The sequence below is a fragment of the Carettochelys insculpta genome, chromosome 17, assembly GCF_033958435.1.
Source record: "Carettochelys insculpta isolate YL-2023 chromosome 17, ASM3395843v1, whole genome shotgun sequence".
NCBI classification, from domain to species: domain Eukaryota; kingdom Metazoa; phylum Chordata; order Testudines; family Carettochelyidae; genus Carettochelys; species Carettochelys insculpta.
In genome coordinates, this window is record NC_134153.1 from 19,201,769 (window position 1) to 19,270,534 (window position 68,766).

General features: G+C 43.6%; 3 protein-coding genes across 5 annotated transcripts; 1 reads left to right on the plus strand and 2 right to left on the minus strand.

Moving 5' to 3' along the window:
• Window positions 1-2,520: 2,520 nt before the first annotated feature.
• Window positions 2,521-6,548, minus strand: SNAI1 (snail family transcriptional repressor 1). Its single transcript, XM_075011534.1, has 3 exons — window positions 6,379-6,548; window positions 5,359-5,874; window positions 2,521-3,937 (listed from the first exon to the last, which is right to left on the minus strand). The coding sequence occupies exons 1-3, from the start codon at window positions 6,455-6,457 to the stop codon at window positions 3,756-3,758; spliced, it is 777 nt and encodes a 258-aa protein (XP_074867635.1). The 5' UTR covers window positions 6,458-6,548; the 3' UTR covers window positions 2,521-3,755.
• A 6,668-nt stretch (window positions 6,549-13,216) lies between these two features.
• Window positions 13,217-22,925, minus strand: RNF114 (ring finger protein 114). The gene is made up of 6 exons (XM_075011922.1): window positions 22,748-22,925; window positions 21,100-21,250; window positions 18,931-19,037; window positions 18,108-18,222; window positions 16,692-16,799; window positions 13,217-16,304 (listed from the first exon to the last, which is right to left on the minus strand). Exons 1-6 carry the CDS (start codon window positions 22,873-22,875, stop codon window positions 16,239-16,241), a joined length of 675 nt encoding a protein of 224 aa, XP_074868023.1. The 5' UTR covers window positions 22,876-22,925; the 3' UTR covers window positions 13,217-16,238.
• Window positions 22,926-30,795: 7,870 nt separating this feature from the next.
• Window positions 30,796-42,443, plus strand: SPATA2 (spermatogenesis associated 2). 3 transcript variants are annotated; one of them, XM_075011517.1, is made up of 3 exons: window positions 30,796-30,865; window positions 36,105-36,532; window positions 37,606-42,443. In XM_075011517.1, exons 2-3 carry the CDS (start codon window positions 36,215-36,217, stop codon window positions 38,857-38,859), a joined length of 1,572 nt encoding a protein of 523 aa, XP_074867618.1. In that variant the 5' UTR covers window positions 30,796-30,865; window positions 36,105-36,214; the 3' UTR covers window positions 38,860-42,443. The 3 variants fall into 3 exon arrangements, with proteins under 3 accessions (XP_074867618.1, XP_074867619.1, XP_074867621.1); XM_075011518.1 differs by having other exon boundaries at window positions 30,849-30,898; XM_075011520.1 differs by lacking the exon at window positions 30,796-30,865 and adding an exon at window positions 30,878-30,951.
• The last annotated feature ends 26,323 nt before the right edge of the window (window positions 42,444-68,766 follow it).

The following is a 68,766-nucleotide window of genomic DNA, read 5'->3' on the forward strand; positions in this document are numbered from 1 at the left end:
TGTTCAGATAACTCCCTACACTAGGGGTCTCAAACTCAATTTAACTTAGGGCCAGGGCCCATCCTCAAATCCTCCTAGTAGCCCAGTAATGTCCCCCATGTCCTCACACTGGGATTCCGCCCTCACTAAGACCCACATTCTTCACACTAGGATCCCCCATGCCCACGTGACCAGTGCAATTCGTATCATGGCACAGGCAACCAGAGCAGCTCTCCAGACTGAGTGGCGCCCTCTGCGGCCATGACTTTGTAAGCGTGGGGGGCCTAGGTAATGCTGGGAGCTGTGTGAGTTCCTGAAGGGGGTCTCCCTCCAGCAGGCAGCTCTGTGGGTCTGATTAAATTGCTTTTTGAAAATATTTTGCAGGCTGGACGGGATGCGCTTGGGCCATAAATGACCCCAGGGCTGGGGGTTTAAAACCCCTGCCCTATACCCTGAGCTATGACAAGCATGGGACAAAGACAGGCTATGGTCCTTAATATGCTGTTAAACACACACACACACACGCAGAGTTATAAAAGAAAACAAAATTATAACCAAAGAGTCTTGTGCCAAAGAACTGAAAAGTAAACCACTCAGCTGTTACAAGTACCTTCCAATCAAAGCTCTCAAAGCACTTCTAAGGCACATACCTTCTATAGCTAAAAGGTGAGCCCGTGCGTTCCCTGCATATCCACTTATAACCCATCCGTTCCTCATCCTTCAGATAGTCCTCTGTCTAGAATTTTTCCCCTTTTTAATAATTTTATTATTATTGCAAATCCAGGCTTTTATAGATGAAAAACAGAAAGTAATTAGTGGAATGCTCCCTCTGTCTCACTTTTTTAATTTCAATTTTTTTTAAAAAAGAAACCATTTGTTTCCTGTTGGGAAAGGAGTGGGACCAACAAAACCCCAACTTCCTCCCTTGTTCAATAATAGACTGTAATGAACCCAGCTCATGGGAAAGTTGGTTTGTGCTGGGCGAGCAGTTAATTAAAGAATGGCTGAGCAGCAGATCTGTTCTGTTTTACAGCCACACATCTGCCTGGTTTATAAAAATGCCTTTTGAAACCTAAAGGAAACTATGCAGAAAGTATTTGACTGGAAGCTGCTGAACTGATTTTATCCACTTCCAATGATTTAAAAAAGGGGAAATGGAGACATGTAATGCTTGGAGTGGAGCATCTCTCATTTGTTTCTGATTTCAAAACTGTATCTCAGAGAGCATGAAAACCAGCATAGGTGGGGGAAATGGAACAGCAACAAAAAAATTTAGTCTGCAGGAAAACCAGTCAGTAAAACACAGATTTACCTTCTTCAGCTGATTAACTGGCCAATCCAAAATTCCTGTGGTCTGCCATGGGAGTTTTGGGTGTGCAAGGACTGGGCCCCTAAAAGGCCTCCATTAATGCAAGTAGAACAACGGCAAATACTAATTCAGTATGGGAGTCATATATTAACTCCACTGTGCCATGTGACAGTATTTCTGAACTTTTTGAGCTCAGCAAAAAGAGAAAATGAATGATTTACTAGTAATTTATGTATCCCTGGCACCTTCCAACACAGGGTTTCAAAGCATTTCACAAACATTACAGGAGCCAAGTTCCACCTCAGAGACAAGGGTTATTATTATCCATTTGATAGAGAAGTCAGACATGCTTTCTTTGATGCAGCCACACCAGTGAGAGCCATGACAGTGTCAACAGAAGCACTCCCAGGACTTACGCAATGCCAACATTAGATTGTCCAGACTACTCCCTAAATGACTTGTCTACACATGGAGCTATTCAGGAATTGCTGTCATACTTTAAATTCACATTCAACTTCAATCCAAATTAACTTTCCAGTGTAGACAAGTCATAAACTAGATGTTTAAAACTGTGGTGACAGCCAGATCACCAGCACATGTTGCCTGTGTGCCGTCCTTCCCTTTTCAGTGCTACAAAGGGTACAGGCTCATGTAAGGAAAAACTTTCCAATTGTGACATTGACTAAGGTCCTTGAGTAATGTCCTGAGGCAAATGATTGGGATATTTCTGAGGGGAGAAAAAGAGCACTAGAAAGTAACCTTCAAGAACATTCTTCCATTATTTGGTGAAATAATGTCTTCTCCATGTCCCCTGGCTCCAACACAGTTAAAAAGTCTGAGCTGCCTCTCTGATTAAGACACATCCTGTACATCCCAAAATGCACTTTTAACAAAGGCTCTTTGAATCTGCACCATGAATGTATCAAAGAACATCTGCACAGTTACAACCACCCATCACCCACTTTTTGTGGCCGTTCAGGACATGTTACTGACACTGTCCTCTGGTCAGATTGCTGTTGCCATTCACCTTTGGCTACGCAGGCCTGTAGCAGCCTTTCAGGAATTCACACTGTCATCAGTTTTTGAGCCAGACTTGTTCACATTAGCAAGCAGTCACTAACACAATTCCGCAATGTCACTGTGACTCAGTAGTCACCATCTGATCCTGTGGTTTGTTAGGCAGGTTTCAGTGTGCATTCCCCATTTAAAAAAGTAGCCACAAAACCAGACTATAAATTAACCATTTTATTGAATATCAATAAACTGTTATAGAATTATATAAAAGTTTCATCAGTACAAAATTGTGGCACAAAAATATAAATACCAGTGTACCTTTGAAATGTAAACATACTCTTATGATTAAGTGAAAACAATGTACAAAGAAAGATGCATTCAGTAGGCACCTGTCAATAACCATAAATAGCTCTTTTGGCACACACCTGTCAATGGCCAATGCTTTGCACAGGCCACCATTGTATCATCTGACAAGTGCCTGCTATTAGTCACAGTTCTCTCGAAAAGCAGTTGTTAAAGAGTCATATTAACAGGTGCTTGAGTGCATAGCTGCTCTGTAAACAGGATTCTTGTTTGAAATGGCTACCAATGCCTTTTATGGACATTGTTAATCTGGTAGGCATTGCAAATTGTCATTGTGCTGGGGAAGAAGCAGCTGCTTGAGAATTAATGTGATACTGTATTATTGCATAGTTACACCTTCTGCAGGCAACAGATACACAATTGAGGAGAGGCAGGGATTTATGTCTAACACTTCGCTTTTATCCTTCATTAAGAAAATACAAACCAACCCAAACCAGACAACTGTGATACATATTTCAGACCAGCTGTAAGTCACGGTGAAGGGTGCAATCCTGCAAGGTAGTTGAAACATGAAGATATACATATCTCAGAGCTGGAAGGGATCTGGAGAGGTCACTGAGTCCCATCCTCTGCACTCACAGCAGGAGATTTTTTTGTAATCTAACCTGTTCCAGACCCTTGAAAGGCCCCCTTAAGGAATGATTCACCACCCTGGGTTTACAAGGCCAATGCTCTAACCACTGAGATGTCCCACCAGAAAGCAACGGGCACCTGTTCTGTCTATAATACCAACACTGATATCAAAAGGCCTGATCCTGCATCCACTGAATTTAGGTGGAGTTAATGGAAACATTTCATTCCTTCCAGTTATAAGCCCCAGTCAATCACAGGAGAGGGGCTGATCCTGTGGCAACAGAAGTCAATTAGTTTCACCACTGACGTCAATGGAGGAAGGATCAGGCCTTCCCTTCAAACTGCACCAGAGGTATAAAGATGAAGAGCATGGTAAAAATATCATTTAAGGCCCAAAGCAGCCAACTATACAGGGCTTGATACACACTGTAATGGCAATATGAAGGAAACTACCTCCTATAGAAACTAGTAACAATACATGTATTTTCATGTAACAGTCCTTGGGGATTCAGAGCCTTTAGCGAGTTCCAGAGCAGCCCGTTTCTTCATGTTTGTGAAGTAGTGACATTCGGGAGAAAGTCCGGGAGCAGGTTTTGCATTGATACTTCTTTACATCTGAATGAGTCTGCAGGTGGGCTCGGAGATTAGAGCGGTCAGCAAAGGCCCTATTGCAGTGTGTACAGGAAAAAGGCTTTTCACCTGTAAAACAAAGAGAAGCATTCACAGTTAAATAGTGCATCAACACATGGAGAATATCAAAGAGCAAGCCACTCAATAGGCAAAGTTGGTTGAAAGTGCTTTGAATTAGTCCTGCATATTACTGAGATTTTAAAAGGCATTTGTAAATTTCTCTGTACAAATGCATGTACATGGGTATGTTGTGATCCACTTGGCTCAGATCCGAGGACATGCAGGAATTCAGTAGTAAAGAGAACATTCCCAAACTGCTACATGAAATTGTATGAAAAGTACAGTAATGCCAGGGACAGGTAAAAACCCCACTGTTTCACAAAGTAATTAAGGGCACATATTTCTCCATGAAGGTTTGGTGTGGTTGAACCTGACACTTACACAGAGCTGTGATCACATGAAACACTAAGTATTATTAATTATGTCACCGCAGGCAGTGTTAGAGGGCTCTGAAACTGGAGTACAGCTATTTCCTTTTCTGTTCATCCACTTCCCCATGCTGAAACGCCCAAGGAAGGTGAACTCCTGGCAGAAAGACTCCTTTGGAGAAAAATGTGTGCACTCAATTTAGAAAGCACAATTAAGTCTTTCTAGCTTCCATCAAACATCAGCTACAGTACTTTCAGAGGGTGTGAAATCAGCACCAAGTAACAATTAAACTATCCCTGTAGCAAGCACAAAGGATGCTAAGGGAGATGCATTGTAAATGTGATACTTCTTGGATTAAAAGCTAAAAGCTTCAACAGGCTGGCAGCTGCACGTCTGTTGCTTTGCCTGGGGCATTACAGTAACAGGTGCACAATGCTGACAGCACTGCTGCATTAAAGCACCTGCCTACACCGACCATAAGCCTTCAGTGTTGCCTACTCCCTGCTCAATAGTACCATTAGCCAAACAATAGAAATCAATGAGGTTTGAAATGATGCTTTTGTGTTGGAACTAAGCTTAGCCTCCTGGATTCAGGTTTTCATATGCCGGATAACAGGCCGGTGTTCAATATCAAGGTGGTCAAGTTCCTTCAAGTGTCCACAACCCTGATGCTAGATAGAAGGAAACAATGTGAACTTTACTCCAGGAGTTCATAGGGAAAGAAGTGTGGGGGAGGGGAAAGCAGGCATGGACTTGCATAGGTAAGCAAATTTAAGGGGGGGGAGAGCAAACACACTCAAACCACTGCACTGAAAAAGTTGCATGCCTGAGCAGAAATGCACATTGGCTTTCCATGCACTCTTTACAACCCCTGGGGCCAGATCTTAATGGGTGCAAACTGAAGGGAAGGGAGTCACACTGCTTTACACCTGCTACTGATCTGCCCCATGATTTTAGCAGAAAGGTATTTAAAGGCCCTTTGACAGGGTCTGGGAAGCCTTTATCTCGCCCCACATAAGACACAAAACTGTTGCGGCTGCAAACCCCGGCCTCAGCGGTACCTGTGTGGGTTCGGATGTGCCCCTGCAGAAGCCAGGGCCTGGAGAAGGCCTTGCCGCAGATTTTGCACACGCAGGGCAGGGTATGGCTTCGGATGTGCATCTTGAGCGCGCCCAGGCTGACGTACTCCTTCTCACAGTACTTGCAGCTAAAAGATTTCCTGCTCTGGGAATCACAGTGCAACTGTTTGTGCTTGGAGAGGCCCGCGAAGGTGGAATAGGACTTGCTGCACTGCCCGCACTGGAATTTCTCGGCCTCCGTGGCAGAGGAGGCCGGGCTGGGCGGGTCGGAGGTCTTGCCTTCGTCCTCCTCGCTGGACAGGGAGGTCAGGTCCAGCGGTTTGGGCTCGGGGCTGGGGGAAGCGCCGCATGTCTTGTAGTCCGACTCCGAGGCGAAGAAGTTGGAGAGCAGCCCCGTGTCCCACACAAGCGGCGGGTAGTAGGCGCCCGGGCTGAGGACCTCCGGCTGCGGGATGAGAGACAGGGGGCGCTTCTCGTATACAAAGGGCGACACGATCACTGCGAAGAAGCAGAGCGGGCGGCAGTTAGCGAGGGCCGGGAGGCGCAGCCACGTTCAGAGCCGGGGAGCGGCCGGGGCCCGCGGAACTCACGGAGGGTGTGGGCGGAATCGGGCCCCACAGCGCCGGCCGCGCCGAGGATGCGTCGGCTCCCCGGGGCTCCGGGCAGGGCGGCACTACGAGCGGAGCACCAGGGGCGGCAGCTCAATGCCTGGGCCCGAGCGCACCCAGCCCTCTCGGCGCCAGCCCAGTGCCGGGCAGCGCCTCAGACTCCGTGAGCCCGCGAGGGTCGCACGTGGGTGGCGGAGGCGGGTCCCGGGGCCAAACACGGACAGGTTCCGGCTGCCGGGGCCCACCGGCAGGGCGAAGTCACGGTGCGGACATTGCTCTTGTCCTGCCCCCCAGCGCCTCTCGCCATGCCCAGCCCCCAGCGCCCCCTCCAGCTCATGCCCAGGCTCCATTGCCCAGGGACGCCGTCCAGCTCCCACTGCCCGCCCCCCCTTACCGGTCTGACTCTCCAACTCGCTGTAGTTGGGTTTCTTGCTGGCCGAGAAATGCTTCTTCACCAGGAAGGAGCGCGGCATGGTGCGACCGGGGCTCTGGGCGCGGCTCCACTGACTGTCCCCAGCTGCAGCGGCGGCCCCCACGGCCACCCCTCTCCGGCCAGCCAGTCCGCCCAGCCGCTGCAGGCCACCTCCCCGGCCCCGCGCCAGAGCCGCTGCTAATATGGGCCCGGGAGGGGCGAGACGGCCACGCCCCCTTGTCACTTGGCGGCCAATGGCCGGCGGCGGGAGGGTTTCCGCGATGCTGCGGTCCAGTAGGTGCCGAGTTTTCTCGCCCAGGCGCGGAGTCGCAGCGCGGCCGGAGCCAGCGGCGCGGTGCGGCTCTCGCGCAGGGCACAGCAGCAGCTTGCGCGGAGTCCCATTGTCCGCGGCCGTGCGGGGCTCAGAGGAGCCTGAAAGGCACCCGAATTCCTGGGGGCGGGGAGAGGTCCTGCGTGGAAAACGCACAGGGGAGCCCCCGGGAGCCCCGGGCTGTGCGCGCACTGTCACCCACAGGTACTAGGACTAGGGGTGCGGGTGTCTCCCGGACAGACTCCCAGTCCAGATCCCCTCTGAGCATCACAGCCGCTCTCCTCCTGAAGCGAAACCAAATCCCCCGCCCTGTGCCGCAGTGACCGCTGGGGCCCGCCTTTGCGGAGATCTCGGGGAGACTTGCCCTAGGCTATAAGCGCTGTTCGGGCCCAGATGGGCGCTGAGGTCCCCAGAGCAGCGTGGGCCTTTAAAGAGCTGCTACAGAGCCGACATGAGTCCAGATTTCAACCAGACAAGCCCTGGCTCTTTGGTGAACTTTGCTCGCGCTCCCAGGCTGCAAGCCCGCACGTGTAAGCCAGATGCCACCTGCACCCTCCGCATTCCAGGGGCAGCAGGTGCGGACCAGGGAAGCCCCCGGCAAGGTGTGGGGGGGGGGAGTCAGCCGAAGGCTAGATCCCCACCACCAGAATGATAATTTGGCTTGTTGGCACAGATGTCTGAGGAGGCCTTGCGGCAAGCTGCCAGATTGGTATTTGCACATGACCGGGGCGGGGGGGCAGGCAAGACGCTAAAAACTCGCTAGACTGAAGGGACTGTAACGGGGATACATTTTACAGGGTGATAGAAACTAGAAAAGCAAAAAAGCCAGCAAAGAAATGTGGTCTCACACCTCGCCTGTTAATTTCATTGCGCCATGCCCAGGCAGACGCCTTGAATCGAGCCGATGTTAGTAGCTCGCCTAATTCATGGCGATGTTTACCATACAGCTATATATACACTTCTTTTTATCTCTTCAAACATATGCACCACCACGTGGAAGAGAGACGCTCCCGGCTCTCTCCAGATCGGGTCAGCACCGCCCTCTGCCGGCACTTGAGGAAAACTGCACTCAGACCCGAATGAGTCAGGATTAATGCGCTCTGCTAGGTGGGGAAGCACGTTTTAAGATGAGTTGCTAGCTTGGAAGGATTCACATTCAAACGGATTAAAAACGGGGTGGGGGAGAAATACCCAGTGGCAGGGAAGTTGCATTCCAATACAATGCCCGGAGCCCATGAATAAAGCGGGCAGGGCTGTATTTGAAAACCTCCCGCTGCCTCGCCCGATGGACTAAATTAAGCAAAGGTTCAATCCATTTAAGCTGGTTTAACTAGCCTACTTTTAAATCTATGAGGATAAATCGATGCAAACTTGACCAATAGCTTCACCTTCACGGTGGGGAAAGGAACAAATCAGTTCTTGGAGAATCAGAGGATGCCCAAATCAGGTCATTGTTAGTGATGTTTACTCTTAGGACTAGCTGGGAACTCGTTAAAATATGGACAGAACCAGGGTCCTTCCATGGCCAGGCTAAGCCTTTCCAGGGCGTTTCACAATACGTGTCTCCCCGCAGGCACACAGCAAAGGGGAGCTGAGCTAACTCCCATTAAATTAAACCCACTGAACACGCCTCCTTTTACAAGCAGGGGCCAAAGGCCCTCTGACGTGTCCCATTGACTTCAGGGGGATTTGGATCAGGCTTTTGTAGGCTGGGGTTGGTAACTTCCATTGTTCTGGAGTGAGTCAAAACTGACACAATTAGAAGCTGAAAGAGGCGAAGACCGTTGGGAAGGGCCATAAATTGAAGGGCCATTGACTGAATGGGATTGAAGAGTTTGCAAAGTGACTTGGTTTGATTGGCACCGTTAAAATAGCTAAGGAGGAATTTATAGTCGAGAGGGTTGGAAAAGCCGCTGTAAATTGTTTCCCGGAGGGGGAATGTGGTTTATATAAAATTTACCCCGCTTTCTGCCCACGGCAGTCTGAGACTGGAAATCCCGCCGACGGGGGTGATGGGGCTGGATTAAAGCGAAAGGGACAAACGCGATGATGCGATCGAAGCTGTCAGACACACCCGGCAGCAGTGCCTCGGGCCAGAGATACGTGTCATCTACGGAAGGAAAACTCCGTTGTAAAGAAAAGCATTTGAGAAATCAGGTGAGGCGCAGCGTAGGGATGTTCTGTGCCTTTAATTGTAACAGTGAGCCACGTGGAATCTTGTCAGCCCCATGCGCCTGGAGCCAGCAGAGACTGGAGGATAGAACGTGCAGCTTAAGTTGCCGCAGACGCGCGTGTCCCCTCCCAAAGGCTCTCCCCTGTGCAGTTTTACTAAAATCCTTAGAGACTCTTCAACGGATCGCAGGCCAGCGAGTCTCTCCCACCGCCACGCACTCGTGTCTTCGCCTCTGTTTAAATCCCGACCCACTTCCCTGGCGTTCACGTCGCCCCAAAATAACCCCCCCGCTGTGAATACCCGTGAGCCTGGAAAAAGGCTGAGCCCCGCTCAGGTACACCTCTACTGCATTTCAAAGGCACCCGCAGCCGGCCGGCCGGGCGGGAGTCCGGCAGGGGGCAATGAATACCAGGGGGAAGGCAATTATTAACAGGGATACGTTTCACGGGGATGTCGGTCTGCAGAGTCCTGGCGTGGTTTGGGGGAAGACAAACTCGGTTAACCGAGTTTAAAACCAGAATCGATACTAAATCCCTGGGATGGCTCCTGACCAATACGTTGCTTTCCAGCCGCCTGTCTCGCCCAGCCTGATAAAATCAAACCACAATAAAACCCCGTTGAAGTCAATTGCCGTCTATCCCTTAACTTGAACGACTGATTCAAGCAGTGGCGTATCTCGCTGCCAGAGTCAGCGCCCCCTGCAGTTCGTAGGGCGAGTCTCCTGGACAAGGCCGAATGGGACACGTGCTGGGCCACAGTCCCTCGCTTTGAAGTATTTCTCCTTAACGAAAGAGCCTGTAGCACAGGGGTCGGCAACGTGCAGCTCTTCCAGGAGCCATTTGCGGCTTCCAGCACTGCCTCCCGCCGGGACTCCACATGCGGCTCTGGCCGCTGCACAGGCAGCTGCGGGGCGGGGGTGGGGGGTTGGTGGGAGAAAGCTGCCAGAGGAAGGAGTTCAGACAGAGGAAGATGGAGGGGCCCCACCTGCAGGAAGTCAGCCGGGTACATTGACTAGGGTCCCCTTTCCTTAAGAACGGTTAATTACCTCCCCCCAGTGCCATGATTATTTGAATAATTGCCACCAGAACGTGAATGCAAGTGGCCACACACCATTTTATTTGGCTTGAGGTTGGGGGGGAGCTATTGGCCTGCTAAAGATATTCAGCTGGCTACTGGCCAGCTTGCCCAAGGAGCAAGATAATTGGCTATGTGTCCTAGGACTATAGAGAAAAGTTCTTTTTCACTTTAAAGGGCTCAACCAAAGTTTTGACTCTTGCTCTGCACTGACCCTCTTCCCTCTCAAATGAGTTACATTTTTCCTTTGCTGTAGTCTGTAAAACTTGACAGCACAAGGCCCAGCCATGTGCTGTGAAAGTCTTGAGTTCCTGTTGGTTCCAACACTGGCAGGGATGTTGGCTGAAGTCTGGTAATGGCTGAACAAGGGAAGGCAAAAGACAGAGCACCATGAGAATTCCCTAATAGCACAATATAGAATCTCTCTTTTGCATCCAGCACTAACCTCATGGTGTTCTACAGTTTCTACTAGGATGTCTGCCAAAGTGAATGAGCACAGCAGCAGCTGCGGTCACTTTTTTTATGTCAGATTTGTTTGCTAATCCTCAGAGTCCTACAAACTAGTTTGTGTAGGTAGTGTGCTTCAAGTAACCCTGGTGTATGACATGGGATGAAAAGTTGTTAGAAAAGCATTCCACAAACAAAATAAAAGCATTTTCTTGATTTTAGGTCTAAGCACAATTTTCCCCCATTGCACAAACAGCTGGAGAGCAGCTGTTATTGCCAGTGACATACAAGCATATAAATAAACTGACTCAAAGGTGTGTGTGTGTGAACGTGTTAAATCCCATTGGGGGGCAAAAGTGCTGTTGACTTCATCAGGAGGAGCAATTTGCTGCCATTTGGTCACATAGGTAACAGCATGTGCCTTCCACAAACAAGAGGCTAAAGAATATTATAGGGCTAATGTCATCCCTGGAATGATTGTCCAGAAGTCAAAAGAGCTTTTGGATAGAATTATCAATGATGGTCTGCTAGGAGCCTGCTGAATTAATGCCAGTCACCCAGTCAAGAGCTACTATTTCTTCATGGTATGTGGAATCTGAGAGGTGCAAAATGCATCTCTGGCTGCATCATTTGTGTTGATTTTCTGTTGCTACGTTCACCTCCAGCTGGACTATACTTGCACCCTTGATGTCCTACTAACTTGAAGGGCTTGGTATTGCCCAACACTTGCTGGTTGCATCTATGAACAGGTAGCGTTGATAGCCTGCCTCTTTTGGGGTGGACTTTTTATGGGTATCCACTTAAGTGGTTTCCTTTGGGGGGAGAGAGAGAGAGAGTGTGTGTGTGTGGGTGGGTGGGTGGAGTGGGACGGAGGGGGTCTGTATCCATCAGCTCTGAGCCGCTAGTCATTAATAAACCACGGGGAGAAATCCTCCATTAGCTAGAGGATAAGGTAGATTTTCTACTTGGGGTTCCCTCCTTTTAGATTCTCCATCCTCTAGAAAGTAATTTCAAATCTCCTGTTGCACAGCAAAACTCTTACAGTTATGTTCAGGTGCTTAGAGCAGCACTGTAAGTTGAACTTTCCCATAATGAAAAGGGAGTTCTAATAGTTCAGTGAGGCAACCCTCACGTAAGCCATATGGACCTTTTAGTCAGATGAATGGTTTGACCCAGCTTTGCACCCGTTATAACAATACTATGTCCTACAGCCCCTGGAGCGTCATTCTAAGGAATAATCTAATGAAGGGGGTTTGATAGCTATCAGGGAAGAGGCCTGCAAGACCTGCAGCTTGTTATGGCTTCAGTTCACAGTGGTCAGAACAGAGTGCAAGGGCGCCCTCTGCTGTTTAGAGGCTATAATAGCTTCTTTGTTATGTGAATTTCCATGCAATAGTAAAAAAGGCATTATGAAAAAAATTTTGGGACCGTCCCTGAAAAGCACAGGGATATGGCCATGAAATTAATGCTAATTGGAGTCATGGGGCTCAACCTCCAGACGTGACCAGCTCTAACACTCAATACTGCAAAGAATAGCCTGGTAATGGTGTTAAAAATAGCACGAAAACGAAGAGGTATAAGCAGCTGCAAGCCCCCAAACTTTTGAGTAGAGTTGTTTGATCTGTGATTGACCTATGATCCACAAAGCCTTCTTAGCATGCTAAGAGACAATAGGAGCTACTGAGGAGAGGACTACATTTAACACTGTCTTCAGCACCTAAACCCCACCTATGGGGCAGGACCCCTATATTTGCTGCTAGAGACTGACAAGTTGGGGGAAAAAAATGGCCCTAACCAATTGGCAGGCATTAAAGTGGAACTACTTCCTAGGACAGACTGACAAAGCCCCTCCTTAGAATATTCCCTAGCCACCCCTGAGAGCAGGCAGATTCCTGTTCAAAACCCTTTCTCTTCAGAGGATGGGGGATTTGAATCAGGAACTCCCACATCCCTGGGGAGTATCTTACCCACAAACTGGATGGTTTTCAGGAAGAAGCTCCTCTGTCTTCCCTCCTGCCTGCCAGTTGTTTGATGCAAATTCACATACAGAGCTCCTTTGCATAGGCAGTCACTGAACATGCATTGGCACTACCCACACTTTAGGCAGCTGAGTGCTTATCTTCCCCCAGTTTAGGAATCACCCAACAATAAGATATTTACAGTCTGATTTAGTGTAGGATTATTCTTTCAGCTAAAAGAGGGAGGATATGACCAAAACTAGTTGCTAAACTATTAATATGAGCAATTAAACTGAATTAAACTTCAGAGTCCATCTCACTGCAAGAGGGGAGGGGACAAAGTTCATGGCAACAAAAGGCATTCAACATTATCCTGTACAGCCAGAACTATGAACTAGGAAAGTTCAAATGCTACAGAATATGATTAAAGAGCCACAGGAAGGTCCTTTTACACCAACTAGGCTTCATTTACACTAGAAAACTGAACACACCCCTTTAACAACACTGGTACAGCAGCACTTGATAAGAGCTACTGTACACCAAACAAAATTCAGTAAGTGACTTCCAGCTCTATTTGAATGATGCTTACCCACACTGGTTTAACAAGACGTCTAGTTTACACTTGCATTTAAAGCCAACATATCTGCTCCCAATATTAAAAAACCTGTACAGAATATCTCAGCATAAACTGAGCTGTAGTCTTTTGTGTTTGCATCCATTGCTATTGGACCCAGTGATGTGTTATGTAGCCACTCACAGACTTCCTTCAGGAAGGACCTGAAAGAATATGGATCAATGGAGAAGTTAACAAAAATTTACACAAAGATAACATTTTGTAAGTTATATGAAATTTATTTATACCTTGTCTTGAAAAGTCAGAATAAGAGCATTTAATTGGCTATAAGCTTTCTGAAACAAACATTTTATTAGAATTACATGGAAGTGCACTTAAATACTAGCAGAAATCTGGATTTAGTCAGGGTAGTACAAGCCAGAACCTAGAAATTGTATAATTCAGTATCAGGCTCTTCCTCACAAAAGTGTCAAAAGATGTTAGGATCTCTGCTTAGCAGAGTATCAAAAACCATATGAAACGCTTTTCAAAATTCAACACACAAGCACATTACTGTCTGTTCTAAATGTGCAGTCATTAAAAAGAAGTTCAATTTAAAATGGTTTAATGTTAGATTGGCCTCATCCTCAGAGGATGAGCAAACAAACAAACCACTTTAGCTGGAACTCTGTAAACCACTACTTAGAACAGCTCAAAAAAGTGAGTTGAAGACCCAGTAGATACGAGAGGCTTGGCCATTAATGAGACCCCCACTACTCAAGCTTAAGTGCTAACTTCTCAATTTAAAAAAAAAAAGTTAAACCAAAATAAAGAGCATTTTCTAGTAGGCATTATCAACTGCTGCCCATTAACAGAGAGCCACTTGAACGTAAACAACCACACTATTAGACATCTGCAGATGACATGCTTGAATTCTATTGTCACCAATATGCAGTCTTTGAGTTACATCTAGTTGACCAGGATTCTAAAGATGATTAAACCTCATATAATTATTGATATAATTCCCCTGGGTATACCTCAAGAAAACATTCTGGATCTCAATTTCCAGAACTGCATGTTCTGAACTGCACAATCATTTAGGTGTTTAATTTGTTCAAGTAATAACTGTGGATAGAAGACAGGTATGCAAACCAGTCAATTCTGAAAGTACAGACCCTAGTGGTTTCATTTGTTTCAGACAAAGTTTTAGTGCAATAGTCCCCGTTAGACAAAACCAAGTCAGCTTTAGCACTTCACATCAGATTGTAGCTCACCCTCCAACAGACATGAAATAATGAAGCTTTTGGCTCCAAGTGTATGGGGAAGTACTGGAGTGTTACTCTGTTTAACCCATCAATAGCATGGACATCATCAATCAAGTGTCACTGCCTAGGGCATAGTAATTACTTCATGTTACATTCACACATTTAAGTGGAATGCACTGTACCTTTGTGTATGGTATATATTTGAGTTGCGTACCTTGGCTCTCCATCTGTCTGCCACAAAAGTATACCTGTATATACACATACACACACGCACGCACGCACACACACCCACTCTCTCTCTCTCTCTCTCTCTCTCTCTCTCTCTCCAGGAAGACCATGTTCTAAGTACAGCTTAGTTTGTTTAAAATATCTTTCAGGAGGCACCTGAAGTCATCATTTAAATGAAACTCAGGTGTTCAAACAATTATTAAAATTTACAAAGTATACAGGAAGTGGGTATAAATGCTACATATTATCAATCCAATTTATTACTCTTAGGCAGCCCTGAAGGACAGGAGAAATGAAAATTTACAAGAAAGTTTTGTAGTTAAAAACAAAGTAGAGGTAAAAGTTAAATGCTTTATTTTTGAATTCCTCTGTCAGTGAAAGGCTGAATTTAATGCATAATTGTTCAAATTCTAGAAAAAAAAAATCAGTGCCACAGATATAAAAAAGATTCAAGTGACAAGACAGCAAAATCAGGTTGTGTCATGTCAAATATTAATCAAAAGGAGAAATACATCTTGTGGAGTTTTTAAAAGCAGTATGAATTCTTATCTTTTGAATACAGTTTTACTTTGTATGCTAGAAATTTGCCACCAGAATATGGTTATTTATAATTTATGGCAATATGTAACATGCAGCTGCCGAACTAAAAATACAGTGGACGTGTTTCTTATGCAGGTGCATAGAATTTCATGTACAATGTAAAGACTTATTTAGGCAACCTGTTATGAATTAGTAATATTGCATTACTTCATACTATTTATTACATACACCCATTAGGCTGACTACCAGCATTCTAAACTGTTAAAGAAAGTGTAGTTCAAGGTTGCCTTAGGTAGTCTTAAAATGCAAACCAATTTCTGACAGTTTCATCCAACAACCAGTTTTCCATTGACCAAGGATAGCTTCCAGTGCTCAATCAACATTCAGGAAGTATATAGTCTCAGGTTTTTTTTGTTTTTTTTTAAAATAGTCTTCAACTATCAATTTAGGAATTTCCCTTTTGAAGCTTTATAGTTTTATGGGATCTGATGCAATCAGAGATGAACATGGTGAGCAAAAGGATACAGGGATAGGGGAAGGAAAACAAGAGCAGGCAGCAGTAATGTGGAGATGATTGGCTAACCTTAAGCTATGCATCTACACTCATAGCCCATTAGCGGAGATGTCTACATCAAATTTTTTTTTTTGCTAGCATATGACCGCCACTACAACCTCTATGCCAACACAACCATTCTCACATCAGCATAGCAACATCTACACTTGGAGATCTGTTGACACAGCTATGCTGGTCAGGGGAATGGGCTTCCTCACACTTGTAACCACTATAAGCATAGATCAGGCCTAAGACCTAGTCTACATTCAAAAGTTAAGTCAATCCACCTACCCCCTCAGTGTAGGCAAAGCTGGGTCACCGGAAGAGCCTCTCTATTGACCTAGCTACTGCCTCTTTCAGAAGTGGATTACCAACACTGACAAGAGAACCTCTCCCTTTGGCATTTGCAGCACATTCACTGGAGCGCTACAACAGCACAGTTGCAGCTATGCCAATGTAGCATTAAGGATAGTCAAGAGAGCAAGAGAAATACCCTAACTGGATGAACAGCAGCAAAGACCACTAACACTGATAAGACCCTTGGTAACATTTGGAGAAATCAGCTACTGGAGCCAAGAAACTGCAACTCTTCGAAATTGTCCATATTTATTTTCAGATGTCTGAGATCATCCAGGGATGAGAAGTGACAGGTGTCAGGGATTCTGTCTTTTTTCCCCCCAATGGAAGGTTGGTATCACATGGTTTCTCTCTCACTTTAGTTCACTGATCCCTCAAGGAGCGTAGCAAAACCTGTGCCATCATATCATCTTCATCAGCATCATAATCCTAAAGACAAAAGGGGCAGAATGTATTAGAAACCTGAATTCATGATAACTGAATAGGGTACCAATAAGAACAAAATTCAAAACGTGTAGATACTTAGAAAAATTGTGTTAATACTTTGTATTTTTTTTATCTCGTAAAAAACAAAGTGAGTTGCCCCTGTCAGGAGTGTGTCAGTATCGTGCATATTTCGCAGCAGCAGTTCAAAAAAGCAGTTTTTAAATACAGTTATAAAAATATGGTAACAGTCACCATTTTGCTATACCCTAATATTAAGGACTATCCTAAAATAGTTATTAGTAGCATTTCTACCTTTAAAATAATTTAACACAAAACCACAACAAATCTTATATGAGCAATAAATTTTAGCAGTTTGCCTTCATTACATACCACAAAAGTATCATAGGAAAACAGGTGTCGCCGCTGAAGATGTTCCATGAAGTTAGCACTTCGGTAATTTGGATCTCCCCAGGGCATTGAGGCACAAATTGGGCAAACCTTAGAGAAAAAGCCATGAAAACAAGTTTTACCCAAGTACTCAATTGCATTTATATATGCGTTCATAATGATTGTCCTCAGAACCAGAGACCTCCTTGGAGGCCACTATTGTTATTACAACACCCTTCGGAATTTATGTTTGCCTCAGAATCTAATTCCCTTTCCCCTCACATCCCCCAATCTGACTTAAAACAAAAGAACCGTAAAAGAAATTCAAGGAAAAAAATGTTATATCTAGGCTTGTGGTGATTATAAATACAACCATGCTCTCTCAAGATACTCTCACACCACAGGAAAGAAATTTAGAACATTTTGCCAAATTGTTTAACACTAGATTATTTAGCTCCTCACTGCATTCTTCTGATCCAGTTTTTTAGGTTTCTGAATTTAACTGCTAAATTTGAGCTGTACTGCCAGAATATTGAACAAAGTTCCTTGTTTTGTAGAAATATTTCACTCTTATTTTTCCAAGAATAAAAAAATTCCTCCTTACATGTCTGCATGGAAAAAACCCTATATTCCTGTCTAAATGTTCCTAAAGCTACCAAAAACCACTGGTGGGGAAAAAAGACAAGCATTTCTTTAAATTTTGAAGCTTGTGTTGTTCTTCCTGCTATACCTGCATGTACAGATAGAGTTTTCATCTATCACAACACATTACAGATTAGTGATCTACTGTAGGATGTAGAGGCTAATTTAGAGAGTATCTACATGACCATTTTGGATTATCTGCAGGTGCAGGCAGTTTAAGATTCCCCTCCCCTTTTTTTTTTTTTAAAAAAAAAAAAAAAATCAGTTTTTATAAGATTCTGTATAGGCATGTGTTAATACTTTTTGTTAATCCTAAAACACCTTAATATCTTTATGAAAGTTTGTCTGACCTCAGTTCCCTACCTCCCAATCTCAATAGTGTTTGACGTTACTAACGTATTTTGTTCCAAATGTTTGTGGTTTATATAAGTGCTACTACTATTAGGTGTTATTTTAGTTTTGAGGCTACAATAATTTGAAAAAAATTACAATGTGAAAGGATGTCTTAAAGTGAGCACATCTGACTATGCCACACCCAAGTTCAGATTTTTAACAGTTCAGCCCCAATGCTGCAAATAAATATTCATGTACTTAGGTTTATTTGCATGAGTAGTCCTACTGGAGTCAACAGGATTATCCTAATACTTAAAGACAAGCACATGTTTCTGCATGTAAAGTTTTTGTTCTGTAGTCTCCAAGAAATTTACCATTAAGACCAAAAATGAACCAGATTTCCTCATAAGACTGTTATATTGAGTTTGATACTGTAACTATTACCACTTGTTTTGCATCCATGGAGTGGTATTTTTTGCAATGTTCAACTAGTCCTTCCTGATCAAAGTTTTTCTCACTGCAATAAGGACAAGGAAAGGTAAAACGATTTGGAACATTCCTGTAAAAAAAAAAAAAAAAGAAAAAAGAAAGGGGGGGGGGCATTAATTACACCTCCAGCTATTCAAGGTCAGTTGACAAGATGATGCTTCAGAAACACAGCACTTACAAGTTAAATCCTAAAATCTTTTGCAAGGAAAATTAATTCAAGAGCCTCTTTTTTACCTGTAGTTATTAGGGGATATCTTAAACAGGACAATTCTTTACATAAATAACACACAGCATCTACAATTACTACTTAGACATAAGTATAGATTCTCTCTCTCGAGTCACTTTCTTTATTATATTTGATACACTTTAATAAAGTACACATTTAAGTGCTAAATATGCTACAATACAGATTAATACAGCAATGCAGTCACTTCCTTACCTAGGACCTGATGCTGGAATAAATTGCTTGTGCAATTTAAGTCAATGTAATAGTATGCCTGTGCACTCTGTTGCAGGATTAGGGCCTAGTTAAAACCAATCATCAAAGCATTCAAGCAAATATTGTGAAAACTAAGTGAAGAGCTAATACTGTTTGCTTTCAATCTCACTTGCTGGCACAATGGTGAAACAAGCTAGAGTATTTGAAACCAAACAATTCCTCCTCCCCCCAAGTTAATTAAAACCACTTTCATCTTAAATCTCAGTTGTGGACCTCAGTTACCCAGCACCATCCCTCTAACAAGTCTGAGAAAGGGAATGGTTCAAGAGGCATAATCACCTTGTGTTTCGAGGTGGTTCTTTAGTTACAGCTCTAACGCCTTCCATTATATAATTCTGGTATTTTGAACAAGAAGCTGCATGACTACGCATCTTTGAGAGGTACATCTAAGTGAGCAACAGAAAGATAGAGTTAACAGGCGAAGTAATTTTTAATTCATTTTTGTAAAAATGGCAAACAGTGGAATCTACAAACAAACGGCTACAGGAAGAAGCTTCGTGTCCAGACAAGACTGAAGTAGAAAGGCAAATGTTTTGGCCTATGGGGCAGAACAGAAAAAGGAGCTATAAACAGAAGCTAAAGGTTAGTGAAGCTAGAATACTCTCCTAATGGACATGTTATATTGCGTAGGACAGCTGACTCCTTCTTTACCTAACCACTGCAATTTTTATATTTCCTTTTGATGCAGAAAATCACAATTTTCTAGTTCCTCCTTTCATTATTCCCTGCACCAACAGGATCAGGTGGCTCCCGGTCAGATAACATATTCTAAAATCTACCGCACAGAGTATTATGCTAGAGATATGTTACAAGCGTGCCAGAAAAATGTAGAGGACATTGGTCACTAAAGTGCTATTAAGGAAAGGATGGCATTCACAAAGATGGTTAGGCACCTAAGCCCCAATTTTGGCTTTACTGAAGTACATAAGCTTGCAAATCTCTGTACACACCTAAAATTTTCAGTATGAAAATTCTCCTATGTTTCTGCTTGTGGGCATTCACACTTCTGCCTCTCTAAGCATCCAACATCTGTCTCCCACCAAAGCCTCAGAGGTGCTCACAATCAAGGGGAAGACAGCCATTCATCAGCAGTAGTGCTGCTACCCGGCTTTATAACTTTTAGCCCAGCGGCTAAACGCTTGCCTGGCATGTGGAAAACCAAGGTTTAATTCCCTCTCTGCCAGAGAAGAAAAGATTGAAGTGGTCCTCCCTCCTCTTAACAAGGGCACTCTAACAACAGAGCTATGGGGTATTCCAGTGTAGGGCTCCCAAGATCTCTCTTGTGAAAGTTGCTTCATTATTGATAAATGAGTGATTGGTGCACATGAATTGGACCTGGTATCTCCCACCTTATGAGTGGCAGTCTTTACCAGACTAGAAAATTCCCATTCTCTTTCTCTGTTGGACAAATGTTTAAGTATGTAGGCAGTAGGACATTCGGTTAGAAAATGACTGCAGTTCAGTAGGAGGCTCATTAACATCACAGCATAAAAAAAATAAACCAACCAGAAGCAAAAGTGAAACTCATTGTGCTGTTAAACTGTCTCAAGCTAAATTAAATACAGAAAACAAACAACAAAAATGAGAAACTAAAAAAAATGTTATATACTAGGGAGGGAATATTTAATAACGATAGACAGCAACAGTATATTCAATGACAATGTCCCTTAAACAGTTTTAAATTAGTTAAATTAGATTTGCCTTGAGAAAATTAGATGTTGGACTATAGTAACTGTAGAAGTTTCACTTTGTACCATATAAGAAAACAAGAAGAATTGATTAGTGCTTTTTATTTTTCTGTGCCATCCCCGCATCACCTGTTGTTAGACTGCCCATCCTCCAAAAATTAAAGATTAAGTAATGTGATGAAACCTCCAGGCATATGTCCAAACAAAAGTGACATCCCCACCAAGTATCCAATAATTCCTAAACTGCATTGTTTACATAAAGTACTAGTAATACCACCAAGGAAGAAATACTACTTCCCTACCATTAGAAATAAAATGCACTAAAACGATATGGAATAATAAAATCTTCTTGAGAATTTCACATCAATAGAGAACACTACCCTTAGACAGTTGTCCTGAAACAAGCATAACCAGTTTTTATTCATTATACCTTTATTTGAAAATTATTTCTATTAAGAAACTAAACTGCCAGTCTCTTAGTTTTCACTTTGCTCTATATTTCCAGAACAGAATTTATCCCTGAATCATTAGCTTCATGTTAACTATATATTTTCTACTTGATACCTGCTTGCTAATGAAAAACCAGCAGGCAGGAACAGGAGAAAGGGTACCATTACCCTCTATGCAGCCCATGCAAATTATTTATAAAACTTAAAGTTCTGATAGTTTATTCCTAGAAAGCTGACATGCAAATGTTATTTCCATGCAAGCTGTTCGCCTGTTTCAGCCATCTATGTAGTTTCTTTTTGTGCTTTCATACTTTTTTATTGCAGCCGTCACAAGTGGCTTCCGTCATTTCAATTTGCTTTTCCAGGTCCACATCTCTACTGCCAGGAGACAGGGTACTGCGGCAGACGCCACAAACTGGCCGAATAGGCTTCAGACATTCCTGCAGGCATGGAGTGCAAAAGCTAATATGGGAAGAATATGATTTGTAAAAATGCATGATGTAGAATATGTGTACTATTCCAAGTAAAATACTCACAGGCCTACCCTACAAGAAAGAGAAATCACAAGTGATAACACCCACTGACAAATAACCTGTTGATATTTGTCTTATGCTAAAGAACAGCCAAGTCACTGTAAATCTAGTAAATTTAAAAACAGTTTCAAGTCATACTGCTGTCCCTGAATGCTCTTACCCATTTGTTTTTTTATGGGAGAGTGCCTCTTTTCGAAGTTTCTCTTCAGTTTCCAAAAGGAAAACCCACGCAAACAGCAAAAACCAGTGATTACACAGTGAAACTAACTAAGCAAAAGTGCTGTCAAACACACAAAGTAAATAAAATGAAAAAAGTATTTTCATTTTAAGTTTTAGTAAACTGAAATTTAACCTTTAAAAATTGCCCAACTTCAATGCATATAGGGAATGAAGGGGGCCTGGCCATCTCTGTAAAGCTTTTGTCTTCAGATCCCATGATCTCCAAGAGGATGCATATTATTGCTTCCCCTTTGAAAAGTATATTCCAGTGGAGAAAAATCCCATGCTAGAAAACATTAACTAGAACATTTTAATTGACAACTGTGACCATAACTTTGCCCTTAATGTAGAAAATGAAAGCAGATTTCAAAGGTAGGCAAGCCAATGATGATTAACCTTAGGCAGGTCTAACCCGAGGGCCTATTATTTCCTCTCAGAAGCCTCTCCTTTGAGTTTTACTGGAAAGGAAGGCGGCATATCCCAGCACAGACAGAGCTGTAATTAAGGTTCACTCTAGTCACAGTCAGAGATCTCATTTTGTAACAAGTTACCTACCCCACCGTCAGTATCCCACTCACAGCTCCTTTTGACTTTAGCTCATGTCAATTGCCTACTATTTGGTGTTTCTATAAAAGACTCACCACTTCACAGCAGATTAGCCCACATACCCAAAGAGAAAAAAGACCGACCTCCTTCTTTAACCTATTCTGAACTTCCCTTTCACCAGCAAACGCGGCCTTCAATCCAACGGCTTCGCTTTCGATTCCGATTCCGACTCTGGTACTTCCCCACTATTTACCTGCTGACTCTCCAACTTTGCCTAGCCTCCGGGAATAGCCGCACCCACTGCGGCCCATTTGGCCCGGCAGATTTTCTGCCCCAGGCTCGAAAGTGATCCCAGAAGGCCCAATCCTGACTGAGGCAAAGCTCCTCTGCCCTGTGGTTTTGGGCCCCCTGCGATTCACAAGCTCCAGCTGAGCTTTCCTCGGGGCACTTGCAGCATCAGCAAGCCCATTCCCTCCCAGGGCTGGGGAGAGCAGGGAACGTGCGCGGGCCCTGCACTGGGGACAGCTCCCCCGAGGTCTCCCAGGGCCCGCGCCTTGGCTCCACCAACCCTGGGCCCTTCGACCCCCCAACCCGCCCCGCTCCGCCGGGATGCGCCCCAGCCCCGCGTTGGGCTCCAGACCCTCCCCCAGGCTCCGCTCACACATGGCCGCAGGGGGCCCGCACCGGGCTCTCGAACACCTCCAAGCAGACGGGGCAGGTGAAGCGGGACAATGGGTCCTGAAGCGTCGACCCCTCCGAGTACCGGGAGCCGCTCTCGACCCCCGCCATCTTCCACCGGCCTCCCGTCCGTACTTCCGCGAAGCGGCCGCGACGGCAGCCCAAAGAGGCTGGCCCCTCCGCCACGCCCACCCGTGCAGGGAACGTGCGGCGGCCCAATCCGCATGCGCAACACAGCGGCCTCTCTGAACCTCGCCCCCTCGCCGATAGGCAGTACCCTGGAGCGGGTCCCTTTTCTTTAGCTCCGCCTACCCCGGCTGTCTCTACTGCCCCGAGTAGGTGGGCGTGGCAGAGCTAGGCCAGGGAAAGCATCGGCAGAGCTGGTGGTGGTCAGAGGGAGTCGGATGCAATAGGCCAGGGGTCTGCAACCTGCAGGTCCGGAGCTGTGTGTGGCTCTTTTTAGGGCTTCTTTGTGGCTCCTGACGCTATAATTGCAAAGAAAGAAAGAAAAAAGAACCTCTTGCACATCTAAAAGCCCCAAAATGAACAACTCATATCTAGATAGCAAACAGTATGTGATATTAAAACGTTAGCTAACTCTCCTTAGCATCCTCCAGAGCGAGAGAAGAGCAGGTTTGGGCGTGGAAGGAAGACTGATTCAAACGCATATGTAAAGTTTGAGGAGATAGAAAATTTAAAAAGTTTGAACATCCTGCAGTAAACGTGCATCATGTTCCAAATCATTGTGTGTGCGCTGTTCTTAAAATAGCGATTACAAAAAATATGGTTTGATGTTACTTATTAAGGACTGTCTTGTATTCACATGCTCCTGAATTATTGAGTGATTTACCAAATTGGGGAAAATGGCTTTTCTTGCTGTTTTGGTTGCTGCCCTCTATAATAGGCAAGAGTGGCCAGGGTCAGAGCTGGACAGGAGGGGAACCCAATAAAGGAACACCTGGTTATGGAAGGAATATTTGGGCAGTGAGGTATATGCACATGGGCACAAGCATGCAAGGGTGTGCCCCAGACCTCAGCCAGGCACTGAAGAAAAGAGATGCAATATGGCAGAGGCAAAATTTCTTCTCTCCACCCCCTATGGGTATGTGGAGTGACATGGGTCTTCGGCTGCACTGTTCACTGTACATGTGACTGCATTGCAATAATGCTATGTGTGTACAGATCATGCAGTGCTTATTATTAGGGCTCTGCCAAAGTCAAAGTCCATTTTGTCCTAGTTTTTAAAAAATGCATTTTTATTTCAGCTATTTAAATATGAAATTTCACTGCATGGGGTGATTGTAGGGTCTTGTCTCATAAAGGAGTTGTGTGGAGATCATAAAGTTATTGTATGGGGGTTGTGGCGCTGCTGTGTTTACTTTTGCACTGCTTTGGGCAGAGGTGAGTTGGTGGGGAGTGGCAGCTGCTGGCCAGGAGCCCAGCTCTGAAAAGGCAATGCTGCCAGAAGCAGCAGCACAGAAGAAAGGATGTCACAGAATGGTATTGCCGCCCTTGCTTCTGCAATTCTGCCTGCAGAGCTGGGGCCTCAGTCAGCAGCTGCCATTCTTCAGCTGCCAAACTCCGAAGGCAGCACTGCCAGGGCTGCATGGTATCATACTGTCACCCTTACCTCTGTGTTACTGCTGGCAGGGTACTGCTCTCAATTCTAGGTGCCTGGCTAACAGTCACTGCTCTCTGTCTACCCAGTTCTGAAGTCAGCACAGAAGTAAGGGTGGCAATACTGCAACCATCCTAAAATAACCCTACAGTCCCCCACTTAGTCTGTCCTAAGTAGCTCGACCCCCCCACAACACTCCCTCTCCCTGCTGCAAGAAAGTTTGCACTTAAGTGTTTGTTGCCCTCACATTGTTCATTCAGATTGTGGGATCTGCCCCTTTCCCTATCCTGCGTCTGTCTGATTTATTTCAATGATAAGTTCCACAGGATAGGGACCATTCATTACTCTGTGTTTGCACAGTGTCTTGCACAATGGGGCCCCATTCTTGGTTGAGCTTTAAACATTGTAATATACATTGTTAATAATGATAACTAATAATTAGGACTGAGGTTCTATATAAATGTAAGATTATTATAATTAGCATGAGAACACATCTGTACTGAAACAGCCTAGACTAGAAATGTGTGATATGTAGAAGATGGACACTGGAGATGGATAGAGACCAGGGTTGCACCTATAGTCTAAGGAGACAGTGGAGGGGAAAGGTGCTGAAGAATTAAAGGGCTTTGGTTGAGATACTTCAGATTCTGAATAGTTTATCAAAAGGAATCCAGCCCCAACTCTTCATGCTAACATCCCATAATACAGGGAAGTCAACAGGTGACAATACACTGGGGAGATAAATTTACAATAATGCTTTCTCCCCCAGATCAACTAATCAGGCTGGAGAGTCTACTGCAGCAGGAGATCAGAGACTGAAACAGATTTTTGACTTTAAAGCTGAAAAATAAAATAAAATAAAATATGGCCAGAAATATTTGTAGTGATACTAAAATAGGAATGTCAAATATCATGCTTTATAGTTTAAATTCTTCACCACAGGGCACATCCTGTCATGTGATATACAATATTGAAAAACTGACAAGCTGTGTTATTGGTCAGTTCCATCTTCCCCTGAACTGGCAGTTACTGGCTATTATTTTTTGGTCACCTTATGATTTATGATTTCATCCTGTAAATCCTTGTTCACTGTGCAACAGGGAACATAATACTGCTGCACTGCAGTTAAATGTGAGCGACAGCTAGAACTGGGTGCAAGTACAATACTAAGCTCTGGAGGCCATATTGAAAGCCCAGTGAAGTTAATGAAAAGACTCCATTGATTGGAATGGGCTTTGAATCGGGCCCAAAGTGTAGCCCTGTGGAATGAGCAAGAAATAAGCAACAAAGCCTTTGTATGTCTACTCCATTGCCACTGTGCAAGATACAAAAGCAGCAATGCTAGGGAAAGAATGAGCACATCTGAAGAGTGATGACCTTAAAAAAACTCTTGATCACCCCAATGAAATATTTAGTAAGACAATCTTTGAGCCTTAATTTTGCTGTTAATTGGGAGTTACTTGTCAGCCATGCAGAAACACTGCCATTAATACAGACTGGGTTCCTCTGTCCTCCTGCTCATCACACTTCCATATGCAACATTACAGCTGTGAGACACAGGATCAAATTCTTAGAGGCAGATGGTGAGATCTGGTACAGTGAATCTTTTGTGCTAAAGAGAACTTTTCAGAGGAGCAAAGTTCTGGAACAGTCTTCAAAGGGAGCAGGGGAGCGAAAAACCTCACTGGCTTCAAGACCGAACTTACTATTTATGGAGGTGATGGTACAATGAGACTGCTGATCTGCAACTGCAGCAAATATCTCAATGGCAGTGATGGGACATGAGGTGTGAGTTACTACAGATAATTCTTTCCTGGATGCCTGTCTGGTGGGTCTTGCCCACAGGCTAAGGATCTAACTGATGGCCATATTTGGAGTCAGTAAGGAAGTTCGCAAGTTCCCACAGTTCAGACTGTCAAAGACCCTGTTTTGTTTTGCTTCGCTTTCCTCTGCAGCATAGGTCATTGGCAAGTTTAAATTAATGTACTCTAAATGGTGGGTTCTTATTAACTTGAATACATAAATCATGATTTGAGGATGTCAGTAACTCAGTCAGAGGTTGGGGTCATTACAGGAGTGGATGGGTAAGGTTCTGAGGCCTGCAACACACTGGAGGTCAAATTAAATGATCCTTTAAAGAGGGAGGCGTGTCGGTTGGATATTAGGACAAACTACTTCACCAGGAGGGTGGCGAAGCACTGAAATGCGTTGCCTAGAGAGGTGGTGGATTCTCCATCCCTAGCGGTTTTAAAGTCCTGGCTTGACAAGGTCCTGGCTGGCATGACTTAGTGGGGGTTGACCCTGCCTGAAGCAGGGGGCTGGACTAGATGACCTCCTGAGGTCCCATCCAGCCCTATGATTCTGTGATGGTTCCTTCTCACCTTAAAGGCTATGAGTGACTGAATAGAATTTTTTTTTTTAATAAGCATCCCTTCTTCTCAAGGGTGGGGCAATTTATGTATGGAGCATTCTGCAGCTATTGTCAAAGCCCACTGTCCAACGCTGCAAGTAAAACTTCAAGTGCTTCAGAATTAACATTTGGTTGGGAGGAAGTTATAGAGAGGGGAGTGGTGTGAAATGGAAATCAGGCAGACAGAAGGAAAAATATAGGAGGAAAACGTACTGTATATGTGGTGCCAAATGTTTCCATCATGTGCCAAGTGCCTTGTCACTTAACTAGCAGAATTAGAAAATCAAAGCCATGGATACATTGCCAATGACAGAAGGTCTCTGTTCTTTTCTCAGAACTGTGCTCACAACATGCATATTAACCGCACATGTATATCCATGGGCAGATTAAATCCTGAGTTTCAATTTCTGAACCAGCTGCAAAATAAGGATTCATAAAGGCTTTAATCAGTCAAATTTGGACCCTTTTCATCGGGCACCTGACACTGTGTCTTATAGTTTAGACTTTGCTCACACCTTGCTGCTGCTGCAAGTGATACAGGCCTCCTGAAAATGAATTCACCAAGTGATCTCTCAGATGGAGTCGCCTGCCATATGTGGAACACATACATGGAAAATGCAGAAAACAAACAGTCCTGCAGTACCTTAAAGACTAACAATTTATTGATTAGGTAATGGCACAGTACATGGCACTGGACAATCTCTGCATCAAAGGATGAATGGACATAAATACGACATCAGTAATTGGAATAGACATAAACCTGTAGGGGAACACTTTAACCTCCCAGGACATTCAATAATGGAGCTTAAAGTTGCCATCCTCTTACAAAAGGATTTTTCCACAAGATTACAAAGGGAGACGTCTGAATTGGAATTCATTTGCAAGTTTGACACATTTAACCTGGGGCTTAGCAGAGAGCTCAATTATCTTATGCATTACAAGGACAATTTCCCCACCTTTGATATTCACAGGATTGGCACCCACCCAATTAATTTACTTCTTCCACAGGTCATATAAATGACAGGTGACTTCCCCCTCCCCAGTCTTTTTCCCCTTCTTCTACTTCTTCTTCTCCTCTTATTTCCTCTCTCCTCTCCCTGGCCCTGCTATATAGGCCCTGGATATTTTTGCTGTATATCTGGTGAAGTGGGTTTTACCCATGAAACCTCATTACCTAATAAATAAAATTATTAGTCTTTAAGGCACTACAGGACTTCTTGTTTTTTGTGAAGATAGAGAACAACACAGTGAAGCCAAATATTTCCATTTGAAGATGCAGAGAAAGAACAACTATGCTTCTGACAAATATTCATTTGGTCTTGCCACACACTCAGCTTCTTTTCAGGGTTAAACACGCACAGTAGCACTCACCAGCAGCAGCCTTATAACCTAAACATTGTTGTCAGAACAACAAGCATATTATGGTTCATATATCAAAAAAGTGAACAGACTTGGGGTTAAAAATGAGCTCCCTTCAAGCAGAATGTAAAGGAAATGAAATAGCTTCATTTCAGACTGATTTTAAGTGAAACAAGAGATTAATGTTCCTGTTACTAAAAACTAACAAATATTTTAAAAAATAGCTAAAGCAACAGAGTGTAAGTAATTGTAGTCAGCAGGCAGAATCTGTCTGGTTTTTTACATTAGCCTCAAGGCGGTAGGTTGTTCACATTTTATTCATTACATGATTTCTTGCATATTGTTTTGGATGTCTTCTAGTAACAAAATGGAATGCTATTTTCCTCTTCGTTTACCATCATGACTGTTCTGGCTATGGAAGAAATATTGACCTTTTAAGAAAAACATAATGCTGCTGTTATTCTGTGGTTTTCAGACCAAGCAAATATTAGAGCAATTTATGAAACAATTGTTGCATGATTTATCAGTTGATTTCATTGTTGCAAATGAGTAGCCACCTCTTGCATTATTTTAAAAGATTTTTTTTGCTGGGATTATGATTAAACAAATTTCTCCTTTCATAGAAAGCGAGGAAATTGTGCTGCTGGAAGTAGTCTTAAAATCTTTCAGAAGAGAGGTAAGACCAAATTTGTGACTCTTTGGTGCCTTTCAAAATCTCACCTCATCCTGAGTGTAAGCAGTGACCCTGTCAAAGCTTGCCTTCCTTCCATTGCACTGAAGCATGCTGTTGCCATTGTCCATGTGATTGTTTAGGAGAGCGGCTGTTGGGTTGTCGTGGCTATGTTGCCAACTCTTGCAGTTTTATCACGTCTTAAAATATTTAACATTTTTCGCTAAAGCCTCAACTGCTGTATTCTTGTAATTACATGAAAAATCTCAGTTTTCATTTAGAAGTATATTTCTTGCTCATGATTTTAGAAAAAGATGGGAAACATGAACCTAAACGTTCAAAAACAAAAACAAAAACAAAAAAAAATTGATCCACCCTTTGCAAGTCTTATGCTTTAGGGTCCTGAACCATGCTCTTTGAATATATAGCATTGGTAATACATCAGCAATTTTGGAATCATTAGCAGTGGACTGAACAAACCTCATCCTCTTTTCTTGGATCTCTGTGCAACATAGATCATACAGCAACCACTAAAGCAGGTCAAAACTTTTAGGCCATGTCTACATGAGAAGCCTCTGTCAACAGAAGTCAATGTCAGAAGGGATTTCCTGGCAAAACTTCTGTTGACAGATCACATCTACACATAAATGCAGATGGAAAGAGCAATCCACTGCATTGACAGAGAGCAGCCAGACTGCCCAGCCCTCTCGACAAAATGGCTGACTGGAACCTCTGCAAACAGAGCTGCCCAGTGTACTGGAAGCCATGTTTGTTGACAAAAGGGCCCCAGAGTGTCTACATGGCTGTTTAGTTGACAGAACACTGTTGAGAGAGGCATTAGACCTGAATGAGTAGTGGTATAATGCTGCCACTGGATTTGCTGGGTTTTGTTAACAAACGGTCTACAAAGAGCATTTGCCATGTACACATTCTGTTTTTTTCTGACAAAAGCAGAGTTTTGCCAGGAAAAACAGCTCATATAGACATGGCCTAAAAGTATTCTGAGAATTTTTTCACTCTGATCATTTTTCTGACAGTTAAATCATCCAGAGGTGGCTGGGCCTGGGTTGGAAACAGCTTTACTTCTCAAGTGGATTCTGTAGGGTGGCAGCTTTGTCCTTTTCTCAGGCATTGTTGCAGTGAACGTGCCAGCCCCATACTCCAGCCATGAGCTCCCCACCAGGCCAGCAGTTTGGGCTGCCAGTCCTGGGGAGGCGGGGGAGAACTCCGGCTGTAAATGCTGCTACCCCCTCTCAATTGGTGGAAGCACACCATTGGTAGGAGCACGGTGTGATGTGAAATACCACTTTAAGTACTGCTGTGGCTGTAAGTTGATGTAAAGGTGACAGTTTTTCAGTGCAGATAAGCCCTTAGCTAGTGCCAAAAAGTAGGGTTCCTCATCCAAGTAGGGTCAAGGTGAGCTGGGACTCTAGTTCAAGTTGGGCTGGCAACAGCCAGGCACATCCCAGGATAATTGGTTCCCAGCTGCCAGAACTGCCCTGCTCTATTTGGTCCAGCAGGCCACCTCGACCCCAGGACCTGGAACAGGAGCAGCCAGGAGTTACCTAGGAGGCCTATAAGATGAACACTTAGCCTAACAGACTGGGACAGAAAAATAGTCGGGAAGGTACGTAGCACTTTAAATCTCTCTGTATGACATCACAGGTGAGGTTACCGCCCACAAGAGGCGCATGCGCAATTAGACCACGCAAGCCTATTGCGTCATTTTGCCCTTAAACTGGTTTATTGTGGGGTAGTATCTGCTGCTGCTTCGCTTCGTCGGGAGCGAGGAGCATACGGCCACCTTGTTGGGGAGGACGGGTTAGCGACATGGGCGAAAGGTTCTCTTTGCGAGCTAAAGCGACTGTTGTTTTCCGACGGCATTGCGCATGCTCCACAGCTCTTCCGGGTTCTTTCGCTTTTCCGCTTGCTCCCACAGGGGATCACTTCCGGTTGCCTCAGGGAGGCGGGGGGGTCTGTTTCCGGGTCACGGGCGGCTGACTGCAGGAGTGCCCCGGCGACGGCTGGTCACGGGACGCGAGAGGTAGCGGGATCCGTTTTCCTCTTGTTGCGAGCTGTGAGTGGGGCGGCCCCATCTTGGTAGAGTCCCGAGTGGGGCAGCGCCCTAGGGTGGGTCTCACAGCACCTCCCCGCGCGGTCCCTCCGGTGGCTCCCGCTCGTAATGCGGCGGGTTCTTGGGAGGTGGGGGTTTTCTTGCGCCTGCCGCTGCGGGGCCCCCGGGATTTGCACAGAGCCCCGCCAAGCGGCTGTGTGGCAGGGCCGGAGAGATGTGCTCCCCGTGGCCTGCCCCGGCTCCTAGTGGTGTAACCGGAGTCTTCCTCTCCGGGGGTGGCGGGGAGATGCCTCTGAGGGCGTAAATCTTTGTCCGGGGAATTCTGCTGGAGAACTGGAGGTCAGATTAGGTGACCCCGAGTGGTCCGTCTGGGCTTGGACTCGGGAAAAAAAATCGAGTGCCATCGTGCAGTCTGTGCAGAGCAGTTTTGTCCATTGTCTGTCTCATCCGCAGCAGATTTTGCAGAGGATCCTAAGGGTATCTCTGACTGTGGAAATAAACACCCTCGTCCTACTATGGCAGCATTTTGCAAAGCCGGGTCAAGTCTCAGGTGTTCTCACAACTCTGAAAACTTGGGGTTGGTGAAGTAGTGTCACTATTTGACTTCCAGAGGAGTTGAGGTCATTTGCATTGGTACATTTAGCCCCATAGCCTGTGTCAGTTGAGGTTTGATGCTGTTTTGTTCATGGGGGTTTGTTTTTGTTCTTCTTCAGTATAAATGTGCTCTGAAGTTATTGTGTGGGTGGGAGCTCATGCACGTAACTGAAGGCCAGCACTGATTTCTAATAAAATTTTCTGACTTTTTACTTAGTTTAGGAAAGCTGTGAAGCAGAATTAACATCAAAGTTGTCTGACAACTAGTAGTGCAAGAATATTTCAAGAAAATGATCTCTGGAGAAGTAGAAATGGCAACATGTTAAGTGAGATGAGGAGAGAACTCAGTTTTTCTCAAATGGCATACCATGGAAACAGGATTGAGAAGGATGCCAGATTAGATCAGGCTATTGCAGTAGCTACAGGTTCAGAAATGGATTGAACTAGGTATACCAGGTCACCTTATTTTATAAGTTCAGTTCAGATATATAAACGTTTTCTAAAAGAACTGCTTGCTTGACTGGACCCTATTGTGCGAGTGTCTCAATCTCAGATTGCCACTTGCAGGAGATGCCTGTGTATTTGTGGGAAAATTATTTTGATAGTTTAGCCACATTTCATGCTGAGTTGCACAGTGTAATGTGAAAGCTTTGTTCTTAATGGTCTGTGTCAAGGAATTCCTCTTACAAAGGTCTAATTCAAAGAGCTATTGCGTATTTTGAATGGTACCAATTTGAGTAGTTAATTATGGCAGAAATAGCAGGGGATTTTCTCCTATAGGTCAGGGGATTTTTCTTGTCACATGCTGTAGAAACCATTTTGAAGACAAATCTGCCTGGGTTTTGTTGATTGTTACTGGGACAGAATTATGTGACTTCCCTATAAATTGGCTTTCAGAGCTGTAACATTTCTTTTAGAAAAAGCAGTTGAATTTCAGAGCAATGTTAACTCTGCTTTTTCTAACGTAATCGCAGTTCTGAAGGTGGCACAGTTACGGTCGTATAAGTATGTTTAATATGTCAGCTAGGTTTCTTTAGTTTTGTCATTTGAAGAATCTTTGTAATACTTCTGGGATGACACTTTTTAACTGAAGTTCTGCAGTTCATAAGCAGACTGATGGTTTTAAGCATGATAAATGAATATTCTTTGTGGTTTTCTGTCTTTTCATAAACTTAATCGTAATCTAGGATGCCTTAATATTCAAAAACCCTTTTGTGTTGCTAAATGTTTTCTTGTGTTAAATACCATACTCTTATTTTTAAGTGTTGGTCAAAGCCTTATAGATGGAAATACTGTGATTTGATTATGATTAAGTTTGAAAAAACAGGAAACTACAAAGAGAGGTTATGGCGTGAGTAACAGCATATTGTAAACTCTCTTCATGTTGCTGTGACTGTATTTCATTTCTTTGCTAGAGTAGATGGTTTCCAGGGTTGAAAGAGTAGTTGAATCTCGATAGCTCATTTTTTGTTGTTGTTGTTTTAATGGTGAAACTTTGTGTTGAGGGGGGACAAGTATGTTAGTGGCTTTTTTTTTTTTTTTTTTTTAAATATCCATTAGGAACGGGACTAAAACCACAAATGAGATATTACAACTTCCAGGGTGACCTGCAGGGAAATTCCCCATATTCCTTTAACAAGCTTCTGAGCCAGGAGGAATCACTGCTATTTAACCAGGTCTATTTATGTACTGAATTTCTTATCTAGTACCATAACCATATATGGCAGATTTAAACTGTTGCCAAATAACACCTGTTAGAACCTGCCTGCTGGTTAATGGACTGTTCTGGATAACAAAACAAAACAGCAGTCATTTAGCACTTTGAAAGACTAACAAAATAATTTATTAGGTGATGTGCTTTCGTGGGACAGACCCACTTCAGATCTATAGCACTTCCAGTCCACACTCATTTATAGAACACAGAGGTCCAAAAATAATTGCAATAAAAACTGACAAATGAAATACATGGAACTTGTCTTTATGGACTTCCTGATCTTAATATCCCGTTCATTTAACAAAGCTGCTATATATGAATGTAGAGATGGAGGTTAGGATATCTAATCCAGCTCCATTCTCGTACAGGGTTATTCTCTGTTTTTAGTCTGTTGTACACAGTGGTTTGAAAGTCCATAGCCTGTTAATTGGTTGATTGAGTCAGGTGCCATTCTGCTGCTTTTGTCCAGTTCTGTGGTATACAAAGGAAGAAATAACTTTAGGGAAGGGACAGTAAAACATTCTGTAGAGAAGACTGAAATTCACTTTTGGACCTTGGGCTGAGGTATGAATTTAGGACTTCAAATTTCCTGTACTTCACAGCAGAACTCCTACTCATGTCAAGAGGGAAGTTTGCACAAAGCACACTTGTGCATAACTTCTAGCTTGTTGTTTTTTCACTTCCTTATTGTATTTAGCATTATGTGGTAAAAGAATATTCTGGAATTTGGGATAACTGAAATGTCTGCCCTGTGTTTCTCTTCTGTCATCCTTTTTAACTTTCCCTATTTCAGTTCTTCTTTCCTCTTCATTAACTTCTTCCTGATGCATCTTCTGTCCAGCAACAATTCTCATGTCTGCCCCCTCTCTCTGGCTTCATTCCCATCTACTAAAATGATCAACAACTTAATAATTACCGATGGCATTTACATGGGTTTATGTGGGTTGTGCAGTTTACACTTTGAGTCATTGTTTCAGGCTGATTGCGGATTTAGAAAGACAACACTCCATTGACTTACTCTTGGCTCACATTTGGGAGGTTTTCATAATCACAAGGAATAAAAGCAGTGTTCCCTCATTTTTGCTACCCTTGAGCAGAATAAATATTCTTCTGTGCACCAGTGTGGACATGATGTGCAATGCACCACTGTATTGGTTCACGTACACAAATTGATGGGGTGGGAATGGGGCCATTGGGTTCTGAGTGTGGGAGGATGCTCAGGGTTGGGATACAGGAAGAGGAGGGCCAGGGATGGGGGTGTGGGATCTAGGGTGGGGCTGCGATTGCGGGGCTCGGGGCTGGGACCAAGGGTTGAGGTGCAAGGGCTCTGGATGAGGTTTGGGGTGCAAGAGGGAGCTCTAGATTTGGGGAGAGACTCTGGACTAGGGGTTGGGGTGTGGGAGGGGTACAGGCTCTGGGCTGGGAGTGTGGCCTTTGTGGTGAGACTGCGGATGAGGGCTTTGAAGTGCGAGTGGGTGCTCAGGGCTAGGCGTGAGCAGGAAGTTGGGGCTTGAGCTACATTGTTTGGCTCCTTGCAGGAGATAATGTAAAGGGGCTCCCCTCCGCCAGCCCCAGCAGCTTCAAGATTTGGGGAGAGATCTGTCCCTGCTGCATCCCTGAGCTCCTGCATGGGTCTGAATGGGAAGCCGTGCTTAGCAGGAACTTAGAGTAGAAACGTACTTTATTTAAAATTAGGGGCTGTATTCTATAGAATCTGTATGACATTGTGTCATACAAACACATCTCCACTTTGGCTTCTAAACACTACCAATGTAAAGGCCTTGCCTGTGCTGGAAACATCAAGTCACTGATGTAGCAACACAGATATCAGTGCACTTGTAAAAACCATAAGTAATGAAGGTTTTGTACTACACCCACATAACAGGTCCAAGTAGAAAGTCAGCTGTTAGAAGTAAGGCTTTGAGCATTTGATGTTTTATCCTGAAACTGGCAGTTACTTTGGCTGTGCCACTTGCTGCCCACTGCCTCCTGTTCAGTTAGATGTGCACTCTTCCACAATAGCGAGATGAGTGTCGAGCAGCCCCACCTCTTCAGCAAGTTAGGATATACACAGCTGGACAGGCTATCAGTAGAACACAGATTCACAGATAAGTGTGGCTACAAAGACTGAAGTGCTGGGCAGTCCAATCTATGTAACGTTAGAGAGAATCAAAGCACAAGTTCTGTGTTAGTGGAAAGAACCCTTTTCGAGCAGTAACTGAGAGATAGCCATGATAGTCAATATGCTATCAAAACAAAAAAGCAGCCCAAGAGCACTTTAAAGACTAACAGAATAATTTATTAGGTGATGAGCTTTCGTGGGACAGACCCTTTTGGAGCAGTTCATGTTTGTTTTATATATTTTTTCTTGAGGAAAACAGACAGATCTGTAGTCAAAGATTTCATCATTCTCTTTATGCAGTGTAACTCGGTAGGCCCTAGAAATATATAAAAAGGCAACTTAGTTTTCATGGCACCACACCTTTTAGTCTTCAAACCATTCTGTTAGAGACACAAAAGCACCTCTTCTCTCTCTAGGCTCTTGTTCACCTAATTTCTTTGAGGCTAGGACTGTCTTGACTCAGAGAGCCAGATGGAATTTGGAGAAATTGTAGTTGTGGGCCCATTGCTGGTATTTAATCTCAAATGCCTCTACCAGTCTTTAGCTTGGTTTATTTTAGGATGCAGTGAGGGGAGAGAAGTGTATAATGGCTGTGAAGGGCTCTCCACTGGGCACCAAAAGACCAGTACACCTATTACATGGCTATAGAAGCCTGAAGAGTTTGTGGTTGGGATCCTTTCCTGTGTGCACTTTCACAGGGTCCTTTGGGTATGTGGAAATTACAGGCATGCTGGAGTGGTACGGGTGTAATGACTTTTTTTTTTTCCTTTTTATTCCAGAAGAATCATGATTACTAAAAACTTGTAAAAGGTTCAGTAACCTGCCTGTTGCAGAATAACCATGGAAGAGGCAAGGTAGCCACCCAAGAGTGATCCAAAGTCCTATTTCAATGGATACGAAATATAAAGACGATTTGTTTAGGAAGTATGTACAGTTCCATGAATCCAAACTGAATGCTTCAGACAACAAACAGCGCCCTATTAATGATGAATACCTGCAAGTGGCAGCATCAGCTTTACTCTGCCTTCCCAAGATTGATCCCTTTTATAGATTCCGGATGATTAAATTTTATGAAATGGCTGAAAATTCCCTAAGGTCCTTGAAATCTTCAAGTTTACGTTCTCTCCATCGTGCGTTCACTATGCTGGAGATAGTAGGGATTAATCTCTTTCTTTACCCTTGGAAGAAGGAATTCAAAACTATAAAGGTAAGAAATCTCACATATGCTGGTAATACAGTAGAATAATCATTTGTGATTTCATCTAACATTATTAAGTATTTTTTTGGGTTGTTGAAAAGGGACAGTCCTGAAATTCTCTGTCAATAAAATACAAATAATAGAGGAAGAATCAGTGCAAGCTCCCTTCAATACCCACTGGCCTCTGTTGTATCCTGCCCTTGTCTGTGAGGGAACTCCACTAGGGTGAACGGATAGTCGATTTCTAAGTTCACTCAGTGTTAGCTCCTTCTGCCAGAACTGCTATTAATTTAGCATTAACTGCAATGTGCACTGTTTTATGAAGTGGATACTTATTTACCCAGAACTTGACTGGGAACCTCAACTCATTTCATATGGTCAAGCAAACATCTTATAGTTTGCTTGAAGACTGTAGACTTTCATAGAGTACATGCAATCTTAGTCATAGATTGAATTAGGGCTTGTCCATACTTACTGGAAAATTGACATGCTAGCGGTAGATCTTCCAGAGTTGGATGTGGCGCATCTGGTAAAGATGCACCAAAATCAACCTCTCGGGGGTCGGGGGATGCTTACCTTTACGAAGAACAAACAAGGTACATACATTGTACCCAACACTTAATTCAGGGGTGTTCAATACGTTTGCCGCTCGCCACATGTGGCAAATAGGACACTGTGTTGTGGTAAATACAGGGATGGCCAACTCACAGCTCTCTAGCCTCGTGCGGCTCTTGGAGCCTTTAAATTAAGTTCCTCCTGAGAGCCACGCACGGGAAGCGCTGTCTGCCCACGTGCCCTACCGCTCAGTGAGTGAAACACATGGCAGCAGCCCTGGTGAGTTGCTGGCGTTGAGGAACTGGGTGTTTGGGGTACCTGGCTCTGGGGGAGGGCATTTATTTAGAGTGAGGGCGTGGGGAGCTGGGTCTATAAAGTATATAAATATAATGTGGTGAATATGGAAGGATGACTGCCACAAGTGTGGCAATCTTTGAATTCCAATTGGACACCACTGACAATGTCGTAGTATCTAGTTCACCCCGAGCATATAACCTAACTTTCCTGTATTTTTTTTTCCCTCCCAGACCTACACAGGACCTTTTGTTTATTATGTAAAGTCCACACTACCTGAGGAGGCTGTAAGACAGATTCTGAACTACATGGGGTATGTCCAAGAACTGGGAACCATGTATAAGCTCAAAGAGCTGGTTGATGCCATCCAAATTAAAAAGGTTTCATTTGAACTCTTTTTAGCAAAAATAGAGTGTGAACAGCTACTTGAAATTTACTTGCAAGTGAAGGATAAAGGTTATTCAGAGCTTGATGTTGTAAATGAGCGAAAAAATAGCAATGAAGACGTTAGAGGCTGTGCAGAAGCTATGAAACGTCGCACAGAAGGCAAAGAAAATTTGAACACTTCTATGGCACGCATGGTTCTTCAGAAATCTGCTAGTGAAAGAGCCTCTAAAGATTATTTCAAGCCAAAAGTAAGTAAACCTTCTAAATCTGTGGACACCTATGACAGCTGTTGGGAAAACAAGAAACCACCATTGATGACTTCGTTGAGTCTCAGAAAAGAACCAATTTCGATTGATACAGAAGATGAGATTAAAGATGAAATAATACGTCCGTCACCATCTCTGCTCACTATGTCAAGCTCTCCATATGGATGTTCAGATGAGTTTTTGCCAGTTCCATCCCATCTCAATGGCATGTTAAGAACAAATGTTCCCTACAATTCCTATTTTTCCACTCAAGAAGACTTAGATTTATATACTGATCCTGATTCTAGGGGCATGTTAAATTTTAAAAGACAAGAAGCTAGTAAACCTGATGTATGGCTAACAAGAAATGATTCCAATCCCATTTACCACAAACGTACCCATCTAGCCAAAGAGACAACTTCCCTTAAATGCCAGAATTGTGGCATATCTTGTGGCACTTCGGTTTGCCAAAAGTGTGACAATCTGCACATCTATAGGCAGGAATATCCAGCAGTGAAACAGAGCAGTTATTCAATCAAAACCATTCCAAATGAGGGCTTGTCTTCTGGCTCTGCTTTGAGAGAGAAATCTCAGTATGCATTACAAACTCAAAGTCAAGAAAGAGTTGCTCAGCTTAGTTCAAAATCCAAGCCTTCAGGCACCCTGCGCTGTGGCTTCTGTAATCGATCTGGAGCTGCAAACACATGCACATTCTGTTCAAAAGTTTCATGTGATGCTTGCCTCAGTGCTTACTATTACGATCCCTGCTGTAGAAAAAGTGAGCTACACAGATTCCTTCCTAACCATCAGTTAAATTATAAATCAACCCAACTGCCCCACCTTGTTTACAGATAGACTTGAAACTTTTCATTGGGGGGTGGGAAACAAGGGCTAAAAACACATGGAATTTTCTGATTTCACTGGTAATGACTATGATACTGACCTCTTTGTATATAACTGCAAATCAACGGATGCGTCCAGTATTTGGAAATACATTTCAGTGATTAGGTGCCAGTTTGTTTTAACGGCTTCACAAGTGCTGCGTATACATTAGAGTTCTTGCTGCTACCATTTAGGTGACTTTTATCTGATAACTGCTTTCCGTTGAGATGAGGGAGAAGAGCACATTTTCCTTTAAAACTTGGCAGCTGTTGCACATTGACACCACACCTTTGTTATTACATTGCAGTTACTGCCTTATCCAGAAATTCAGAGCAGCATTTTCAGTGTATTGTGTAATCACTGTTTTGTTAGAGTAACTTTAAAGTACTTGCAGGACATATTTGCAAATTATTTGGTTGCCAAAAAAGGACTCATTGATGAAGAGTTTGGCTGCATTTCCTGAGCTTTAACATTTACACACCAGGACATCAACTCTTCATGTTTCTTCTTCTCCCTTCCATCCCCCAAGATGTTTCTCTCAAGCTTATACAATCTGAATTTGAAGCAAATTCTTGCTTTAGTTTCTAGCATTGCCAATACCATCCTACTGGCTTTTACTGTGTGATATTTTTAAAAGGTGAATCTCTATACATGTCACTTGAATTTTGCCTGGAGTGTTGTCCTTCCAGTTGAGTAGGGATTTGATTCATCTTCTGTTGCACATGTATTAAATCCCATTCTTTGTACTGTAAATAGGTGATTTGGAAAGTTTATTTTTAATAAATATATTCAATATGTTGAATTCTAAAAGTGGTAAAATCATTATGAACTGTGAAGCCTCTCTGGGTTATTTGTTCAGATTACTTCCCTTTCTTTTTTCAATTGTATTGTATTTCATGATTTACTACAGTCACTGGCAGACTGATGTTGGCTCAGAGTTCTTCTTTAATGACTGCAAAGTTCTCAGTCCGATGAGACTTCTGCTAAATTAATTGGAGTCTCACCTGAGTAAGGACTGTAGGATTTTGGGCCTAAGGACATATTTTCTTCCCTTATGTTTATGGGAACTGTGTGTGTATAGATCAGTGGTGAGAAAACTTACTGGCTACATGTAGCCCACTGGGGCTCCACCTTCAGCTTGTGGAACCCTGTGGCTGTCATCCACCCCCATGTGCCTCTTGTGCACTGAGGGCTTGTCTGCACTTCCGTGAAGGTCGACCCATTTAGGGTCAATCTTCTGGAGTTTGATTTCACGCATTTGGTAAAGATGCTCAAAGTTGATCTGTCTGAGGTTGGCATTCAACCCATCTACTCCTTACTGTCATGAGGAGTAAGGGAGGTCGATGGGAGAAACGCCCTGTCGACCTTCCTTAGTGAATGCAGTCACAAGTTGATTTCTGATATGTCGATTCTAGTTATGCAGTTGATATAGCTAGAATTGCATATCTGAAATTGACTTTCAGGTCTAGCATAGACCTGGCCTGAGGCACCAGAGCTCCACACCTCCTTGCTCCTCCACTCTCTTTAGCACTGTTTACAGCTGTTCCAGCTATGGGAGGGTAGGGGAGGAGCAGAGATGGAGTGCAAATCAGGCTATTTGTGTGCTCTTAAAATGCTGGGAGAGAGGAAGACAAGCAGATAAGTCCAGGGCTCTGGTGCCCTGGTGTGTGAGAGGCATAGGGGAGAGAGGAGCCATGGGGATGCAGGCAGAACCCCAGTGGGCTGCTGCACAGATGATGCAACTGCATCTAAATCCACTACAAAGTCTATAGCATTGTAGTTCACGGTGTAAGACAGTGATCTGATTAAAATTCAGAGTTTTTATGACTCCCATTGGAGTAAATGTATCAGTGGTAGATGTGAATCAGGCAGTAGAATTCAATTATTTATTTGTTGACTATTGTGCCTAGGAGCCATAGTTCTAGATCAGGATTCCTTTGTGCTGCATGCTGTATGGTTGGGGGCTCACAGGCCATGTAACAAATTTAAACTCCATCTTCTGTGGACAGACTTTAGTCTTATGGGGAAAGGAAATCTGCAAGAGCCCCTTTTTATTTTTTCTTTTACGCTCATAAGTGAACTAAGAGAAAATATTAGAACTTAATCTAAATATTGGAGTCAAACATTTAAAGAAATTCTCAAATGTAAATTAATCCACTTCGAAATGTTTTTGAACTGATTGAGTCTAGGTTTTCTTAATTTCCCTTGACTCTTTGTGAAAAAGCATGCATGAATGACTGCTCCTCAATTTTTTCTTATTGTTTTTGGTGATGGGGAACTAAACAGATTAATATTGTAAAGTTACTAAAATATTTTAGCCATGGGTATATTGGATGTTAAAGGGAAAAGGTGAAATCTGATTTTATAGAAGGCTGAGAAAGCAGGCTACTCTATGGCTTGTGTTAAAATAAATAACGTGGTTAGGTATCAGAAGACAAATCAAGTAACTAGGACCGAGAAGTGTTTTAAATCAGTCATGCCTTGCTGATTCTGAAGGCTGTAGCCGGGGTTCTCAAACTTTTTGTTGGCATGGTCCCATTTTAATGAATTATTTCTTGCCAGGACTCCAGATAGCATGGAGGATGCCATTTTGTAAACCGGCATGACATCCTCTGTGCATTGTGACCATGCCCACCCTGTGCACGTGAGGCCATGCTGCACAGAGCAAAATGGAGTCTTCTGTGACACCATATGCTGATGGTGCATTGTAACCCACAGTTTGGAAACCATTGGGCTAGGCTCAGTATTGCTTGTGTGAATGATGTTAAGATTTTCAAACTCTTAATTTTTTTTTTTTAATAAATACATATATATACACATATACAGATATATATATAAATAGAACACATGTAGATACAGAATGTATATAATGCAGAATTTAAAACAATTTTATTACTTAAATACAGTCTGTAAGGGTGACTCATTTTGGTAGTTCCTTTTTTTTCTGTTCATCTTTCTGAAGTGACATGCCTGTTCTGGCTGCTAGACAGTGTACCTTCTAGTTCACTAGTTCAACTTCCATAGTGCTACTTTCACTACAGTAATTAACTAAAACTGTGATGCCACGTAACTTATACAGTGAACATAGCAGGGACTACTCTATTTGCTTTAAAATGGAAAAGTCCTGTGTATATATCTGTCATTGAATACTGTAGTACAAAACTGTGTTGAACTGCAAGTGATACCATGCTCTATTTTTTGTGTATCTTACTGTATGAGGTTGCTGTGATTGAGACAGTAAAATATATGCTAACGTAAAATGCAGGTGTTTTGCATCTGATTTCTGTATAAAACATCTGAATGTATGTTTTGGAGCCTTTTCTGACAGGCCTGAGTCTTTACAGGGGTTGGGAGGGGAAAGATAAGTGGATTTAGATGTTTCACGTACACACTTTGCACAAAAGTTTCTCCTTTGAGCAATGACTCAGCCATATAAGTACCTGTCAGCCATGAGACGCAATTTAATGAAATTCAGAAAATTTCTCATTAAATGAAGACTCTTCACAAAAATTGTTTTTAAACCTAGCTGCATGAGATTGCTTGGTTATAATGTGAGATTATCCTGCTGCTTTCTAAAGCTATCTGTGATGTACGGAGCAGCTATGTATAGTATGAGGTCCTCCTTTAGTTTACTACTGAGGCTTGATCTACACTAGGGATTTCAGTCAATTTCAGATAAGCAGTTCTAGCTATGGCAAATTGTGCAGCTAGAATTGACTTATCTACAGTCGACTTACCTGGCCACCCACACAGAGGGAGGTCGACGGGAGGAACTCTGTCAACCTCCTTTACTCCTCGTGATATCAAGGAATACAGGAGTCAACTGCTGACCTAGACAGTTGAGTTTGCATGTCTCCTACCTGGTGCACAAAATCAAACTCTGGAAGGTCAACCCTGACTGGGTTGATTTTCCCAGTAGTGTAGATATACACTTGAGATTTGACTGATACACTATATACTACTTTTAAAAATTCGTTTGCTGATGTCCATACATATGAGGGATGTCAAAGCCTGTTAACTAGTTAAATGGTAGGTTTAAATCTGTTTGACTGGTTTACTGATTACGTGGCGGGGAGAGGCGGGAGGAACCTGGGGAGGCTGCCCCTCACTCCTAACACATCGAGGCTCCAGAGTGCTCTGGCCAGGCTGGAGTGCCCCTGCCCATGGCGGTCCCATGGGGTTGGAACAACTCCTGCCCATGACAGGTATGGGGCTTCCCTGTTACTGGTAAGCTTCATCTGTTAACATTTCTAATCTTAAAATGTGTTTAAATATTCAAATTCTTTTTTGGCAGTTGAGTTGAACTTTTTGGAAGAGTTTTTATCTTCCGGATTCCAAACTAGACTGATGTTGGGTTTGCATATGTTTTAAAAACATTGTGAGTGTCTAAACCCAGTAGAACACCAATCCTGCAAATCCTTTGTTTCCAAATCATTTACAAAATCAGAGTACAAGTTGCATGTGTGGGGGAGGATCAGGTACGTGAAATGTAATTAAAACATTTGTGCAGTGCCTTGCATCCTAGACTTCTGTGCATGCAGAGCTAATGTATTTCTAATACATATAAAAAAGCTTTCTTACTGCCTGATGTATCTGCTTAGGGTTTGATTTAAGTTTTACTTCCTCCAGGGCCTAAAGGTCCGTGGAGGATATTCCTCTGGGTTATAAGTACCTAGTAGTTTGTTGATAAATGCCCAATAGTACCTGCTAAAGGCTATATATTTGAGATTTAATAATCTCTCCAATAGCCTTAAAAAAAAAACATCCCTGGTCTGATTTCTGGTGATTATGATGATGCCAGCTTGCTGAGGCTCTGAGACACAAAGGTAGGAATTAAAGATAAAGTAAGGTAACATCAAATGTACCTATTTTGGCTTTGATCCAGTTTCCTTTTAAAGTATTTGAGCATTTGATGATACTTTTAATGTGTCCATTCTTGAGGTACACAGGTAACAATAGAACCAGGTTAAGAAAGCTTAAATATTTGAGGTTATTCTATACTAAATTCAGAAAAAAATGTAATTTTGTTATATTTAAGGTCATCCTTATTAAAATGCATCTGCTTATTGTGAGAGACCTTTCTAACTGGAATGCACTATCTACGATTACACTAGCGTTGTGTCTACACCACCTCCCTACTTCAAAGGGCGGATGGTAAGTAGGGTGTCAGGAGATTATTAATGAAGTGCTGCAGCGCATATGCAGCACTTCATTAAGCAAATTGCCCCTCCACCCCCCGGAGCAACTCTGAAACGTTAAACTTCAAAGTGCTGGCTCACGTGTAGCTGTGGCTAACCCATCGGTACTTCAAAGTGCCTGGGCAACTTCGAAGTCCCTTTACTCCTCAAAATTTTGAGGAGTAAAGGGACTTCAAAGTACCCTGGGCACTTTGAAGTACTGGTGGGTGAGCGGCAACTTCATGTGAGCTGGCACTTCGAAGTTTAACATTTCGGAGTTGCCGTGGGGGGGGGATGTGCTTAATGAAGTACTGCATATGCGCTGCAGCACTCATTAATGATCTCCTGACACCCTACCTACCATCCGCCCTTCGAAGTAGGGAGGTGGGGTAGACAAGCCCTAGTTGTTTACAAGTATGAGAGGGGTAGCCGTGTTAGTCTGTATCCACAAAAACAGCAAGAAGTCCTATGACACCCTGTAGACTAACATATTGGAGCATACGCTTTCGTGGGCGAAGACCCACGTTGCAAGATGCATCAGATGGTCTTTGCCCATGAAAGCTTATGGTCCAAATAGATTTTTAATTTTTTACTGTTAGTTGTACTTATCTTGGAAATATTCTTTGGCAGTGGCCTCTTCCTCTTCCATTTGCTATTTTTGTCCCCGTCCATTTTCAATTAAAATAAATTTTTCTGCTTGTATGTGCTAGCATCGTGCCTGATGCCTCATTCTGCTCCAGCATACAAAGACATCAATTATTATATCAGGTAATGTGTGTGACCCTTTGTTCTGTGTATATGTGATGCTGAGGATCTTTCAGAGGCACAGTACCATTTTTCCATGGTTTCAGAAACTATATACACTGTGGTTGAGGTGTGGTAGGTTTGTGGGGAGATGGGTGGTACAGCCAGGGAGCAGTTCCTTTTTTCTGGTAGACTTACTTCATAGATTTGTAAGCAGGTTGTAATATATGCGGAAGATAATATTGCTCTTTACAGCATCATAAGAGCTTTGGGATAGGAACAAAGTCTGTGTTTATCCAGTGCTCAGATTGTTGGGACTTTGAGCACTAATGCAAAAAATTGTACTGAGTGGCTTCATGTGCAGGATACCTATGCAATGGAGCAGCTGTTAGTGGCTTTGGGTGGTGAAGTGTGTGCTCCTCCAGGGGAAGGGGAGAAGCACGTACTTACCTCAAATTATTAATTCCAGTTAGCTAACTGCTTAAAATAGGAATCAAAACAAGGCAACTCGGGTTAGCAGCTTGATTTAAAATCGGGGGTTGAATTGAGCTGCTAATCTGCGTGAAAAACACACACTTCTTTCTGCAGTGACGATGAACCCCAAGTCAGGGAAGCGACATAAAAGGGTGGGCTGCCCATGTGCAGCCAGAAGAATGAAATAAACTCTAGTGGAATTGTAGCCCAAAGCTGCTGATTACTTGAGGGTCTATATCAATGTGAGTGGAGAAGATGGGGCTCAATTTAGAAAAAAAAATGAATGCTCACTTTAACTTTTGTATTTTGGTTAATTGCTTGAAATCAAAAAGGTGGATCTTTTTTTCCTTCGTGCACCAAGAATCTGGAAGCCACTGAAGGCGAGCTCATGGTCAGTCAAATGTTAAATATCTTAAGTGTCTATTAGTTACTTTATCGGCTTCTTTATTGGCTGCTGGAGCTCAGAGTCTGACTGTTCCTGTAAGTGTGAGTCTAAAGTGCACAGTTTCTGTGGCTTGTTTCTATCAAAGCAATTCCTGCTTCAAGGTGAGAATTTGGAATGTTTTCTGACTTGTTTTCAGACATTTAGCAGTTTTCTTTGCAGTGAGTTTTTGATCCCATTGTCATCTAAGACCATATCGGAACTCCCCTTTGCTTCAGTGAGGCAAGACATGGCCTGAGGTGTTTAATATAGTGTTCCAGCTACTTATGCTCTTGCTGCGAGTTGGAGCCTACCTTGTTCTCTACGTGGGAAATGGCTTACAAGTTCCACACTCTTTCCAGAGGAGTCTTTCAGCCTCAGCTAGTGTTTGCGGCTTTGTAATATTGAAAATCTGGATGCTCCAGCAGGCATGCCAGAGCCTCCCGCTGTCCCAGCCCTGGGGCTCCTGTGCCATGTGCCCCTTCCATTACCTGTGGTGGAAATTGGCTGTGGCTTTGTCCTCCCGCTGCACTGCTCTGGCATGTACCACCATTCATTGTGGCAGCTCCAGTGCTGGTCACTGCAACCACTGCCTGGGAGAGGCTCTGCTTGGATTCTGCTTCTGGGGTCAGGAGCCAAGCATGTGGCACAGCTCCATCTCAACTTGAAAAGATTTTTTTTGGTGGAAAATAAACTGGCCTCCCTGAAATAGGGCCCAGTTGATGTCGCATTTCTTTGTATGCAACAAGCTCTGGTTTAACTGTCCTAAGAGCTTCATGCTACATTGCTGTTATCAGTATTGTTGAGCTGTTCTCTTTCTGACAGTGGCACTATTGCACGTCATTGCACACACGCAAATTCTGCACTCTTATTTGCTTTCAAATGAGGTTAGACAAGGAGCTCCAGGAGTGACCTAGTTGTGGTTTGTTGCCAGTGGTACATGTAAGCCAAATGTTCTAATCAAAACTGCTGCTACCAAGTCCACAAGAAAAGCTTATTTACAGGACTGTAGTTATCATTATATATGATAACTGAAGGATGTGTGCGTGCGTGTGTGCGTGCGGGCTTCTGTGAATCCAGTTGTTCAAGAACTAAACCATAAGATCTGTGTGTGTGATTTGAAATGAAGTGTCAAGGGTTTCACTAAAACCACTCTTTCAACCTGGTGTTACAGTATTTTAGTTTAAAACAAGTACTTTTAAAATCCAAAGGAGTATTTTCAAGAGGAATGGTTGACACATGAAGCATAGAAAGCAACTGTTCGGATTCATAAGATTGTGGGCTTGCTTGAAGGAATGAAACTAATATTATAAACTTATCTGTTAATATTGTGTAATATGTCCACTGAGTGGGTGCTGTCTGATTTCAAAATGCCAGCTATTTACAGAAAAGCAGTGGGGTCAGTGGTGGCATACCTCTGTCCTCTATCACCTTCACAAGGACCTCTTTGCAGTAGCTTGCCCAAAGCTTTCAGTAGAGAAAATCTTATGGCCTGAAAGCTAGACAATGTTTAGTGACTCACTGCATATTTAAACAATCTGTTTCTTTATTCTTTAGCATGCGAGTTGTTCTGGTGGAAGACCGGATACCTCTGAGACTGAGAAATGGAGAAGGAATAAGAAACATGGACCCTTGCACCTGGTGGGCATCGGCCCAAATCTGCACAAAGACAAGAGTGAGGAAAAGTTACTCTTGGATGCCTTTGTGAAGTGAATTTGGCGAGTCTCGGCCTTGTTTCTCAGCACACTGGATTTTCTTTTTAGTCTTAGCAAAGATGCAAGGTGTGAGTGGGCATGGAGGCTAAATATAACCCTGTGATTCTGCTCAACTACCAGTGTATGTTGAGGTGGAACTTTAGTGGCAATCTGTGAGTGAGAGGAAAGAGAGAGTCCCCTGCCTCCCCAAGCCTCCCTTGCCCCTCTCAGGTATGTCCGTGTTCCCTTAGGGTCTGGACAATGAACTTTTTAGAGATACCACATTGAGCCAGGCACAAAATGTTACAGTTTATGGCTTAAGTGCTGAGGGCCATGGGCCTGTAGTGTAAGGGAACTGGTGGACTTTGGTGGTGGTGGTGGAGGAAATTGGGCTGGGGTGTATAGAGCAGGGATGTGCAAAGTGGGAGGGTAGGACCCCTGGGGGTGTGAAATTTCATAAAGGGGGTTGCAGCACGATTGGCTGCTTGGTCTCAGGCTCATTCAGCTCAAAAAAAAATGTTAAAATATGTTCCTGGTTTTATGTCTGAATAGTGATGGAGAGAGAGCCATGTTAGTCTGTGTCCTACCAAAACAAAACAACAGTCATGTAGCACTTTCAAGACAATGATTTATTGGGTGATGAGCTTTTGTGAGACAGACCCACTTCTTCAGACCACAGCCATACCAGAACAGACTCAATATGTAAAGCACAGAGGTCCAAAAATTATCATCAAGGTTGACAAACCAGAAAAATTGTTATTAAGGTTGGCAAATCTTGATAATTTTTCTGATTTGTCAACCTTGATGATAATTTTTGGACCTCTGTGCTTTACATATTGAGTCTGTTCTGGTATGGCTGTGGTCTGAAGAAGTGGGTCTGTCCCATGAAAGCTCATCACCTAATGAATTATTTTGTTAGTTTTGGATTTATGTCTGTGTATTCACATTTGTATCCTGATTCATAAAGTTTTTACAATCTATATACTGTTTTCTTACACATGCTGAAAGCATTTTCTCATATGAACGTAACTCAAATTTCCATTGGTTTGGATGACATTAGACAGGATGGGTGGCCCCTGCTAATTGCAGGGATGAAAAAATGGGGACTGAAGTAAAAAGTTTGTTCACCCCTGTGTTGACGTATGTAGAGCACAGCTCATTGATGCTTCTGTCCATGGCTGACTGCGGGAGCAGCATGTCTGGGGCTATGTGCATTCACTGGTCACGACTAATGCACTTTTACTCTGTGACAGGAGCTGTCGGGGGCAAAGATACTATCTACTGTAGGGGTCCCAGCCAAAAGCTATTTAGTCACTCTGCTCATGGGAGGAGGGTTAACCCATTGTGGACCAACATCTGCTTCGTGCTGCTCTGAACACACACAGTTTCACCAGATACTCCGTTCCACCACTTCCCCTTAGAAAGCTGCCTTGTTAACAGCCAGGGAACATGCCCTGTGAGTGGGACTGTTGCATGTTCTGCATTGAGATTTTTCCATGTGCTGTGTGTACTTGTCTTTGACGCCGGTGTCTAAAATGATCGATGCTGTGGAAACAACTTTTTCATGTCCTGCTGCAGGACAGGATGGAATTTGCTGGCCTTAATGGGCATCTGTGATCAGCTCTCTCTTGAGCAGTCTCTGCGGAAAAGCCAGGGAGTGAAAGAGCCACAGAGACTGACCTACTATTGTTAGTCTTTAAAGTGCTACATGACAGCTGTTTTTGTTTTGTTTTGTTAGAATACGCACTAACACAGCTACCTGTCTGTTACTACTCTCCCCCCAGTAGTGATGGCAGCTGCAGAGCAGTGTTGGAACAGCATTGCTGTATACCTACACTGTGCTTAACTGAGGACCCTTCTGCATAGGTGTGAGTGTGATGCCTCTCGTGGGTTCTAAATTCACATATTTAAAAAATAAAAAAATAAAGATAAAAAATCAGCCCTCCTGGAGACAAGTCTAGTCTGCTTGTCCTCTGCATTGCTTTGTAGTAACTATAGATGGCACTCTGATATCAGTTACTAGCTGTGTGTAGAAGCTTCCAGGCTGAAAGCCTATAGCACTGTGTGACAGTCTGATTTGGGGGAGTAATATCAGTTTCAACCAGTTTCTAAAAGATGCAATGATTTAGCTCTGGCAGCGAATTAATCGTACAGTATGGACCATAATTAAGGGAGAAATTCAGTTTAAGGAATGAAAATTGGATAACAGTTGGGCTATGTCTACACAGGTAGCTTTTGTCAGTAGAAGTCACTGTCGACAGATGAAGCTCGGCAGAGCCTCTGTCAACACATAGTGGATTGCTCTTTCAATCTGCCTTTTTGCATAGATGCAAAAAAATTTGAAAGATACTCTGAAATCAGAGACCAGATTGTCCAGAAACCCATCTCAGCTCATATTAGGTACTTGTTTACATGTATAATGAATGGGTGCCAATCTCTCCTGAGTCTGTTCTGTGATTCTGGAGACACCTGCATTAAAGATAGTTTCCATGTGAAATCCTCTTCTGATGTAGCTTGAAGAGTATGGAACAGGAATTCCTGCGGAGCTCCTGGGCAAAGTTGGTGTGCGACATGAGCCAACCACATGGTACTAGACAGGGGATGTCAGGGGGTTTTCTGTTCCCTTCCCCCAGATCACTATCATTGAGGATTTGAGCTTGATTGTACAGACTGTAGTAGTGTGTCAGATACTACGCAGCAGAAATGTCAGAATTAGAGAGAAGTTAGTTCACAAATGGATGCCGCTATTCTGCCTACATTGCTTGCCACAAAGAGGAGAGTCTTAAGTGGGGTGGAGGATGTTGGGAAGGCTCAAACACAAGTAATCCTCACTTCTAGTTCCCCTTGGGAGCCTCTGTGCACATGATTGGGATCTTGGAGACTTTCTTGTTCCTTATCCCTGTGTGCCAGGCATTTTAAACTCCACAGGTGCCAACATCAAACTTGGTTGAAATCAATCTCTGTCTTCTGCTACAAGGCTAGCAGAGATCACTGCCAGCAATGCAAAATCTTTTTTCAGAGTTTTAAAATATTCGCCTTTTATTCTTATTCCTCTGTTTGACACTCCAATATCTGAAACACACTGAAATCCCTGATCTTGTACTCTATTGCTTGACATAAAAATCATGTGCACGCTTTAGAGATGTGCATAAGGGCACCAAAACCATTTGCGGCCTCCAAGTCTGTGGTGGTTTAGTCTGATGTGAAAACTTTATCAATTTGGGGCCTAGTTAATTTTAATGGTGCAAAATAGAGCATGACAAATGCATTGCTATATGTGCTGCAGTGAGCAGCTAACAAACACAGGGGCGCCCCCCCTATGTTTGAAAAGGAAACTGCTTTGTAAGGGGAAGGAAGTAGTAGATACCCAGATAATGGGTAGTTGAAATCAAAAGCCTTTGAACCAAGTTCAGGCCTGGTTTGTGTCCATCAGCTGCAACCAGTAGTGTTCAGGGCCTGCTGCATGAAGTATAACTGTTGTAAGTTTCATAGCATCCTACCTACTCTTGTAAACAAATGTCTGACTGTTACTATCTGCTGGTGTTGAATCAAAGTGAAAGTACAATCAGGCTGTGGCGATGGACCCAATATTCAGCAACTTGGTTTCACTCAAATATAGCCATGCCATGTTTCTGTGCAGGGGACAGCAAATGAAGACATTTGCTCACCAAGATCACAGACTCCCTATCAAGAAGTGGGAAGAATAATATGTTTATGATGCCCAGCTGTGCCTCAGTTTCCCTCTGCAGTTTCCCTCTAATCAGGGGTTGCTAAGCATTGCTCCTGGAACAGCACAGGAGACCTGTTCCACGTTGCTGTCTGGGGGGGTGGGGCACAAATAGGATAATTAAAGAGCTGGCTAAAACCAGCCCAAATCCACGTAGGAAGGAGCAAGACAGAGAGAAGACCCTACAGGAGACAATGAACAGCAATATGCAGGAAATGCCAGGAGCAAAGTGCAAATCTTATTTTTCTTTCATAATGCTTGGCCTTGTCTTTATTTTTCCAGGGTACCTAAATGTCCAGATAATTAATCTTCTGCAAAAGAGCTTTTTGAGGAAACACTGTTGAATTCATCCCTTTTTTAATCCCCCACTCTTGTTTTGTATTACATTTTTGGTGAATATAGTGCCTGTGAAATTGGCCAGATTGCAGCTTGGTAGGCTGAAGTCTCACCTACCCTCTTGACTGTGGCAGTTTAAACTTTCTCCAACAGCCAGCCATGACCATGTACGCCAACAGTGCCTGAATGAGAGGGCACTTCCATCCTCCATTTTTCTTCAGGCAGCCAACAAGTTGCTGGTTTTGTGATGGTGAATTTTTATCTCAAGGACCTGGCCTGAGCCCTACCACCATAATTACACACCAGTCACATAGCAACCATCTAACCATAATATCTTGTAGTAGGTACTGACAAGGCCTTACTTTGAAAATAATACCACAGCTCCAACCTGTGCTAAGCACCTTGAACTCCCAAAGAAGTCACTTAGGTTTCACACAGATTTAGCTATTAACTTAGAGCAGTTGTGCCTGACTCACATCAGTGTGTGAGAGAAGACTCTGGCCCGAATATTAACATGAGACAAAAGAACACAACTGTTTGTTTTAGAAGAACCTAAATTATAGAGTTAACAGCATGTGGGATAGAAATATTCAAACTTGCACTTTTGGGCAAAATGCTCATTAGGTAGCACCCAGACCAAATAGGTGTATGACCAGGGAGCTCAGGTGAGAGAGTCATTGGCCTGGAAGTTGTTCAAAGAGAGGGAGAAATTGATTTTAAAAACTGAGCCAGATAACAAAATGGTATCTAATGACTTCATATGCATAAGCAAATCTTTCCTGAAATATTCGTGTTCTGTGTTCCAAGCCAGAGAAGCACACTGGGTGTGAATGGAGTTGACAGATTTCAAAGGGAATATTAATTAAAAACAAATTGACTATACAAGCAAAGATCTATTTAAACCAGGATATTTCCAGAGGGAATTAGTAGCCATCACACATTTGCTAAGAACTTGATAAGGTACCAAAATTAGTTGCATTCAAGGCAAAAAGATATTTTTTTTCAAAGGGACTCGCTCCGCTTGTGTCTGAAATGGCCAATCTAATATAGTTAACTGCAGAGATGCTGGATCATAAAGGAGCATGATGTTGACAGGGCTGATTTGCATGCCAGTAGTCAGAATATTTTGTGCTTCAAGTTACTTTGCAGCCAGGCTGTTGTCTGAGCTACATGAACAGACTGAAAGGTTTGGCAGGAAGGAGTCAGTTGTTTCCTGTGTGTTTTCAGTATCAGGTCCCTGACTATTTCTTATCAATACTAAACATGAAGTAGCAAAAGGTGTGTGCCAGGAAGGAGAGCACCCTCTTGTTCTTGGTGATAGAGAAACTAAACTTCAGCTGAACTTCCCTCTCCTCTCAGAGCCTTGAGGAGGGAGGAGTCCAATTAGCTGCTTAAAAATAGGGAGAATGCCTGAATGAGGGGTGGGGCTTTTATTAGTAGGGATCATAGGGATGGATTGAACCCAAACTGGGAATTTTCTGTTTATTCTTTTGCTTCTTGGTCATATTTCATGTTACAGAAACATTGTCAGCGGTGGAAATCATTCCACTGAAGTCAATGGATCCCTGCCAATTTATACTTAGTTCCTTAAGGACAAGGCCTTACTGACTGTGACAGGGCTTTTACTTTTGTTGAGCCATTCCACCTGTTTACAAATGTGTTTTGTAACCTCAGAAGGCTCTGCTGCAGAAGCTTTGAAAGTCCTGTTGTTTTTAATCCCACGCTCTGGTTATTTGTGTATTACATTTTTGGTGAATGTAGTGCCTGTGGAAAAAAACCCATGGCAAAAGTTTCTCCATGGTCGCACTCCAGCTCTGGGGGTTTGCCAGGTGCGTGACTACATACCATCTGTTGAACTACAAACTGCAGCCCGCCCACCCTCCCACACAAGCACCGGCAGTCACACTCACTAGGAAGCATTGAGACATTGGGAAAGCTGCATGTGTTGAGACAGCTCTTGTGAATGAATGCTGGCTAGCTCTGGCATCTGGTGATGGGCTATGGAGCCGAGCAGAATGACTTCGTCAAGTAGCAGCTTTGAAACATGATGAAACCCTAAATTCTTCCCTTCATGGTGCCAAAACAAAACGTACCTGCAACTGGTATGGTCTTGCCTATGGAATCCTGCATTTGCATGTGCAAATAAGTTTTTGTGCATATTGTTCAGGAAAGCAGACGTGTCCACACATACGCAGCCTGGGACATCGATTCTGTTTGCCTGCGCAGGTGCAAGGCTGTGTTGATGTAAATGTATGTGGAGGGATAAACTCCTTTGTAGAGGTTCTGCTGATTAAATAGGCCTTTTAGCATCCCAATTTTGTCAAGAAAGGACCAGAATCTAAAACTGGGGCAACATTTTCACAGTTCTGTCTGGAAAAGTAGACAGGCGTGGCTACCAAGGAGACGACATAATGCACAGTCATCAGACATAAGAAATTGCAGCACTTGAGCATGTTGTTTGATCACAACATGTCTGTTCCCTTTAAGATAACACCATGTAGCAAGCTATGAAAAGAATACCTAGACCTTTCCTTCTATTCCCCACAGTTCAGACACTCGCCCTATTATGAAATAGCTGTGAACAAGAGTAGTAGTGGCTGTAATAAGGTGCATGATTACCAATATTCCCAGCTCACTAGGCAACTTGAATTCCAATAGTCTCTATTGTCACCACCCTTCAGTTTGAATGGCTGTCTTCTAATACCTAGTCAGTGTCAAGTTGTGGAGTGGCCATGCAAAGGAGCATTATGGATTTTATCCTCTACATCAGGGGTGAGCAAACTTTTCACACCAGGCCTCACTTTTCCTCCCTGCAGTTAGCAGAGCCCCCCAAGCTGTCTAATGTAATCCAAACCAATGGAAATTTCAGTTAAGTTCACATGGAAAAAAAAATTTTGGCATATTTAGGAAATCACTATGTAGAATGTAGAAAAACTATTAATCGATGTATAAATGTGAATACGCATACATAAAAAGGTGACATTTGAATTCTAATTAGGTGGATGAGTCTGAGACCCAGCAGCTGATTGTGCTATGTCCCCCCTTAGGAAACTTCATGCCTCTCTGAAGGGGCCCACCCCCCTCAGTTTGCACACCTCGGCTCAACATCACAGCCCAGCCAAGGTATCTGCTATTGCCTCTAGTTCTAGGAGAGCTCCTTTTAGCTAAAGGGCTGAGGTTCTAGTCCTTTATCCTTACAGCCAAGTATCTGTACATTTTATAAGTACAGCTGTTGAAAAAATTTCCTATTTCTACAATGGTTTTCCCCAAGAAAATTAACATGCTGATTGGCTGAAATCAAACTTTTCTGTGCACTCACATCAATTTTGACAAAAAATTCATTTGGAAAAGAAACCAAGTGTTTCAATACAGTCGAAACATTCTGTTTTGCCCTTATTAGAATGGAGGGGTTTGAGTCTTCGTCCTGAAATGACTTTTTTTACATTTATTTTGTTACACTTAAAAAAAAAAATAAAGTCTGATTGCTTTTAATTCACCCAAAATATTTTTGTTTTTAAATTCCATGTTCTGGGATATTTCTTGGATTTGCTCAGATTTTGAATAAAAGACATTCAGAGATGTCAAAATTTCTCATGGAATAAGGCTTTTGAGGTTTGACTAGCTCTGTTTCTTCAGTAATGGTATATTGGGTTGCAACACAATTATTGCAGATTGTCCTTTTCCGTGTCTGAAAGTGAGTTCAATTATACCATCTCCTGATTTTTTTTTATCTGAAGGTTCAGGTGACAGATAGAAATAGGAAGCTTCCACTGTTTCCAAGTCTCAATTTTATTCCATGTCCTAGTGTATTTGGTGGTTGTTTTTAAAGTCCCAGCTCTTGGATTCATGGGGTTTTAGAAAATCCTAGTCCATTTAAAAAAAAATCCAATCCTCACAGTTGAGAAGGAAAGCTTGAAAAAGGGTCCCAATTGAATACTAAAGGTCAGAAGTCAATGTGAAGAATGAATGAGCTTTAAGCCAAACTTATGATTTTTGAATGCTTGGGACTGACAATGTTGGCCAAAGATTTTGGCTGCATCTGAGCTGGAGCTCAGAAATAGACCCCTTGCTAGTTCTGTCTTTATCTCATAACTGTAATGAAATTCAAGGGGGTGGATTTGGATCCAAAGAAATTAATTAGAACTTGTTCCTTGTGCCAGTGGGACAGAGGTTCTGATTTAGTCTCACTTCTTTGATTCCACACTGTCTAGCTGCTGTTGCAATGTGTGTGTACTCAGGAAATTACAGACTAGCAAGTTTGACCTTAGTCATGATGGAATCCTGGCCACATTAATAAGGGCTGAGATCACAAAACATCAAGTGAAATGTGAGTTGATAAAAACCAGCCAGCTTCATCACAGACAAATCTTGTCTGACCAAATGTGGTGGGAACTTGTTTTTAGGGCAATAATGCATTGAGCAGAGAGACAAGCGGGAAGCCATGGATACAGATTTCAGTAAGGCATTGGACACAGGGAGAAACAATAGACTAATACATAAAATTAGTAGGTACAGAATGTGCCTGGAAGATGGAGAGAAAGATATTACTTTGCTGGGCTATAGAATTGATGATGAAAAGGTTACTTTAACTGCCTGGGCAACGTCCTGAAATCTCATCATTAGCTGTGGTAATTAAATATTTCTGATTACAGATGAGGAAATTGAGCCATGGAGGCAGTTATGTGACTTGCCCAAGGCAACACAACACCACTCTGACTAAAAGTGCCTGTATCCTTCCATCTAAGGATCTCACAGCACATATTAAAAATTAGCTAGTTTGTTATGGTAGGGGTGTCATTTTTAATCCTAGTCTTCCAAGTTGTGTTGCTTTTTGGTCATGCAAGAATCTGGGTAAAGGGGAATGTGTGAGTAGCAGGAGAGTTTGCTATGTGCCTTGGGAGAGTATGACTGATTATTAGAGTAAGTATTTCAAAGAGCATTGCATCCTATGATCCTTGCATTGATATCAGGCTGAGTTTCCTGAAAAAAGGAGTTGCCTGCATGCTGTTTTTGACCATCTCTTTTCCAGGACTGGAATGTGCATACAGAAAAGAAGCTACATCTAGGATATCCACGTTCCACCCCATTGACGACTTCTTCCCTGGAAAGTTAACTTGCAAGGCCCTGGTCATCTGCTACTGTTTGACAGTGAGGATATAATATCGCAATTTTACAGATGAGGCAACCAAGATGCAAAGAGATCATTAGAGCCAAAAGTAAAATGCAGGGTAGAGTCCTGGCTCACTCACCCCTAATTTAGAAATTAGACCACACTATTCTAGAGCTAGGAATAAAGAACAAGTGAAAGATCTAGTGCAGTCTTTACCTTTGATCAGTTAATCCAAATAAATCTTCTTTGTCCAGTGTGGACATACCCTAAAAGTTGGGTACATTAAGTGCTTGATTGCGCTGATGTGCTCTGACCAGTATTGTTAAGTTTTGGAAGGGTTGCTGCATTACTGTGAAACTTTTAAAACAATGAGCAGTCCTGTGGCACTTTTAGAGATTAACAAATTTATTAGGTTATGAGTTTTTGTGGGTGCAACCCACTTCCTCAGATGAGCTGGAGTGGAAATTACAATATCCAGGGTGTATATAACAGCAAAAGATGTTCCCTATCAATTGTAGGACTAGTGTTTAGGAAGCCAATTAAATCAGGCTGGGTGTGTCTCGTTCATAGCAGGTCATGTGGAAATGTGAATAGTAAAGGAGATTGCTTTTGTAATGCCTTAACCAGTTACAATCTTTATGCAAGCCTACATTGATAGCATGGAATTTATAAAGGAACTCCAGTTTTGATGTCTCTCTCTAATCAGGGCATAAAGTTCTTTTGTAGAAGAAGGGCTACTTTTGAATCCTTTACTAAATGTCCAGGGAGGTTACAATGATTCCTTACAGGTTTATGTGTGTTACCATTCCCGATGTCTGATTTGTGCCCATTTAGCCTTTGGCGCAGGGACTTTCTGTTTTGGCCAATATACATGGCACAGAGGCATTGCTGGCACGATGTGGCATGTATCACATTAGTGGATGTGCAGGTATATGAGCCCCTGATGGTGTGGCTGATGAGATTAGGTTCTGTGACGGTGTCTCTTGTATAGATGAAGTGGACACAGCTGACAGCAGGGTTTCTTGCAGGGGTAGGTTCCTGGTTAAGTGTATCATGCTGCAATGTGTGGCCGCTGGTAAGTATTTGCTTCAGGTTGCTGGGTGGGAGGGGAGCTGTCTGCAGGCGAAGACTGGCCTGTGTCCCAAGGCCTGTGAGAATGAAGGACCGTTTTCCAGGATAGGTTGCAGATTGTCAATGGTGCCATGGAGGACTTTCAGATGGAAGCTGTAGGTGATGACCGAGAGCGTTCTGTTACTTTCTGTGTTAAGCCTGTCCTGTAATAGGTGACTTCCAGTACTTGTCTGGCTTTGTCTATGTTTCCTTAATCCCCTAGGTGGGAATTGAAGTTTTAAGAGTGCTTGATAAACATCTCCTAGGTGTTTGTCTCTGCCTGTGGGATTGGAGCAAATGGGGTTGTATATTAAGGCTTGGCTGTAGATGGTGGATTGTGTGATGGGTCCTGGATGGAAGCTAGTGGCAAGTAGGTAGAAATAGCGGTCAGTGGGTTTCTGTGCTTATGTCACCCTCTTTTACCTGTACTATTGTGCCTAGGAAGTGGATCTCTTGTGTGACATGGGCCAGGCTGAGGCTGCTAGTGGGGTGGCAATAGTTCAAAGCCCTGTGGAATTCTTCAAGGATCTCCCTGCCATGGGTTGATCTGATGATGTCATCAGTGTAGCATAAGTAGATGAGGTTTGCAGGGGATGGAAGCGGAGGAAAGACACTGAAACTGTTCTGCAGTTCCCTGCTTTAAGGAGGGATTCAAGCTTCAAAATAGGAATCCAAATCCAAATCCGAATTTCAAACACCTGAACTCAGAGGTACTTTAGATTCGGGATTTTGCCTGTGGGAAAGTGTAGCAGTTTTCCTAGTCCATACCCAGAGGCGAAAGCAATTGACATTTCTTACTGGTACTGTCATATCAGATCCCCTTGGGGTGGGGGCTGTGATACTACAGTACCTGTATGAGATGCAAGTGTGAGGTGGAATGTCAGAGGCTCCGGGCAGAAGGAGGGGATGGTGGGGTACAGGAGTCAGGGCAGGCGTAGGGGATGGTGGGGTGCAGGAGTCAGGGCAGCAGCTGTGGGGGCGCAGGAGAGGCTCAGGGCAGGAGGCTGGGGGATGTGTGACTGCAGAGAGTGCAGGGCCAATGGTGCTATTTAGGGAGCGTAGGGGCGGGGGTCTCAAGCCACGCCTCCAAGGATTCATACTAGGAGGCTGCTTGCTGTTCCCTTTGTCTCTCTCAGGAAGCAAGAGGGAAGCTCACAGCATGGGTCAGTCACTCCTTGGCCCGCTTCCCCAGCCAGGAGAGAGGCAGGCAGGCACAATGCGTGCTTCGCTCTCACTTCCTGAGGGGAAGGAGACCAGCAAGCAGCCTCACTGCATGAATCTTGGTGGGTGGAGGACTTCAGCCCTCTGCCTCCCTAAATGGCTCCCTGGGTGGACTCAGGGCTGAGGCAGTCCCAGACAGTGGGAGAGCACATCCAGCTGGCTGCTTTAACCTGCTAGTCGGCTGCTTAGCAGGAAGCCCCGAGAGGCCACCTGTGGGCACAAACCACCTTGTGCAGCTGAGTGCTCCAACTGGCTGACTCTTTCTTGCCAGAGCTGTGTACTGGGGAGCACGGGCTTAATTTCACCCATCTCTACCTCTCAGAGGACTTGGAGCTCCATCCTTCTCCCACTGGAGTCAGTGAGACAGGTGCAACGCCTGGGAAAATAACTTTTACCTCTTCAAAATGTCATGAGTCTGTTCTTCTAGGACTAATACTTGTCCTGCTTCATTTTCTAAATGTAATGGCCTAGTGGGTGCCGGATGTGGCCATGTACCAATCCTGGCTTCACTACTGACCTCCTTAGTGACTTCAGAAGTCATCTGTGATTCGCTCACCTACCATACACTGCGCACGGAGTGTGTTGATGATGAAAAGTGCTTTAGAGAGGATCTACCATCTGCCTTAGGCAGCTTGCTCCCCTATTTCCCACCTGTATAGACATAAAACAGTCACTTAACAATCTGACACTCCCCTACTGTCAGTTTCACACTAGTTTTATTTAATTGATCAATTTTCTATTGTGTTTACTGATAATGTATTTGTAATTTTTTAATTTTTTTTATTTTTAGCTGAAGTGTTCCCCAGATTGGCATCCAGGGGCTCTTTCTCCTTCACTGATTATGCTTTCAATACACTACTTATTTCTAATAGATCTTTGCCCATAAAATACTCAATGTTTTTAATAGTTTTCAGCCTATGGCTTACTCTGATCTACACATCCCTGTGGAACTGTGCTGGCTACTGGAGCCCTCTTCATTGATTAACTTGAATGACTCTCAGCTGGATGCCTGCCATGTATTTCTTTAATATTTCCCACTTGCCTGTGGCAGAGCTTATTGAAAAGGCACATGGCTGGTAAAGAGGAAGCCGCAGGCCTGTTCATGTCAGGGAAAGGACAGGAATCTGAGCTGGTCCAACTATGTAACCTAGCAGAGGTCTGGTCCATCTGAGGGATAGATTAAGGTTCTAACTGCTAGTTCTTCCAGTTCTGTAGTGACTTCTCCAGCTCTTACATGCAGGAGTGACATACCCAGGATAGAGGATAGTGATGGGAAGACTCACACCAAACAAACTAGTGAATCAGGAAGCTGTTCATCTGTTCCCAGCTCTGTCCCTGACCTTGAGCAAGTCATGTCACTGCTCTTTAGCTCGTGGTTTCCGTTTCTGTAAAGCAGGTATGAGGACACTTCTCTGTGGTAAAGCTGTTAACAGGTCTCTGGTCGAAGAGAGTTACCTATTAGCATTATATGTCGTAGGGATGGTGAAAATTTTCACTGAACAAGGCCTCCTCTGAGGGACTAAAAATGCTTCATAAACATTAAATAAGCCTCACAGTACCCCTCTGTGGTAAAGTCATTGCATTAGCCGTGTTTAATGGTGGGAGAACATGAGACACAGGGAGATGGAGTCACTTGTCAGAAGTCAAACACAAGGGTAGAGGAAAAGCCATGTTAGTCTGTACCTGTAAAATCAATGGGGAGTTCTGTACCACCTTTGAGATTAACGCATTTATTAGGGCATAAGCTCTTGTGCGTAAATCCCACTTCATCAGTTGGACTGGAGTGGTACCAGTGGTATTTCCACTTCAGTCATAGAATGATAGAATCCTAGGGCTGGAAGGGACCGCAGGGAGTCATCTAGTCCAGCCCTCTGCTTCAAGCAGGATCAACCCCATCTAAATCACCCCAGCCAGGGCCTTGTCAAGCTGGGACTTAAAAACCTCTAGGGATGAAGAATCCATCATCTCTCCAGGCAATGGATTCCAGTGCATCACAACCCTCCTGGTGTAGTTTTTCCTAATATCCAACTTACTCCTCTCCTTCAGGCCATTACCCCTTGTTCTGCTGTATATCACCACTGAGAACATGTTCTCCCCTTCCTCTTTAGAGCACTCCTTCAGGAAGTTGAAGGCTGCTATTAAATAACCCTTCAGTCTTCTCTTCCATAAACTAAATAAGCCCAAATCCCAGTCCATCCCCTAATAAATCTGTTAGCCTCTAAGACGCTACAGGACTCCTCCTTGTTTTTACAGGAGAGGCAGAAATTGAGCTAGAAGTAAGATGTCCCTCTTCACAGCCCCTTGTTCTACCCACCATGCAAAGACAGACTGAGCTTGCTGCAGAGGCGGCAGCACTACACAGGTATTCAGAGAGCTCACTTTCAAATTTGCCAAGTCAAATGAAAATGAATTAGTGCAGGCAGAGGTACACAAGTAAAAAAGATCAATCAAATAGTTCTACAAAGGTGATAAACATTAGGGGAGTCTGATGGAGCAGAACTTTTAAGTAAAAACTATGGAAGAGAGAAACCAATTTCAAGGTGATGCTTTTTATATTTATATAGGCTCTGAATGAACTCACCAATTTGGCTTTGGTTGATGAGTACTCTTGCCCGCTTAGACAGCCCGCTGCAGACTTCTGGGCACAGAAAACTAAGAAGCTGTTTGCTGTTCTTGGAGGCAGTTTGTTTTAATGAAGCAGTGTTGGCTAAAGGTTAGAGAAGGAGGCAGGGAGCCAGGAATTCTTGGGCATTAAATCCACCTCTGCCATAGTTTCATAGCCTGGCTTTGGGTAAAGCATTAATCTAGCTGCCAGCCCAATCTTTATTACATGTGCATACCAATGCACATGTTAATGTGCACAGGCATTTTTTGAATATGTGTCCCATTAAATAGCCAGTTGGATACTAAGTGACTATGTGCATTTGCAATAGTTATGCATGAGAATGTATGAACATTAACGTGGGCAAAGTCTGTGTGTGTATGCATCTCTTTCTAGTGACTAGTCATTTACTCCTACTCTGTTAGTGCATGTAATAGAGTTAGGCTGCAATGCTAACTCCTAAAGTTAAGCTCCGCTGTTGACCCATGCAGGTAATGCTGAAAGCCCTTATAATGGGGAAAGGCCTGCATCTGATGAAGTGGGTCTTTGCCCATGAAAGCTTATGCTCATACATTTCTGTTAGTCTATAAGGTGCCACAGGACCCTGTGTTGATAATGGGGAAAATAATGCTTAGTGACCTACATCCCAGTGGGGTTGTGAGACTCCTTTCAATAATGCCTTTACAGCAGGTTGACATATTATATATGTGCAAAGTGTCATTACTGCCCCTGCAAACAGGTGTGATTATCTTTTATCACTACTGGGGCTGAGCCCCTCCACAACATTATCCTAATGGATACTCTAAATATAGGGTTTCTCCAGTACTCCAGCATCTGTCTGTAGGAAAGAGATAGTGGGCTGTGGTGGGTACCCAGTCTTTTGCTGCTCAGAGATAGTTTCTACAGCTGTTCGGCCCGTACTTCAAGTAATTTATGCTGGTTACCCTGGAAATAGTTCCCTCCTGATTGTCTCTGTCCTTCCTTGTGTGTTGAAAACAATGTTGAGTAATTTTTCATTTGCCTGGAGGATCCCCCTCCTTTCAGCTCAGACACTACAGCCTCTGTCCTGTAGGTCTGGGCATGCAGCACTGCTGCTTTGTACTGCTCATGTCTCTCCCTTGCACTCCTGGCTGTCAGAACCTGTCAGGATGTGGCGCTATTTCTAATTACTTGCACATGCACAACAACCTTCCTGTTTGTGTAACAGGACTTGAGCATCCATCTCCTGTTGATTGTGCCGTGATGGTCCCCTGTGTTCCTATACACGTTTGCTCCCCTCCCTCCACTTCCCAGACCCTCTAGCATCACAGGTGAGTGAGTAGGGACAGAGAATGCTAATGCCTCCTCTTTCACCTCCTCCATACCTGCTGGGGTGGGGACGGAGGGGACTCCCCACTGACGCGCTGGGAAGGCTAAGACCTTCCTCTCCACCCCCAGATCTCTGTCATCTTCTGCCACTGACAGTGATGATTCAGACCCCCTCTTTATGGCAAATCCATTACTTTCTTGTTCATTTGAATACAAAATCCTCAGCTAGGGGATGCCTGGGTCCCTGCACTTTGTCATATTGCCTTGCTGCTCTAGTCTCGCTTAGTGATGAGAACAGTTTGCAGTACATGATGCTTTGTTCTGCAGGAAGAAGCTAGATTTACATGACAGCGTGAACTGGGACAGCCCGTCTCCGTTACATGAGTTTTGGTCGGATGTTCTCCTGTCTTCATCCGCACAGCCTGTCACTGGTTCATGAGTCTCTGGACAACTCCCTCATTTGCATGTAAACAAATTGGGTTCTTTCAGGCTTCACTACCTCCTCATCTGGCAATTTGCTTTCCCGCTCATGTCCTGGAACATGTTCCTGCTCTGCAGCTGTCAGTTACACTTGGTGTAAGCTAAACCTTGCTTCTCTGCAGGGTCCCCATATGACCTGTTTTAAACCTCCATTGCTGAGTGTACTTTGTACAGATGAGGATAATTTTAGGGGTCTGAAAACACTTTTACAAGCAGTACACTTAAGCCTCTGACACCACTGTGATACAGGTTATCATCAACCCATTTCACTCCTGAGGAAACTGAGACTCCAAGAGAATCATCACGAGAGATGGCAGATCCTAGTCAGCCTTCTGCCACTGCAGGGTCATTCTCTGTAGGATACTTAACTGTGCTCTGGCCGGTTGAGTTTTGAGTGGCTGTGAATACTAGGACCACATATTTCCCTATGCTGAACATGGGAGATCTGGTAAAATTACTTGTGCAGGTGGGACCTCCGTGGTCAGGCACCTTCAGGACCTGACTGGTCACAAATGAGGGAGATTGATGGACAACAGGAGGTCAATTCCAGCCCCCTGCTCAGCTCCACTCCCAGCCCCAGCTGCCACCTTCCCTGCCAGCCCTGGTTGCCAGCCCTGGTTACCAACCCCACCCACCCAGCTCTTGTGGTTCCAGCTGCCAGCCTCCAGACCTGGCCTCTGCACCCTCCTCCTCCCCTAGCCAGCTCTACTGCCTGCTCTGACCACATTCACAGCTGCTGCCCTGCTTGGGCTACCTGCCTTGCTTTGCAAGGACCGGCTAGGCTGCCAGGCCACCAACATCCAGACCTCAGCCATACTACCAAGCCCACCACTGCTGCTCATAGCTAGGCTCCCAGGCTGCTTCTGCTGCTTCTGGCTGGATTCCTAGCTGGGCTCCTGGACCCACCACTGCCAGCTGGATTAGTAGAGAGGCTCCCAGGCCCACCATCCCTGCTGCTGGGCAGATGCCCAGCTCACCACTGGCCAACCCTGCTGTGGGTTCCTGGCCCTAGGTCCTCCTATCATCCAACTCCCTGCCAATGTGGTGCTCTGGTCTAAGTGCTCATGTGAATCATACTTGTTCTTAAGACTCCTATGAAAAATTATCCATAAGTGTTAATATACTGCTTTGTATGACCACAGATGTGGATACAAATGATGCAATATGTGCAGTTACAAAATCTGGATCTCAGCATTCAGGGCACTTAAAAGATGAAGCCTTCATTTAGAGGTTGAGGGTAGAATGAAGAATTTTCAACCCTGAGGCTATATCTACACTAGTCCCTTCCTTTCAAAAGGGGCAGGGTAATGAGTGAGCTCAGAAGATGCTAATGAGGCACTTTCATGAATATGCAGGACCTCATTAGCATAACAGCAGCTGTAGCAATTCAAAAGTGCTGCTTTTGAGTCTCGCACTGCCTGTGCAGATGGGAGCCTTTCAAAAGGACCCCCAGACTTAGAAAGCCCCTTCTTCCTGTTTGGTTTTAGGAATTAGGGACTTTTGAAGACAGGGGGGTCCCCTCGAAAGGCCCTCATCTACATGGGCCGCATGCAATTTGAAAGCGGCACTTTTGAATAGCCGCAGCTGCTGTTATGCTAATGAGGCACTGCACATTCATGAAAATGCCTCATTAGCATCTTCTGACCTCGCTCATTACCATGCTCTTTTCGAAAGGAAGGGGCTAGTGTAGATGTAGCCTGATTTTTTGATGATAGCAATTTTACATTTCAAAGAGCTGTATAATAGCTAATTAATCCCCCTGCCCCAATGAAGTTGGTGGGTGTTATACTCATTATACAGAAGGACAAAATAAGCCAGAAAAGTTGTGTTTTACCAACAGCCATGAGTCAGCGGCATACACAGGATTAGAACTCAGCAGTTTCTAGCTCTCAGCTTCACACAAACTAGCAAACTGCTATTTTCCTTGGAGAGCTAGAGTGTTTTTGTATGTTTCATTTTGAGCATTTTGCTGATTAGAGCGTTGAAGTCTGTGTCCTAGTCTTTCAGTGGGCCGGTAGTCTAGTAGGCTCCAAGAAAGGTGAGAATTAATTACAAGACTTCTTCCACACAAAAAATGTGCAGGTCTTTTGACAGTTTTCTAATGGAGCTAAATGAGTTTCCTTTTCTAGAGTCAAACATCTGATCAGCTGAGTGTCTATTCATGTGAAAGTTTGAGCTGTGCAGAACTCTAATTCATTCTTCATGGGGAGGTTTGTGCAAGTATCTCTGAAAAAACCCAGCTGCACTTGTGAGATTGGGTTGTTTAAATCATTTTGTTAAAAGGAAGTCTATCAGAGGCATGTGATTTTACTTAAGTTGCAAGTTTGGGAGCCTGGAACATGCTTTTCATTTGTTTGTACCATCCAAATCTATTGTGCTGTACAACACTGAAAGAAACATTGTCTTGGGAAGATGCAGGGTTTGACCCTGGGGGGTAAATTTTTGTTTTGGTTTTGAGAGTTTCAGCTGACACTCAAAGATCACAAGGTACATATGCCACAGTGTGAAGTATGTTCATGAATCCAAATCAAGGCCAGGAAAAGCTGTTTCCTAACAGTTATGGCAGGAACCTGGGAGGCAGGGCCATGGGTTCTGTTCTCTATGCTTCACTAACCTTTAGAGTTTTTCCATCTGCAGAATGGGAGAACTAACTTCTGAGAAAGATCCTTCAAAAAATTAGTGAGGTGCTTGTACAGCTCTGTTTGAGTGCTTGGTATTATTCATCTTTAAGTAGGTTATTAATTATACAAGTAAGTCAAGCACAACCATATCACAGCATTTCACATTCACGTGTAGAACCTAAGGATACAGACAGGAAAATGAAGCTTAGGCAAGATTAACTTGCCCAAGGTCAAACAGCAAGGGCACCATTTTGGGAGGTGGGGGTAGGAGCTGTGTGTACTGGGATGCCACTTGCTTTTCTTCCCATCCCTATTATCAGGAAGTGAAGAGACAGTATACGACTTATGTGCATGTCTCAGATTCCTGGCTGGAGAGGGGAGGGGACAGCAGAGTGATTCACATAAACCAGTTACTTTCCCCTCTCTAGCTGACAGTTAGGGAACGGGAAGAAGAGTAAGCAGCATCCCAGCAAAAAGGCCTTATGTACTGCTTGCATTTGTCCAGACAGCATGAAAAAGCCCTTTCAGAAAAATAAATGTACAAGCCTATTCACAGAATAAAGCAATAGGAGGCTGCAATTTTTCCATGTTATTTGGCTAAGGTTAACAAAACAAGAATAAATTAGATATCATAACTTAAAACTAGTAAAATTTGGGCAAAAAACCCCCAAACATTCTCAAACGAGACTGAAGACAAGATACTTCAAGAACAAAGATGCACTTTGGATTTTCACACAGCAACTAAATGCACTCCTACCAGCTGCAAATACATAAAACTACAGTGACACGTGATTGCAGTGTGTATTTGTACTACCAGACTGTGTGCAGGCTATTTGTGTAATGCTGGGAAACTCCAGTTAAACTCAACATTAAATGCAGCTAGGGTAAACAAGCCCGTAGCTATTAAAGAGGGCCAAAGATATCATTAGTGATCAAATACTATTACTCACTAACAAACCATTAAGTAAATTCCCCAAAGACATGGGAAATCTATAAATATCAACCTAATCTCAGCCAACCTGATCAGCCACAATGTACAACCTTTTCTGACTTTCAGTGAATCAGTGCTTTTAACAATGGCTGAAGCGCTTGCAAAGGAGTAGCAGATAACCTCATCTAATTTAAAAATAAAGCATGTCTACATCCAAACCACTGAAATCCAATAAATTCACAAACTACCTCCCAGCCATAACACTATAAAACCCCTTAATGCAATTTTGGGCTCCTGATCTCTTCCCTTTTTACATTAAAATAAAATAAAAAGAATAAATCCAATAATAAACTGGGACAACATGAGGTACATGCAATAAAACCACCACTAGCTGCCTTGGAGAGGGGTCAGTAACATATGGAACCCTAATAGCATTTTTGTACAACTAAAATGACTTGCAGATGTGAGCAATCCATGTACAGATCCCTCAGTTCAAGAGGTAGAAGCAGAAAACTCTGCCTTGCTCATTTAAGCAGCCCAGGTAGACTGAAAAGTTTGATTAATGCACTGTCTGAATGACCAGACCTGTAAGGGTATGAGTTAGGATGACAGTTTATAATAAAACCCTCTGCTGGAAGGCTGCTAATATAACCATTTTATGATGCCACTAAGTTTGACAGAAAGGACCAACTCCAGAATGGAACTCTACCCATCATGATATTTTTCATCTGCAGATTTGGATGAGGCCAAAGAATCAGTTATGGTTAGTGGAATATCTGACCTTAAGACCACCAATACAAATGTAGCAGTACTGGTCAGCATAGCTCTAACAGTCTTACCACCTGGCAACTGCTAAGCAGCCTGCATCCACACATCACTACAGACCCCCTCTTAAGTGATAGTAGGTTGCAATTCTCAATTGCAGCTGACTGAAATAGGCTAAAGACAGTTAGCTACTGCCTTCCTAGGAAGCCTTGTACTGCTGTTCTGGAGACAACTAAAGGCCTTTAACTTTTAGGGCTCCATAACTATGTACTCAGGGACAGCAGCCTCCAACCCTTGCAGTGAAGCAAGGCAGAATAAAGCCCAAGCTCCTAATTTAGAGCCTCTCTTGCCCCAACAGCTGTTTTGGCCCTGCAGTCATCTGTACTTTCTTATCACTTGGCTCTGCAGCCAGGTTACCCTGGGAAGCTGGAACTGAAGATAGAGTCCCATCACCTCAAGCCAAGTCTTTGAGGTGGGTCCAGACTCTAGCCTTTCCACCCTTGCCATTTACAGTCTTCCCACCACCTTTTCCACTGACTGGCAGGGGATCCCAGGCTCTCCCTCTTGCCTGGATTCTAGCCCAGAGATCCTGGGCTAAGCATGGCAAGATTGAGGTAGGAAGAGGGTCAAGAAGGATGAAGGGGAGCCTAAAAAGATCAGCCATCTATAGGTCTCCTTAACTGCTCCTTCCTAGGCTCCCTGTCTAGCCACATTCCTCAGCCCCAACCCTGCATCTCAGCCTTCACCCTTCCTTCAGGGCCACAGCATGCAGCAGTTCTTCCATGAATCCCAGACCAATATATACTTATGGCCCGCTACCCTCACTAGACTGGAAGTTTAGTTCTTACTGATACTCAGCTTCACACCAGCTGCCCAGGGGAGGCTCTCTAGACTTATACCCTTTTTTTCCAAAGCCCTACTACAGGAACCAATGCCTCTCCATCCTAAGGCTTGTCTTAATGCTATTTTCCCCTGATTTCCATACACACCTTCCCTTCTCTTACAGCTCTTCACAAACAGTGCTTTCTCCATGCTTATAAAGAAAATCTGGCACCTTGCCAGGTGGACCTGCTAATTGAACAATTTACCTCCACTCCGGAGGGTCACAGGTGGGGATTATCTGGCTCCTGTTAACCCCCTCAGTACCAATGAGGAGTTT

Bases quoted from the DNA above. Each gene is read 5' to 3' on its own strand.
- RNF114 (XM_075011922.1), bottom strand. From the start codon at position 22,875: ATGGCGGGGGTCGAGAGCGGCTCCCGGTACTCGGAGGGGTCGACGCTT. The intron at 16,800-18,107 runs GTAATAGTTACA...TTTTTCTCTAAG, and splicing joins CCATGGATGCAAAACAAGTG to GTTTGCCCAATTTGTGCCTC. The intron at 16,305-16,691 runs GTATGTAATGAA...TTTTGTCTTTAG, and splicing joins TTTCCTATGATACTTTTGTG to GATTATGATGCTGATGAAGA.
- SPATA2 (XM_075011517.1), top strand. From the start codon at position 36,215: ATGGATACGAAATATAAAGACGATTTGTTTAGGAAGTATGTACAGTTC. The intron at 36,533-37,605 runs GTAAGAAATCTC...TTTCCCTCCCAG, and splicing joins AGGAATTCAAAACTATAAAG to ACCTACACAGGACCTTTTGT.
- SNAI1 (XM_075011534.1), bottom strand. From the start codon at position 6,457: ATGCCGCGCTCCTTCCTGGTGAAGAAGCATTTCTCGGCCAGCAAGAAA. The intron at 5,875-6,378 runs GTAAGGGGGGGC...GCTTCTTCGCAG, and splicing joins CGAGTTGGAGAGTCAGACCG to TGATCGTGTCGCCCTTTGTA. The intron at 3,938-5,358 runs GTACCGCTGAGG...TTTGTTTTACAG, and splicing joins GCACATCCGAACCCACACAG to GTGAAAAGCCTTTTTCCTGT.